The 69,661-nt window shown below is 45.1% G+C and overlaps 5 protein-coding genes, 1 long non-coding RNA gene and 1 pseudogene across 9 annotated transcripts; 3 read left to right on the top strand and 4 right to left on the bottom strand.

The window, feature by feature from the left end:
• Positions 1 to 1,129: 1,129 nt before the first annotated feature.
• Positions 1,130 to 13,754, top strand: LOC117842084 (lysine-specific demethylase JMJ26). 3 transcript variants are annotated; one of them, XM_034722435.2, is made up of 11 exons: positions 1,130 to 1,926; positions 2,015 to 2,114; positions 2,658 to 2,973; positions 3,062 to 3,125; positions 3,215 to 4,235; positions 4,927 to 4,980; positions 5,273 to 5,560; positions 5,642 to 5,714; positions 5,810 to 5,895; positions 6,006 to 6,125; positions 13,426 to 13,754. In XM_034722435.2, the coding sequence occupies exons 1-11, from the start codon at positions 1,397 to 1,399 to the stop codon at positions 13,516 to 13,518; spliced, it is 2,745 nt and encodes a 914-aa protein (XP_034578326.1). In that variant the 5' UTR covers positions 1,130 to 1,396; the 3' UTR covers positions 13,519 to 13,754. The 3 variants fall into 3 exon arrangements, with proteins under 3 accessions (XP_034578326.1, XP_034578324.1, XP_034578325.1); XM_034722433.2 differs by having other exon boundaries at positions 1,134 to 1,926; positions 4,651 to 4,980; XM_034722434.2 differs by lacking the exon at positions 13,426 to 13,754 and adding an exon at positions 10,396 to 11,225 and having other exon boundaries at positions 1,134 to 1,926; positions 4,651 to 4,980.
• LOC117842085 (uncharacterized) lies at positions 12,605 to 16,332 on the bottom strand. Its single transcript, XR_004637452.2, has 2 exons — positions 16,163 to 16,332; positions 12,605 to 13,551 (listed from the first exon to the last, which is right to left on the bottom strand). It is a non-coding gene; the product is annotated as an uncharacterized lncRNA (long non-coding RNA).
• A 1,493-nt stretch (positions 16,333 to 17,825) lies between these two features.
• LOC117845600 (uncharacterized) lies at positions 17,826 to 21,710 on the bottom strand. Its single transcript, XM_034726666.2, has 7 exons — positions 21,220 to 21,710; positions 20,450 to 20,590; positions 19,982 to 20,347; positions 19,268 to 19,510; positions 19,020 to 19,112; positions 18,502 to 18,702; positions 17,826 to 18,362 (listed from the first exon to the last, which is right to left on the bottom strand). Exons 1-7 carry the CDS (start codon positions 21,577 to 21,579, stop codon positions 18,150 to 18,152), a joined length of 1,617 nt encoding a protein of 538 aa, XP_034582557.1. The 5' UTR covers positions 21,580 to 21,710; the 3' UTR covers positions 17,826 to 18,149.
• A 4,373-nt stretch (positions 21,711 to 26,083) lies between these two features.
• On the bottom strand, positions 26,084 to 27,498 carry LOC117843019 (protein ELF4-LIKE 4). Its single transcript, XM_034723570.2, has 2 exons — positions 26,923 to 27,498; positions 26,084 to 26,748 (listed from the first exon to the last, which is right to left on the bottom strand). The coding sequence occupies exon 2, from the start codon at positions 26,699 to 26,701 to the stop codon at positions 26,297 to 26,299; it is 405 nt and encodes a 134-aa protein (XP_034579461.1). The 5' UTR covers positions 26,702 to 26,748; positions 26,923 to 27,498; the 3' UTR covers positions 26,084 to 26,296.
• A 2,407-nt stretch (positions 27,499 to 29,905) lies between these two features.
• LOC117845257 (AUGMIN subunit 5) lies at positions 29,906 to 36,360 on the top strand. Of its 2 annotated transcripts, none has more exons than XM_034726228.2 (10): positions 29,906 to 30,488; positions 31,300 to 31,845; positions 32,262 to 32,403; positions 32,945 to 33,121; positions 33,601 to 33,810; positions 34,141 to 34,326; positions 34,632 to 34,791; positions 35,234 to 35,429; positions 35,640 to 35,772; positions 35,974 to 36,360. In XM_034726228.2, the coding sequence occupies exons 1-10, from the start codon at positions 30,037 to 30,039 to the stop codon at positions 36,124 to 36,126; spliced, it is 2,355 nt and encodes a 784-aa protein (XP_034582119.1). In that variant the 5' UTR covers positions 29,906 to 30,036; the 3' UTR covers positions 36,127 to 36,360. The 2 variants fall into 2 exon arrangements, with proteins under 2 accessions (XP_034582119.1, XP_034582118.1); XM_034726227.2 differs by having other exon boundaries at positions 29,908 to 30,488; positions 35,225 to 35,429.
• Positions 36,361 to 36,824: 464 nt separating this feature from the next.
• Positions 36,825 to 39,831, top strand: LOC117843027 (uncharacterized; annotated as a pseudogene).
• Positions 39,832 to 41,138: 1,307 nt separating this feature from the next.
• Positions 41,139 to 44,786, bottom strand: LOC117846186 (chromatin remodeling protein EBS). Its single transcript, XM_034727302.2, has 5 exons — positions 44,591 to 44,786; positions 44,152 to 44,494; positions 43,971 to 44,039; positions 42,549 to 42,687; positions 41,139 to 41,595 (listed from the first exon to the last, which is right to left on the bottom strand). The coding sequence occupies exons 1-5, from the start codon at positions 44,661 to 44,663 to the stop codon at positions 41,569 to 41,571; spliced, it is 651 nt and encodes a 216-aa protein (XP_034583193.1). The 5' UTR covers positions 44,664 to 44,786; the 3' UTR covers positions 41,139 to 41,568.
• Positions 44,787 to 69,661: the final 24,875 nt, after the last annotated feature.

The following is a 69,661-nucleotide window of genomic DNA, read 5'->3' as shown; positions in this document are numbered from 1 at the left end:
CCAAGACAGGAAGCGGTGGCAGCCATGGAGGCCGCCTGGCCAAATCACGCACCCTTGAATTTCTCTTCCCTCTCACCATGTGGAGGAAGCGAGATGGGAGGTGCTTGACGATTGATTTGAGGGGTGGATGGCCAATTCGGGCGGATTGAAGGACGGGAGGAGGCGGCACAAGGGAGGGATGGGCGGCTGCGCAAGGCAGTGGCGGCACGGAGAAAGAAAGAACGGGGACAGGAGAGCAAGCACGGAGAGAAAGAGGGGGACGGTTGGTTGGATGTGCTAATGGGTTCCACTCTTAAAGCCCACAGGTGGTTTAATGTTGTGAGATAGAATAGGGACAGCTGATATGGACCCACGTATAAGATCACTTGGTCTTTATACAGGCCTGTTCGCTTTAGCTTATAAGCCGGTTGAAAAGCTGAAACGGCTGATTTGTTATGAGAGGAAAACACTGTTTAGTGACTGATAAGCCGACTGAATAAGCTGAAGCGAACAGGCCTACATTGCTAATGATCAGATTTCAGAGAGTGTGAGACACCGATGCCCCACGAGCCCCGATAGGGGAGGCGAGCGCGCTGGGAGCCTGGTACAGGACGACAGGCCATGGCGATGCGGCGGAGCGGCCTGGTCAAACATTCCATTCCACTGAGATCTCGGTTTAGGGGATCTGAAATTCTGAATCGCAGACCATGACAGCGCAGGAAAAAAAAGTGGGAAACGGAGCCAAATTTGCGGTACTCCTAGTTCGGAAAGGTTGTGGTTACGCGGCAGCGAAACGGGGCGATGGATCGCCCGATACAAAAGATCCTCGGTACCCCTACCAACGAAATAGGATCCGATACGCGGAAAATGGCGGCGACACTCTCACATGATTCGACCGCCCGGCCTGCTACCCTTCCTGATCCGTCACTGACACACCGTCCCGCGTGACAGGCCCTGGAAGGACAGAACTCTTTCCCGTTTCGTTGGCCGTTGCAGCCCAAACCAGCCAGACCAACCAAACCACCAACCCAAGGACGTCCCCACCCCGCAGCGGAATCAAACCCAGCCTCGGGCTCGTCAGCAGCTGGGTTTCCCTTGCGCCCCCGGGGTCTCGTCTCGCTCCCGCCCCGCCTGCGCGCGTTCCACGTGCTCACCCGTGGCGGCGAGCGCGCCCCCTCGCCCCCGCCGCGGCGCGGCGCGCGCAGCCCAACGCCACGCCGCTGGGAAGATAAATAAGGACCCCCCCGCCACCCCGCAATCCAATCCAATCCGGGCTCCCGAATCAATCAATCGCGATCGAATCCCGTCCCGCTCTCTCGATCTCTGCTCGGATTCTGCTCCGCCCGGCGTCAATCAATCCGTCGATTCCCCGACGGCCCCCTACCGATCGGCCGTCCAGTCGCCGCCGTGTCCCGCCATGACAACGGTGGGGCTCCGGATGGGGCCGGTGGGAGGATGGCGGATGGGCGCGGTGGATGAGGAGGGCGAGGAGAGGCGAGGGGGGATGGGGGAGGAGAAGGAGGAGGGGAAGGACGGCAAGGACGAGGACTGGGGTGTCGAGCAGGAGAGGAAGAGCAGCAGGGGCAAACGGAAGAGGACGGCGCCGCGGGGGCGCCGCCCGGGCGTGGGGCCGGGTCCCAAGCGCCGGCGTGCCGCTGCGGCGACCGAGCGCCGGCCGTCCGGGCAGGGCGCGCCGCCGCGGGGCACCGGAGAGCCTTCGCCGGAGGAGGGTGTCAATGCTGCTGCTGCGGCTGCGGCGCCGGAGGAAGATGGGGAGTACGTGGCGCCGAGCACCAGTGGCACAGGCGGCGCCGGGAGGAAGCAGGCCGGCGGGAGGGTCAGGAGGTCGTGCCACCGGTGCAAGAGGGCGACGCAGAGCCCCAAGGACATGATCAGGTGCGAGATGTGCGAACAGAGGATCTACTGCGTCCCCTGCGTCAGGAAGAGGTAATGCTGCTGCTCCCCATCGATACCACGCATCGTTCTGTCCTCCTACTCCTTTTGGGAATCGTCAGGGAACCTTGTGATTCTGCAGGTACCCAACGATGTCAGACGCCGAGGTAAGGGAGCGGTGCCCCTCCTGCCGCGGAGTCTGCAACTGTACGAGCTGCAAGGATAAACAAGTTGGGCCCGAGGTGATCATCCTGTGCCTTTTGAGCTCGCCACCCTTGTACATGCACACACCAGCAATTCCGCATGATTTGAAGCAATTAAATTTCTGAATTTCTTCTGGCTTCTTGTTTGTAGAGCATTTTTCTTTTCTTTTTTGACATGTCGTGGGGGTGTGTTCCGTTTGATTACATTTTGATAATGAGCTCTTTGTTACTGGTACTAGGCAGAGTTATTTGTAGAATTTGACTTACATGATTTATGTGAATTCATAAGCGAGTAGTTGCTTCAAAAATCTCAAATTTCCAGTCATAAACACTTAATTTCTCGTGGTTCCATGTTTAGAGAGCATTGTTCTTTGTTGTGCTATATACTGCTATGTTTTGGATTATGTTCCATTCTGTTACATGGTGATAATCCTTTTTCACTGATAGTGGGCAAAATTGTTTGTAGAGTTTGGCTTACATAATTTATTTGAAGTCATAAGTGAGTCGTTGATAAGAAATCTCAAATTCCCAAATCATGACAGTTTGCTGATTTCTGAGAATGTTTACTTTCTCCTATATTAGAGCTTGGTTTTGAAGAAATGCAATAGCATTGGATCAACTACAAGGAAGAAAAGGCCCATTTCTGCATGTGTGGAGTCGCACAGGATTCCTAGTGCAGCACGGCAGACTAAAGGAATTGACCACTCCATTGTGAGGACAAATATGATGAATAATGCATCTGCCATGTTGGATGAGGTGGATACGTCAGATGTGAGCACTGATGCTCCTGAAACAAAACGTAAATATGCCAGCTACCTGTTGCACTATCTGTTGCCATGTTTGACACAACTCAGCAAGGATCAGATGGAAGAAAAAGAAGTGGAGGCCAGAATTCAAGGTAAAATAGATTCCTATGGAATAACTTACTAGCTTCATGTGGCTTTCAACTGTTTTTTTAATGTCACCCCCTCATTTCCCCCAAACAGGATTGGAATTGTCAGAATTGATTGTCGAGCAAGCTGAAATCCGGAGGGATGAGAGGGTGTTCTGGTACTGGATGCTGACAATTGTTGAGTAATGTTTCATTTTTGCTTGTGATTTTTGGTCCTATATGTCTAAAATCTGTTTCTGTGAACCAGTGACAATTGCAGAACATCAATATTTGATCTACATAGAAGCTGCCCAGACTGCATGTACGATTTATGCATCGTCTGTTGTAAGGAGCTTCGTGAATGCCATCTTGAGGGTTCTTGCCAGGAGGCACCGGTAGATTATCCTGAAAGAGGACCTGACTATATGCATGGTGGTGATCTTGGTCCATCGCCAAATTCCAACTTAATCAAAGAAACAGGTTTGCCTAGTCACCAATCTGAGTCTATCAAGCAGGAAGCTGATCCTGATGGAACCATTCATTGCCCTCCATCTGAACTTGGTGGGCGCGGCAACGACTATATGCATGGTGGTGATCCTGACCCATTGTCCGATTCCAATTTAATCAATAACAAGAAAACAGGTTTGTCTAGTCAACAATCTGAGTCTATCAAGTGGGAAGCTGATCCTGATGGAACCATTCATGGCCCTTCATCTGAACTTGGTGGGTGTGTGCATGGTGGTGATCCTGATCCACCACCTGATTCCAAGTTAATCAATAACGAAGAAACAGGTTTGCCTAGTCACCAATCTGAGTCTGTCAAGTGGGAAGCTGATCCTGACGGAACCATTCATTGCCCTCCATCTGAACTTGGTGGGTGTGGCAACCATGTTCTTGAGTTGAGACAATTTTTTGAAAAAGATAGGTTAAGTAAGCTTGAAATGGCGGCTTTGCAAATGAGCAAGCAGTTACAACCTGATATCATCAGTACAGATACATGTGAATGCTCATGTTCAGCTAATCATGAAAGTTCAAGGAAAGCTGCCACCAGAGAAAAGTCAGCCGATAACTGCATATACTGTCCAATATCAGATGGCGGGAAGCCAGATGATCTCAAGCACTTCCAGAAACATTGGGTGAAAGGAGAACCTGTAATTGTGCAAGGGGTACTCAAGAAAATGTCTCATTTTAGCTGGGAGCCACCAGCTATGTGGTCTGAAATACATGGCACCAATTCTAGTTCTGAGATGAAAAAAGTGAAAGCCACTGACTGTCTATCTTGCTGTGAGGTTAGTGCAATACATTCCTCCAACTGCAAATCAATGCTACATAAATTATTCTGTTATAATGTTGTAACCTGTGGTTTATACGAAACTAACTAGCATTTACACAGCTGTTACTTCGTTTCGTTTTGCCATGGCATATATCGAGATATCCATATCTGTTTACCAAACAAAACTATAGGTGTTTGTATGATCACCTGACTAGGTCAACTAGGTATAAATATCCAATCATGTTTGTATTCTACTTAGAACTTTTCTATCTGAAATCTGATAATGAAGGCTAAAATTGCTGGTGCTAAGGAGTGGGTTTGTGTTGTGGGTGAGTTGGATAGAGTTTTATCCTTCAAATGGATTTTGACTTAGTGGACCAAAAGACTCCAACCAGTGGATTACTTTTATATATATATCTATATATATGCAGGTCGAGATATGCACCAAGGACTTTTTCGAAGGGTATTATGAAGGTCGGATGTATCGCAATCTTTGGCCTGAAATGCTTAAATTAAAGGACTGGCCAACTTCAAACCACTTTGAAAATATTTTGCCTTCCCATGGAAGGAAATACATCAATTCCTTGCCATTTCAACCATACACAAATTTGAAATCTGGCTTGCTAAATATCTCTGCATTGCTTCCTGGTGACATCTTAAAGCTTGACATGGGCCCAAAATCATATATAGCTTATGGCTGTGCACAGGAACTCAGCAGAGGAGATTCTGTTACAAAGCTTCATTGTGACTTGTCTGATGCGGTAAGTAAATAATTACACTATTGGATTGAGAACGATTTACACCAATTCATTGGACATAGTTATATCATACTGGACTGTGTTCATCAAGTCCTTGAATGGTTTTTTTCTCTGTTTAAGCGAGGTGTCTGCATGAAGAGAGAGCTTCATCCTTACCTACATGATAGAACTTTTCCCCCCTTTTAATGTTGGCTTGCATCGATGGATTTTTTAAGCCAATTAATACCCCAATAGAGAATGCTTAGTATCTCGCTTTAAACTTGTTTCCATTAATTCTTGTTATTTCTTATGTCAGGTCAATGTTTTGATGCATACTTTTAAGGTTGAGCCCTCTGAAGAACAGAAACGGGAGATAAGAAACTTGAAAATAAGGCATACAGAACAGGATAAAAAGGAGAAGGTAGCAACAGATGGAAATGATACAAGCATGGAGCATGCAGATACATCCCCAATTTACTGTGCAGATGATGGGGGAGGTGCATTATGGGATATTTTCAGGAGGGAGGATGTTGGAAAACTAAAAGAATACCTCACGAAACATTCCAAAGAATTTCGCCATATGTACTGTTCTCCAGTTGAAAAGGTTAGTTTCAGTGTGATCTCCAAATGAGCTTGTGCAGACAAATAGTTGTTTATCACTTTGTGACAGTTGCTTTTAATGCAGACTTTTAACCCTGTGCATGATGAAACATTTTATCTAACAAACAAACACAAGAGGAAGCTCAAAGAGGAGTATGGTGAGTTGCATTATCTATTTATATATTTTTACAAAAATCCTTCAGTGCGAATAGTTACAGTGCTCAGTGCTAAAAGTTTTGATATGCTGTTGTAGGAATCGAACCATGGACGTTTGTACAAAGACTTGGAGAGGCGGTTTTTATACCTGCTGGGTGTCCTCATCAAGTACGGAATCTCAAGGTAAATTTGCCAATGCGCTCTTCCAATACCCAGTTTCAAATGCTATAGATGAGGACTACTCAAGTTTGACATGTTCTGCATCTGAATGTGTAATACTTTTACCTATGCAGTCTTGCACCAAGATTGCTCTGGACTTTGTATCTCCAGAGAACATTCAGCAATGTCTTAGCTTAACTGAGGATTTCCGCAGGCTTCCAAAGAACCACAGGGCGAAAGAAGATAAACTAGAGGTATGAATTTTTCAATGCCACGCGGGTCTTGATTCTTGGACCTTTTTTCTTTAAAAAAAAGTCCTGATGAACTTTTAGTAAGCTCGATAGCTGTGACGATAGACCATAGGACATACACGTTAATAAGGCCCTGTTTATTCCCTTGCCCGATTATATAATCCAGCTTATTGGTGCCAGATTATTACTGGTCCTAGATTATATAATCTCTGTAGGGTTGTTTGTTTGCCCAGATTATTGGAGGTGTAGATGGTTGGTCTAGAAATAAACTGAAATAAGCTTCTCTTGAGCAGCAAGATTATGGTAATCTAGGGGTGTAATTATAATCTGCACAATATTCTGAGTTGTTTGTTGCCCACAACAGATTATATAATCTAGAGGGCAAACAAACAGCCCTAAGTTCCCATCTCAAGCCTTAAATTCTGAATGAACACAAAAACCCAAGTGCTCGTTGTAGCATAACATCCACACTATACATTTACACGGTTTCCAAAATGTGTATTTTAACACTACTGTATTCCGTTTCACTATGTTTGTCCACAGCAAGCTCCAAGAAAAAAAGTATTGTAGTTAAAAAACAAAATATGTAATTCTGTATAAAATTAACACCTATATCTTTATTACGTAAATAATATGATACCACCACTTTCTTTATTATAGACAGTGGAAATACTGTAATGACTACGCTCTTTTCAATGGAAAACGTTATAAGATGTACTCCCTCCATCCTAAACTAAGGTGGTGTTTAGATCAATAGTCCATGAGCTAAACTTTAGCCCCTAAACTTTAGTCCTGCTGGGCTGTTTGGATCCATAGCCTAACTTTAGACTTTCATCAAACAATGACTAATTTACCCCTCATCTAACAGCAGCATATGATTTGCCCCTCATTCAACCGATTAAAAGTAATGAAAAGTACAGAACAGATCAACGAATTGCAGACACAAATAGGGATTAAACAGATGACAAATTCCACAGTTTTCTTGGCCAACTGGAGGCAGTCCCAAATGCAAAGGCAGCTATAGCTAGAGATCCCACAGGAACAATGACTGATTTGCCATTAATGGGGGGCAAGTATAGTGGACGGTATACACTGCCAAGCTCGACGACCAGGAGGCCGTCGCGCTGTGCCGCGGCCGCGCGGTGCTGCTCACCGCGGCCGTGCGTGGACCGCTACGCGCTCGCCGAGGCGCACGCCTGCAGCCGGAGCCGCCGGGGCTCGCGCTGCCCTTCGACCCTCCGGCGCAGGCTCCGCGCGGCCAGCCCTCGCACCTCCAGTTCGGCGCGCTGTCCGGATCCGAGCCGGCGTCGCCGGCCGACTAGCCTCCCCGCGGCGTCCCCGAGCAGCTGCCGAAGAAGTCCCTGGTGCTGGAGACGGAGGAGATCGGGCGAGCGGGGCGGCGGCGGCGTTGCGGGTGCGTGACGCGCCAGGGGCAGGGTGCGGGAATGGATAGGGTGCGCGGGGGGTATCGTGCGTCCAGCACTCGCCCCAACACGTTTTAGACCTCCTCGCGAGCAAAAGATTTTAGTCCAGATTTTAGCTGTGTGCTCCATTTAGTCCACCTGGTTGAATCCCAAAGCTAAAAAAATGAGCTAAAAGTGCAGAATTAAAGTTTTACCATAGGAAATAGACCCTAAGTGTTCTTTTAGCCTTCAAATTTTGTCCTACAAAGAGTGGTGTGTTTTAAACCTAGTGAGGCTCTCTGATTACATCAACACTCACACTAATAAAAAAATATATGGAGAAGTGCATTGAGCCAATCGAATGATCGATTGATATTATTTCTCTGATTTCAATGCACATGCATTTATTTATGATTAAAAAAATCAAACAAACAACACGGATTTCAATCACAACTAATACGAATAATTAAAGGCAACAACAGACACTTATTTTAAAGCTGTTGACAAACATAGTGAAGCGGAGATAGTATATTTTTTCCTCCAGGGCACAGTGTAATGAAATGAGGGCCTTGTTTAGTTACCTCAAAAACCCAACTTTGACACTATGCAAAAAGAAGATTCTACATCACACCAAACTTGTGGTACATGCATGGAATACTAAATGTAGACGAAATCAAAAACTAATTGCACAGTTTTGTTGTACTTTGCGAGATGAATCTTTTGAGCCTAATTAGTCAATATTTGGACAATAATTCACAAATACAAACGAAACGCTACAGTATTCTACAGTGTTGGCATAGCGATTTTGGTTGTCCAAAATCGAGCAACTAAACAGGGCCGAGGTCTCAGGACTTAGAGCGTATTGCTGTGGCTTCGGTGATGTCGCCACTCACCGTGCTCTTGAAGCTTCCATGGGTTCCCATGCCCTTTCCCTCTTCCTCTCTATGCCTGACTAAATCAGTCATCGAAATAACGAACTATAACTCCCCAGGGCCTTGCCTAGTTGAGGGAAGCTGTTGCGGGCCTCTCCACCTCTGCGGTGGCACCTCATGGTTAATGATACCTCGTCCCCTAGCACGTACCTCAACTCGACAGCTCCTATCTTGTGGTCATGGGTACTGTGGGCCTGTTTGGTTAGGATTGCTTATAAAAAAGTTGCTTATTTATAAGTCTAGGTGTTTGGTTTGGGTTGCTTATTTGCAATAAATGAGAGTGGTATTGACACATTTACCCCTGGTCCACCCCATTTACCTCTACCCCTACTAATTACCAGCTCCTTCCTTGGCTGGCGTCAGAAGAGGGCAGCGGGCGCGGGCGGCGGCGGGCGGAGGGCGCGGGCGGAGGGCGCGGGCGGCGACGGGGTGCGAGCGGCGGCGGGCGGCGCGGAGGCGGGCGCGAGGGCGGTTGGCGGCGGGCGGAGGGCGCGGGCGGAGGGCGGCGGCGGGCGGAGGGCGCGGGCGGTTGGCGGCGGGCGCGAGCGGGGTGCGGGCGGGAGCGGCGGGCCGCGGCGGGCGCGTGCGGCGGCGGCGGGCGGCGCGCGGCCGGCGCGGAGGCGGGCGCAGCGGCGGCGGGCGCAGCGCGCGGCGCGGAGGCGGCCGACGGCCGGCGCGGCGGCGGCGGCGGGCGGAACCGGCGGTCTAAGTGGTGACGGGATAGAGGAGAGAGAAAGGGGAGAGAGGAGAGAGAATGAGGGTAGGAGGTGTAAAAGTGCCCATAAGCAACTATAAGCAACTCCAAAGTTGCTTATTTGCTTATGCATAAGCAACTTATAAGCAAGTCTATAAGCAAGGGTGTTTGGGTCATAAGCAACTTATTTGCTTATTTATAAGTTGCTTATAAATAAGCAATGCTAACCAAACAGGCCCTATATGTGCTCCCTCGGTCCCTCCACTATGTAAAAAAGGGTTCGTGTAAGAAGCTGCATTCGAGCATCGACATATGCTTCCATGTTTCAAACAAGAAAGTCAACATCTGCATTAAGTGAATCACATACTCCCTCCATACTCGCAAAGGAAGTCGTTTTGGACAGCAACACGATCTCCAAAGTATTACTTTGACTCCTTGTTTTTATAAAAAATATTTATCAAAAAGTGATATATGTATATTTTTATGAAAGTATTTTTCAAGACAAATCTATTTATATGGCTTTCACATTTCCAAACTCAATAACTTAAGTTATTCATGATTTATATTCCCAATATTTGACCCAAGCTTTGTCCAAAACGACTTTCTTTGCGAGTACGGAGGGAGTATGTTTTTAAAACTAGCCAACCATCTAAAATTTATTTAGAGCAAGTTAACAAAAGCCTATTTGTCATCTATCAAAAACGGGTATAGTTAGGTGCTTTTGAGCTTTTTGAAAAATTGTTGCTGGCTTTTAGGTTCTAAAAAGTTAATATTAGTTTTTATAAGATGTGTTTAGCTTCCTGGACTCAAAAAGCTACGAAAAATTGAGAAAACTGAATTTTTCAGCTTTCCATATAAATTCAACTTTTCTGAGTTCAGAAGCTACATGAGAAGTTCGCTGTTTGTTTGAGCTTCTGAACTTTCACGCTGAGAAACTGTTAGGAAGCTCAAACAAACTGGACCTTAAACCAGTAGAGGATGATGGGCAGTCTAGGGGCTACCAAGTCCTTTGCTTGACGTCTATGCACTTCCCTTCCAACTTTACAAATAAGATGAAACGAGTGACTAGATTGTACTATTTCTAATATAAAATGTCCTAAATTTCGTGGCTCAACCCACCATTGAATCTACCCACAATAACTTCATCATTCTTCTCTAAACCACATTGGGGCATACCTACTTGCAACTCCTATGATATTCTTTTGCAGTTTTGAACTTTTGATACCCTATCTCAATTGTTGCAGCTTGTGTGTAAAAAATTACGTATATGATACGAAGGAACAAATCTAGCCTGTGTTACATGTTTCGACACTTAGGACACATCCTAAGTGTTGGGGAATAGGTCACAGACATGAAAAATGTCAGGTTGAGAAGGAAAGCAGCGTCTAGAGACGTTTCAACGTCGAAGGGCTCCCAAAAAGACAAGGGGCCAGAAGACCCCAAGATAGGCGGAGCCGTCGACAACAGATGCACATGCCAAGATAGGCGGAGCCACCGGAGGCAAACACCAGAGGGCTTATAAGGGACATACCTCCGGATGTGGCTTTCGAAAGAAGCACCAAAGTTTGACCTCCACTTGGCGGGATATGTGGGACATCTCAGCGTATGGGGTGCGAAAGAGCTGTGTTACCGACAGACGTCATCGCACACTATCAAGAGAAGGCAAAACCCTAGCTGGATGGTGCACAAACAAGAATGCCATGGATATGCTAGGGATCTACCCTCACCATACCAAGCATAATTGACCTTTTGTCATCCTCAGAGGATGGAAGGCAAAATGCCATGTGACTCAGCTAAGTCCGTTGGTCGGTGCTAGTGCTATCCGTAAGGGTGGCAAAAAGTTAAATGCTTCACTGTACTGTACTACCTGCATCAGGGTACAATTGTAATTGAGAGGACCCTTCGCCCTTCCTTAGGTCCGTAAATGTGAAGCCCAAGGGCTATGTAAAGCATTCAATTCTCAAGCGATACATAGCCATTGGGTTTGTCCTAAGTCAAACTTATCACTAAGCTTGTAAAAAAAATACAATATCTACCATACCAAATAAATTCACTAATAAAATATATTCTATGATGGATTCAATGAAACCAATTTAGTATCATAGATGTTATTATATTTTTTTTAAAAAAAAAGTTGGTCTAAAGTGAATACTCTCTTCCAAATTATTGTAGGTCGTTTTAGTTTTCTAGATATATAAGTTTTGCTATGTATCTATTATCCAGATATAGCGTGTATCTAGATGCATAATAAAATACATAAACCTGAAAAAGCTAAAACGATCTACAATTTAAAATAGGGGAGTACTGATTTGAGATGGAGTGAGTACCTCTCGTTCCGGTGAGCGAACGTCCGGTTGAACTCCTACTTCATGTTGTTTATCCTCGCATTACTAGAAATCCGAGCATTGGTCCTAGCCTTTAGTACCGGTTGGTTTTTGACCCGATACTAATGTGAGCATTAGTATCGGGTCTAACGGCTAGTTTCCCAGAAGTCCCTCGTGACCTCCTTTAGTACCGGTTGGGAGCTCCGACCGGTAATAAAGATCACCCATTAGTACTGGGTGGAGTCTCCACCCGGTACTAATGTGCCTGAGGGCCGTACCGGGTGGAAGCTCCACCTGGTACTAACCCTCAGTCCCAGCACCCACCCCTGTGCGCCTCCTTATCTGCTCCCCCCTCCCTCCCTCCCTCCCTCCTCTCCTACCGGTTCTCCCTCTCTCTATCCCCCTGTGGTCTTCTCTCCCCCTTCCTCCTCTCCTAGCGGCCCTCCCTCTCCCCCTCCATCCTCCCTCTCTCCCTCCCATGCCCCTTTGTTGCCCCTCCCCTTCCCCCTTCGCTCGCCCCTCACTACTAGCGGAGAGCAGCGGGGGGCAAGGTGCAGCGGCAGCGATGGCGGGCGGGCTGCAGGCTGCAGCTGCGACAGCGGGTGCGGATGGTAGACGTGGGCTCGGCCTTGGCGGCGTGGCGGCTCCAGTGGCGTGGCCTTGACTTCCTCTCCCCTTGTATGCCTCTCTCTCTCCGTGGTGGGGGTGCGGCCGGTCGGATCCGGCGGGGCCGCGGATGTCCGCGGCCGGCGGGGCGGCGGCAGCCAGATCCGACGAGGTGCGACCGTTGGGTCACGAGGGAGGGGCAGCCGGCGGGGCGGCGGCAGCTAGATCCGGCGAGGTGCGGCCGGTGGGTCGCGGGGGAGGGGCAGCCGACGCCGACGAGCACGGTGGCGGGGCAAGCGGGTGCGGCCAGCGAGATGCAACTCACGCCCCACGACGGCGGGGTGCGGCTCGGGCTCGGGCAGGGTGCGGCTCGGGCTCGGATGGTCAGGCTAGCGAAGTGAGCTGGTGGAATTTTTTATTTTTTAATACCCCATTAGTACCGGTTATTTGACCGGATCCTCATTTGGTATCGAAGTAGTAATACCGGTTGGACAACCAGTATTAAAGAAGGGATAGTAACTAGTATTGAAGGTGCTATCTCAGCAGTGTCGCCGCTGCCGACGGTGTCGTGATTATTGTTTTTGCGCCGAATCGTTCAATCTCACGTCGGCTCAACATACGTGCAAGAGGGGTGTTGACAGCTCTAAGTACTCAAAAGCTTTGGTGTCTTTTTGAGCCGCCTTCAATGGCCAAGGCCATTGCGACCTAAACATCCTATGAAGGTCCTCTGTGTGCGACCTTGACGCTTCGGAATCATCCTCATCATCTTTGATGATCCATAAATGGTCGGTCACTCGGTCGTATTCGTGCAATCGTGCTCGTCGACGCTTCGGAGTCATCCTCATCATCTGTGATCCATAAATGGTCGGTCACTCGGTCGTATTCGTGCAGTCTGCTCGTCGATTTTGTAGAGCAGCGGCCGTAACCTGACTCTCCGTTCGTAGGTGCTCACGTCCTTAAGGATTGTGCAGCTGTGATTGGCCGACGACGAGTAGACTTGTAAAAACACTTTCACCAGCGGAGTGGGCTGTATGCCTTTGTTATGGTGGCTGCAGCGTGGGTGACGTATTTGCTCTGTCTCTCCTCGTCTATTCTCCGCCACGTATGCTTTGCATAGCATCGTGTAGATGGGACATGTGTTTGCCTTTGTTCATGTCAGTCGTGTCACCTGTCACGTATGAAAACTGTTGCGCTGGTAGATAGTACAGTACAGTGGATCGAGAAGGATTCGAGGACATTACCCATCTTTTTTACCTTCAGAGTTTGTACTTTACCTGCAAAGTATTGCATGAAAAACTGTGAGCAGTCACAGACAATTTTGTTTTTACCTCTTCATGGCTGCAGGTGAAGAAGATGATCGTCTACGCCGTTGAGCGTGCTTTGCAGATTCTGGAGGAGCCTTGCCCATCCCCGGAGCGCAAGCCCGAGGCCGACTGACATTGTCTTTTTCCTCGCCTGGCCAAAGGGTTTCTGCGAGACAGCAAGGAAATGATGAATCGTGCGCATAGTCTGGAGGAGATACAGTCGTGCTAGGATGTCCGTAGGCACAAATAATCTGAGAAACGGGCAGATTTTGCAGATGTTTCCTAGAGAACTGGGTGTAGCGAAAATTTTAAACGGTTTTCTTTATGCTACACTGTTGGTAAAATGCAGTAATGATTGTGGTAGCAGAATTCTACTCTTTTTGCTTCTCTTTTGCTCAGGCCCCGTTTGTTCCTCCAGGGCTGTTTGGATACGAGGTGCTAAATTTTAACAGTGTCACATCGGATGTTCGGATGCTAATTAGGAGGACTAAATATGAGCTAATTATAAAACTAATTGCAGAACCTTGTGCTAATTCGCGAGACGAATCTATTAAGCTTAATTAATCCATCATTAGCAAATGGTTACTGTAGCACCACATTGTCAAATCATGGACTAATTAGGCTTAATAGATTCGTCTTCCGAATTATACTCCATCTATGCAATTAGTTTTGTAATTAGTTTATATTTAGTACTCCTAATTAGCATCCAAACATCCGATGTGACAGGTGTTAAACTTTAATAGGGTGTTCCCAAACACCCTGTTTGTTCCTCTAGGAGCTCCTAAAATTCCTATCACATCGAATATTTAGATACTAATTAAGAGTATTAAACATAGACTAATTATAAAATTAATTGCATAGATGGAGGCTAATTTGCGAGACGAATCTATTAAACCTAATTAGTTCATGATTTGATAATGTGGTGCTACAGTAAACATGTGCTAATGATGGATTAATTATGCTTAATAGATTTGTCTCGGAATTAGTCTCCACCTGTGTAATTAGTTTTATAATTAGCTCATATTTAGTCCTCCTAATTAGCCTTCGAATATTCGATATGACATTAATTTTAGTCCGAACTAAAGATCCTAACACCCCTTAGTATTAATTTTAGTCCGAACTAAAGATCCTAACACCCCTTAGTATAAAATGTGCCTTCTAGTTCCCATGAAATTATGGAGCTACTAGGCCTTGCACCAGTTATTTATCTAGCCAAAACTTATTGATTAGTGAGGGAATCATCTGCATCTACACTTTCACAGTAAAAACTGCACAAAAAAACTACGATTAATAACAAATTACCTTAGATTCTAGTAGTCGCACACGTACTACAAACAGATCAGATTGTTTTTTACATCCGAGAGTACAGAGTTAACCTGAACTCAGCTAGAGTAGCTTAAGTTTAGCAGGGTCACATCGGATATTCGGATGCTAATTAGAAGGACTAAATATGAGCTAATTACAAAACTAATTGCACGGATGGAGTCTAATTCGCGAGACGAATCTATTAAGGCTAATTAATCCATCATTAGCAAATGGTTACTGTAGCACCATATTGTCAAATTATGGACTAATTAGGCTTAATAGCTTCGTCTCGCGAATTAGACTCCATCTGTGCAATTAGTTTTATAATTAAACTATATTTAATACTCCTAATTAGTATCCAAACCTCTGATGTGACAAGTGCTAAAGTTTAGCACAGTGTTCCCAAACACCCCCTTAACACAAATTACTCCCTCCCTCCCATGTATGAGATAACTCCCGCACCTCCAGGGGCTATTTGCATCTGACTATCCGTAAAAAAATTAAGATCTCGTTTGTGAGGGTTTCTACCGATTTCAGCTTGACTTGTTTTGCATAAAGCGAGGTATTGCAGTGTCAACTTATTCTGTAAATCAAGGAAAAAAATGAACTAGAAGCCTGCTCATTAGCTTTGGCTTCACCGGTGAAAGCATTTTAGAAGAAGCCCTTTTAGACGCCCCAAGCTATACTCACTCCATTTTCTTTTGATAGATATATTTTCAAAATCTTCTCTTTTGAGTTGCCATCTCGGATCTGCTGGCACATATGATTGTTCGATTCTACTGCAGTGAGTGGTGCATGCATATCATGATGCCAATACTGAAGAGTTCTTGCAGAAAATCATTTTCACTAACAAGAAGTACATAATAATGTGGTTAATTGGATGAAAAGTAGGATCCTCCTTATTCATTATGACGAGGTGAAATAGATTTATCAAAAGTGAATGGAGGGAGTACTCTTTAGCTTGGACAAGAGACCTAAAGTTCGGTGCTCTTTCCACCCTTATGTGCGTCTCCAACCAATTGGGAAATCTCAAAACTCAAGTGACATATAGAGTTATTTTACAATTTTTCTATACAAAAAGTTTATGAAAACAATATATACGCGAACTAATTGAAAATTCAATATAAACAAGGTGTGGACAAAACCATATGTTAAAGGGGATAACAAATTGAAAGGATTTCAATTTTCCCTAGTAAATCTAGATCAACATGAGCATGAGGCTCTCCAATTAGAAAATGACATGGAGAAAACAACAAAACTAAAAGGGAGAAGGGAGAAAACATAAATCCATCTTCAATACAAGAGATCTAACTTTTCCCTTAAAATGAAGATTTAACACTCCAACTATGATATCATATAGAGAAAACAACCCAATCAAAAGAGGTGACTCTCTTCCTTCAAAGAAAGAGGTGACACTCCAAACCCGAAAAAACGAAGATAGATGTTTCTTGCAAAATATGGGCAGGCATTACCTTCAGATCGGAGTCAAGGAGGCCCAGTCGAATTCCAGATGCCAATCCCAAAACACAAGATGAAGAAACGAGTTTGTTGGGGTAGGTGGCTTTATATAATAGGCATGTTGCCCTCGCATTAGGGGAGCAGATCGGCAACAAATCTCGGTTTGGAAGGAAATTCCTAAAGTGCCCCGGGGCGGTTACAGATAAAAGGCAATGATTGTAAGGATCTCACGCGGCCACATCGTCCCATATTCTCAGCGCGTGAGATGCGGCGTAAATTTTGCTCGTCGCAAGATCCAAAAATATTGCATGTGTATTTCCTGATTTTTTATTGTTTTTATTTTTATTTTAGTATTTTGTAAAAATATATGATCCAATAAAAAAATTGCAAATCTATACCTATATCATCGTTCGAAACAGCGGAAGCAAGCTACCACCAATTAAACTGACAGTAGGCAGTAAAATCAAAACTAATTCATATGAAGTCGGATGGAGATAAACTTTATATGAAAATTGTAGATCTCGATCTACAACTTTTTAGTTTAAACTTTTTTAATTTGATGTCATTTTGGTGCTCAAATAATCAACACAAGTTTCAGATCTAAAATTAGCACACATTCAAAAAATCATAACTAATTCATATGAACTCGGATGAAGATGAGTTTTATATAAAAATTTGTAGCCCTCGATGAGATCTACAACTTTTTTGTTCAAACTGTTCTCATTTGGTACCATCTTTATGCTCAAATAATCAACACAAATTTCAGATCTAAAATTTAACTTGTGTCGATTATTTGAGCACCAATATGACACCAAATAAAATAAAAAAGTTTGATATAAAAAGTTGTAGAACTTGTTGAGATCTACAATTTCATATAAAGTTTATCTTCATCTAAGTTCATATGAATTAGTTATGATTTTTTGAAAGTGTACTTCCCAAAGGAGAGGGAACTTACCGCCAGTTCAACTGTTGTTAGCTACAGTACACCTTCTCCTTTTTCAAATGGCGGAGATTTGTAATTTTTTATTTGATCATATATTTTTACAAAATATTAAAATAAAAAATAAAAAAATCGTATTTTCTCATGCGCTGCAACTTCGGAATGGCCCAAGCCCACGTCAGGCCCAATACGTGAGTCTAGCGCTCCGCTTCAGGCCCGCACGAAGAAGATTTTGCTCGGATGCACGCGCGCGTACCTTGTTGATTCTAGCCCACTAATCCTTTTGCTGTTCTTCAATGCATCAGCAACAAACGAACAAACGAGGGATTTACTAGACTATTAGTTGTCCGTTCCTCATGCATCATCAATCAAAGGTATAATATTCGAGTAAAAACTCGGTAAAAGAACACTAAAACTAGTTCCAATCCATTGTTTCATTTCACATTCTCCATATGTTCCATGTCATATGATGAAAGAATAATACAACCCTTACAATACATAGTATCATGATGTTTCGTAGGAGCCACAAGTCAATTAATTATTATGAATGGGAGTAGTCCTAAACCTGCACCCTTTCGATGGATCATTATCATCTAATAATCAGATCAAGAATAATCCGACATTGTGGAATTTTACTTACCTTTTGTGTCTCCTACATTTGGGCCATGCCAGACTAACAATGCCAAACGGAAGTATAGTAATCTTTACTAACCGAAAATTCGGTAAAATGTAACATATGCAGAATAAATGGGCGAAGACTTTATACATGCAAGAACACTGTACTCGGGCAAACGGAAGTAATGTTCTGCGTATACAAACTTCTGACCCAAGCGGGCAAGCCTAACCTTCATATTGGCCGCCGACCAGCCGGGGCTTCAGAACTGCTCCGGTGACAGCCGGATACCTGAACACATAGGTTACTTGTAACAACTACTCATCATCTACCCAATACGACCATACCTATATATACAGCGTCATTTATTTACAGCATAACTTAGGACAACATTCTACTTCCAGTAGGTAAATAACAGCTGCAGCAAGCTAAGTTGACAATCTCACGGTCAGCAGCGTGCAGGTCGCTTGTATGTTGGGGGTAAGGACGGGCAGTTCTCATTCATCTTCGCATAAGGTTCTACCGTGTTGTACTCCGGCAGCTCCATCCTGTACTCCCCGAGGATCTGGCAGAAGGGAAGCTTGTCCGACTCCGTATTGCACCAGCTCGGAAGCCTGGCTAGGCTGTCCTCAAAAATCTTGAGCATATATGCATCCCGAATCTGATGCAGAAAGAACAGAGTTGAACGGTGCAGGTGAGACTTAGTAGCACAACATAAAATCAACTAGGAGAATGGTACCGAGAGGGAGGGAGGGAGCTGAGCATGAAATATGTGGATATGTATCTACTTTAACACTTACAGTGAACTCGGTGACCTGAATAGACTCAGCGAAAGGACCAAATATACCAGCCTCCTTGTACATTGCAAGAATGAAGGCAACACAGGTGGTTGATTTGCCATCACTGTATATCCATTCATCCTGCTCAGGTATGGTGAGCAACTGATCGAAAGACATTCCACGTCTTTCAGTCTCCATAATGATTCCCTTAAGGTCCAAACCCTATATGAAAAGCATAAATGCATATGAATTTGATACTCAACTTAGCTGTAACAACTAAAGCAGGAAAAAAAATCCATTTTGACAAGTCATCTCAGCTTGAGCAAAACACTGAATTGAACATATTTCTTGTCCAACAAAGTGCAATCAACCTCCACGCCAGATCAATAAGCATAGGCCGTAGCCCAAGCTAATTTTGTATCAAATATTTAACTGCAGTGGCAGATGTGAATATGTACCACCGCAACCAACTGGAACGCCAATTAAATCCATAGGTTTAACAGAAATCCAGCATTCTTTTAAAACCGGACTTTACAGACCTCAGTGCCAAGTCGTTTGTTAAGGGCTTCATTCCACATGTTCGCAGCATAAAGTGGCTGCACTCTGGTCCACATAGACATAACGGTCATTACCTGAAAACAGTGTTTGACGAAATTGAGGTGACAGAAAATAAAATCATGCATGGACTCATATAGTATCATAGTAGCACAACACTGAGATAAGTATGAACAGTGAATTTGAAATGCAAATGACAATTTAATCTTTGCAAAGATCAACAAAGACTTACCAGGTTAGCATCAAGAGGAGGTGGATAATTATCTCCTATTGTGTCAATCCAGCTAAATATCATGTTATGATAGCCATAAGGCTTCCCAACCATGCTCCGGACATACTCCCATGCAGCACTTTCATTGAATCTAGCACGTACATCAGGGTGCAATGGAAGAAGGGCTATCTGCGGATTTGATTCATCCTTGAGTGCCATGGCCCACCATTCATCCCACGGAACTACAGCAATAACTTCTTCTCCCTATTGTTTTGCAAGTGATCATTGTCAGAAATAGAGCAACTGGAAACACTTGTGCTAGAGTAAAACGCATGATTTACTAAGTATTAGCTTTTGGGAAAAAAGTGTTTCATTGGCAAACAGTGCCTTGCACCAGATGCCCAAGACATCAGACAATAATATTCACCAAGAGACTGACAAAGATGCCAAAAAGACAGGAAAATCATTTAAAGAAGAGAAAATCAAAATATATATTGTAAAAACCAACACAGACAATAGTTTGAGCCTCAACTTGACTCAACCCAATATTCAATCCGGAGGGACGAGCTAAAAGTTTAATTGTGTTACAGTTTTGTCTTCATATTATATTCAGAATGATGGCCAGTGGAACTGATTTTGTGATTGTTGGTCATGAAAAAACAAATAATACCTAACAATGAAAGCAGCCATAAGATAACATGAATCGTGTCTGGAAGATTAAATCGATTAACCTACCTTTTCATTTTCATAGCCTGACTCCGCAACCCAGAGATCACCCTTCTCATCTTTTAAGCAAACCGACGTATGCCCAGCAAATGCACCAGTCACCCATTTCTCCAATGTCTCAAACCCACCCCACCGACCTCGAATCTTTGATAGAGCCAAAAAATCACCAGACTGTACGTCTTCCTTTCTAATGTTAGCAACCCAAGGCTGGGAACGTTTCTCAAATGAGGCTCCCATATGCTTCTCTAAAAAGGCCAAGTTAGAATGTTGGCCCCAGGCAGTGTTTGAAAACAAAGGCAGGACATCAATCAAAGATAACAAAGTTCCAAGCATTCCAGATGGCATGAGAAAAACAGAGATGCCATGCTGCTTCACCTGATCACAAACATGAGGTATTAGACATTTAGACTGCTAAGATAATTTCAACGGGATAGCAAATCGTGAAAAAAGATAGGAACTTTCAGAAAGAAAACACACATATTCCAATTCCGCTTCTTCCTCCCATGATTTAATCTCCAAGGTGTGTTCCCGAGCAGCAAAATAATAGTCCCAAGTTATCCTATATGGTGTTGCAAAAACATAGAGATCCATGCATGTCCAACTCTGAGCTGAAGCAGTCTGCATAAACAAAGAGAAAACAACCTTTTTTAACAAAATGATCATATAAACTACCAATCTTCATGAACTGGTCAAGCACAGATTAAGTAAAAAGGAATCTGGCCTATTCTGAGCTGAATCTTCAATGTTTAATAACGTAGAAGAATGAATCACAAAATATACGCCAAGAAGTTCATTAAAAATCTAGGGATATTTAGGCCCAACATGAGAAATCCATCAAAAAGGAAACATCAGAGATAAACTGCGCATTCCATTATTAACAACACTAGCCCCTATAATAATCAGCTAATGAGGCAATTTGCCAGAAAGGCAGAATGTTCTATAAACACACCGGAAAGAGAAAATAATGTTTAGATTATTACAACCCACAGCTTTTTTTTAGCCCAGAATGAGTCAAGCATATCCATCCAGACATACAAGTACTAATTATCAACTAAATAGTTCTCTAACGCAACCAACTACTCTACGAAGCGATTGCACCTAAGTCAATAGTTGTCAACACTACCTACTCGTATCCCTCACCAGATTGCATAGCAGACTCAAGCGATTCCGCCCAATTCCAAGAAAATATCGCGACAATATTTCCAGAAGGAGAAACCAATGGGTCAAGAGTCATGGAGGAGCGAGACCTTGAGCCGCAGGACGGCGCCGCCGACGTCGGTCCCGTTGCGGTCCCCGGGCGTGAGCTCGATGGCGGCCTCGTTCACCGCGAAGCACGCGCCGCTCCAGGCGGCCGGTGCCGGCGCCCCGGGCGCCACGGCGGCGACGAAGGACGGCAGCAGGTCGACGGCGCTGTGGAGCGTGTTCATCACGGGCCACGCCACCTGCCGCGGCAGGATGGGGAGCACGTCCCGTGGGCTGAAGGGCACCTTCAGCCCGAGCTCCACCGCCCGGGCGCCCCGCGGCAGCGCGGCGGAGGCCAAGAGGAGCGCGAGGAGGAGGAGGGCGGCGGGGAGCCGCCCCCGCGGCGGGGACCCCGCCCACGCCATCGCCGGCGCGCCGCGGTTGGGGTTGGGTTTGCCTCCCGCCTGTGCGCGTTGATTTTTTTTTTCCTTCCTTCCCCCGGCGTGACGGCGAGGAGGCGCGGTGGTGGTGGTCTGGTGGGGTGGGGAGGGGAAGGTGCCGTGCGCGGACGGAGTCGCTGTGCTTGCTTGCGTGGCTTATGGGTTTGGGGGGGTCTGGTTGGGCTCGACTGTTCGAGTCAGGATCGCACTCGTCGGGGCGAGGCCCACGAGGAGGATACGGACAGTCAGAGACAGGACGGCGCCACGCCATTGAAGTTTTTGTGTTTGGAATTTCGATCGTGCTGTTCGCAGGTCGCCCGTTCGATTCTCGTTTTCTCGATCTGGATTCGGAGCAGCACGCATTGCAAATTCATGTCGGAGTCAAAACTCGGCCGGAAACCCTATTTGAAGCTCAAATTGGTGTTTGTTTGAGTTGTAACTAGATATTGATCAAAGCTTAGACGCTTGTTTGTTTCACTTTGGCATATACAGCACTTTCATTTACGCAGCTATCGGACTCACATGCTATAGGTTTGTCTTAAATTGTGATAAACAATCGATGTAATGGCCAAATTATGAAACCATAAAATCAGCGGGCACGCTTTCGTCATAAAGTTATATGATACGTGGAAGGCAACCAGACATGGCCAAGAATTTTAGAAGACGATTTGCAGCAGCAGCAGCAACAAAAAATGAAAAAAGTTCGCGCAAGAAAACCAAGTGGATCCAGCAAATTTTGCATTCGAAAGACGAGCGTACGAATGATTAGCCTGCGACTGCGAGAAGTAGAAGCAACTGCAGCAGGACATTCTTAAGAAGAAACGAGTGAGAGACTCATAACGTTAGTGCCAGTAAGGTCGGCCCGTCCATTGCATCGTGCCAAGCCTAGTTCTTTTGCAGCTTAATAGAGGGGACAAGTAGAGAACACAACGGACATGTTTGGTTGCAACCCCGAATGATTTGCCTGGGAGCAGATGCTGCCTGCAAGTACCATTCTGCCTGGCCAGATAGCTGGTAGAGTGAACTGTTTGGTTGAAACCTGGTGTAAAAATCGAGTAATGACACTAATTAAGTCCTTGTTTAGTTCACCCCTAACTTTCAACTTTGTCACTGTGCAAAAAGAAGATTCTCCATCACATCAAACTTGCGGTACATGCATGGAGTACTAAATGTAGACGAAATTAAAAACTAATTGCACAGTTTTGTTGTACTTTGCGAGACGAATCTTTTGAGCCTAATTAGTCAATGTTTGGACAATAATTCACAAATACAAACGAAACGATATAGTGTGTTACAGTGCTGGTACAGTAATTTTGGCACTCCAAATTTTAACAACTAAACAAGGCCTAAAGCTCAGGCACCAACCAGCAACGTCCAGGCACTCGTTTTTTTGGGTTCTGGTGCACAAGAATCGAGAAATAGCAGCAGGTAAAAAGGTACGGTGGAGGAAGCAACAACTGGATCAAACCAAACATATCACAACGATCTATCTAGGTAAAATAGGATCAGGGTTGCAACCAAACATGTACAACCTGTTTTCTCATACAACCAAACAACATCCGTCTGAAGAAAAAGCAAGAGATAATTCCTTATTTGACACCAGGAAAATGACCCATTTCTTTTTTGGTCTTGAAAATTTCTTCCTTTCTTATTTGACACTCACTTCAACTTTCATCCTAATATGACATTGCCGTCAAATCCGTTAGCCACTGTCATGAGACGCTCCTTGAGACCTATCAGTTTTTTCGTCGATGGACAAAATTGCCCCCTAGATATTCAGACAAATCGATCCCCTTCTCTGGCTCACGATTCTTCCCCTGGTTACTCTCTTACCCCACCCTTAAACCCTAGACCAGAGGAGGAGGCGGGCGGCGCCGCATATGGAAGGCGACGAGGGAGGCTTGGCGGACGGGGGTCCCGATGGCCTGGCGGATGCGGCGAGCGCGAGCCCAGTTAGGCAGGCTACGGAGGTGGCCACAACCCTCGTCAGGCGTGCTGTGGCAGCAGTCGCAAGCCCCGTCGGGCAACCTTCAGATTCGGCCGCAAACCCCGTCAGGTGTCTTGAACCCAGAGGACATTGCTGCTATGATGGCTATAAGGTACTATACATGCTAGCTACTTTATTCTTCATTGCATTTTTCTTTGGCATAATATAGATTCTAACTACATTATTCTTTATCATGTAGAGGACCACTTAAGAAGAAGGCAAAGGAAACCAAAACAGCAAAGTCATCTATTGTGCCTTTGGAGGATGAAGCACCACTTTTATATCTTTTCCATCAAGGTTAGCTTATGCTTTTGACACCTTTTTCCCATAAGAACTAGTAAGTTTTTAAGTACTTTACTTTTGCTATCTTAGCCAAACTTTGAAGACCACCGGGAAGAGTAAGGATAATCAACTCAGTTCTAGTAATGGAGCATCAAAAAGCTCGGAGACTACATTAAAAAAAAGGTAACTCTAATTTTGGAGCATAAAAAAGGTAATAAAAAAAGTAGTTCTAAATTTAGTGTTTCCATACACAGATCTGAAATTTTCATTCTATTTGCCTGTCTCTTGTTCCAATCTTTATTTGCTCTTAATCTACTACTTGCTGCCATACACGGATCAAAATCAGATTCAAATGAACCTCGGATCAAAATCAGATTCAAATGAACCTGCGCCTACTACTACTCCCGTCAAGGAAAAGACCAAAAGGAAAAAGACGGAGCCAACTAAAAAGAAAACAGCCATTCCTATGGTGCCACATGATAGCCCTACAATAGGCATAAGAAGTAAAAAGATGGATCGTGCTAGCCCTGCAATGAGCATAAGGAGCAAAAGAAGGCTCAGCTTGTGATCCTCATGTATCTGTGAATTTGGACTCAGCTTTGTGTGTGAACTTGCATGTAACCGTGAACTTTTTTATCTATTTGTGAACCTAATTTATGACGGACCTATGTATCTGTGAACCTCTGTAAGAAGTTGTGAACCTTATGTATGCATGTTTCAAGTTAATGTGGTGCTGGTCTTTATTGCTTAAAAAATTGGCTTATGATGTATCTACCATATTTATAGCTATTACAATTAACTTTGTGTACGTAAAAATTATCATGCTGTTATATTTTGGCAAACTTCATTATAAATGATGCAGAAATTATGATGCAGATTTGATTATTAATATGCAGAAATATGGTGAAAAAAGCAATAAATTACTCAATATAATCAAAAAATATAAATGTTGAAAAAAATGGACAACAGTACTGCACATCAGTTAAAAATTTGTTATACAACTACATAAGGGCAAAAGCGTCTTTTCAACTAGCACTCAACACTGTTAGCTAACGGAATGGACTGCGGTGTTATATTAGGGATGGAAGTTGAAGTAAGTGTCAAATAAAGGAAGGAAGAAATTTTCATGACAAAAAAGGAACAGGTTATTTTATTGGTGTCAAATAGGGAATTATAAAAAAAAGCAAAGGTTCCGTCTGTTGCTTGCATTGCATTGCAGGAAGGATTCGTGATCCAAATGTACCTGTCGATCGAAAGCTCACGAAACCGCATCCTCGCGTGGATTATAATCTGAAATAACAGGGCTCACAATCAGAACTGAGGACACCTGATTCTTCCTCAAGGCAGCGACCACCTACTACCTGATCGAATCATGGGTCACTCTCATGGCTGCCTGTTGTTGCAGCAGGATGCAGGGATCTGCCTGCGTGCCGCAAGCGCTCCCCTGCCCAGCCCCGTGGTCCAAGCTCACCATCATCACTATCGCCAGGCTGCTGAATCATGTACACTCACAGTCACTGAAGCATGCACACGCTATCCTGTACCTGAACGAATCAACTTTACCTGCATGTTATCTCTGACTGACTGGCAACAAGGTATCCATCTCAACATGAAGTAGGAGTGTTTGGTTCCCCCTAAATTTTAGCCCTTGTCACATCGAATGTTTAGATACTACTAATTAGAAGTGTTAAATATAGACTATTTACAAAACCCATTACATAGATGGAGGCTAAACGGCGAGACGAATCTATTAAGTTTAATTAGTCCATAATTTGACAATGTGCTGCTACAGTAACCATTTGCTAATTAGGCTTAATAGATTCGTCTCGCCGTTTAGCCTCCATCTATGCAATTAGTTTTATGATTAACTCATATTTAGTCCTCCTAATTAGTCTCCAAATATTCGATGTGACACGGACTAAACTTTAGCTCGAGGAACCAAACGCCCCGTAGTTAATACTCCATCCCTTCCAAATTATAAGTGATTCTAACTTTCTTGGAGAGTCAAAATATACAAGTGATTCCAACTTTCTTGGAGAGTCAAAATATATCGGTACTAATATTCATGATATAAATAAGTACTATTAGTTTATTTATTAAATATATTTTCATAATATATTTATTCGGTGCCCTAAATTTTTGAAATTCTCTCTACAAATTTAGTCAAAATTAACTTAAAAAACTAATTTTTTGGAATTCTCTCTACAAATTTAGTCAAAATTAACTTAAAAAAGTTAGAATAACTTATAATTCTTTTGAAATGACTTGTAATTTATGGAATGGAGGTGGTACACCCATACATCATCATGTCATCCCATCCCCGGCCAAATCGGGAAAAGAAAAAAGGTTTCCAATTCTACCTCTCTACCCCCCTCAGAATTTTTCCCGACGGAATCCTAACACGGAGCGAAGGCGCCGCCGCCGCCGCCGCCTCTACTGCTGCTGCTGCCCGGCGCCGGCGGAGCGGGGCCTCTTGGGGCCGCCCGCCGCGGCGCCGCCGGCGGTGGCCTTCTTGGCGGCGACGGCGCGGGCGAAGGAGCCCGACAGGTCGCCGTAGAGGTCGACGACGCGGGCGATGTTGGTGTTGAGCTCCCGGATGAGCGACACGTTGCGGGTCAACCCATCCGCGTCGCGGGTCTCCTGGTTCTGGCTGATCTCCTGGATCAGCACGCGGTTGTGCTCCAGGATCCCCTGCACCTCGCCGAAGCTCTTCTGCAGCACCTGCGGCAGCTTCGCGCCGCCGCCCGCGCTGCTCCCTGCTCCGACTCCGGCGCTGCCGGCGCCCGGCGCCGCGGCCACGAACGGCTCCCCGCTGCCGGCGCCGCCGTCCTCCTCCATCGATCCCCTCTCCCAGCTGTCCGCGATGCTGTTCCCGCTGCTACTCCCTGCGACGCAATCAGCAACCACGGAATCAATCAATCAATCGAGAGATTCGAAGATCCTCCAGACAAAAAAAAAGGAATACGAGAAACGCTCGAAGAGATCGCGCCGGCAGCCGCGATTCGGAGAAAAGATTCGGGGCCGGGCCGAGTAGGACGGTGGGGGAGCACGGAATGTACCTCGGAGGCGTCAAAGATCTGCCGCGGTGGTGGGCACTCGTCGTACGGGAGGATCAGGGCCAGAGGGCGATCTTTATAGGCGAAGCGGAGAGGTGGCCAGGTGGGAGAGGGAGAAGAGATTTTGGGGAAGACGGCACCGGCGAGGAATCGGGGGGCGCGTTTCCGACGGCGTGTCGACGAGATCCCTCTCGGCGTTTGGGTTCTTTTCCCGAAAAGCGCAGGATTTTTGGGGAAAGCGTCGGAATCGCTCACGCTTGACCGCCGGGGGCACCCTGGCTCGGCTCCGCGGATGATCTGGCGATACATGTGGATCCGGCCGTCCTCGGAGATTTTTCTTTGGCGTGGGGACCTCAGGCTCTTCACCATGCCGTGCACGCCCGGTTTTGGCTTGGCTCCCACTGCTGTTGGTGCTTCGAGTGCCCCGTGATCCAGCCATTCAGAGGCAATGGTGCATGAGAGCATCTCCAATGTCAAAACTCGAGGTGGGTGAATAGACAAGAGGAAAGATATGGTTGATGTTGTGAGATTTGGACATCTTAGACATATAATTTGGGCGCAAAAATCGGAGTACGATGGTGTAGATCTTGTACTTGAGAAATAAATTATTAGAAGATAAACAATCAAAATACGGTTATATCATGAAGCAAGCAATTAAAAGCATAGAGATCGGAACACGGCGACATAGAGATCGGAACACGGCGATATAGATCTGGTATTTGGGAAAAGCAGATCGCGAAATAAAACAATCAAAACATTGAGATCCGAATACCACAATGCGGATCTGGTATTTAGGGAACGAATCCGTGACATAAATGAAGGTTTGGTAATTATACGGGTAAATGGAAATCAATAATACCATGATTTATTCGAAGCCACCATGGCTGGGGTTGTGGCTCCTCCTCAGTTGCACCTGCTCTTTGCTCTCGGCGTTGGGTCTCTAACCCTGACCATAAAAACTTGGACCTGCGACGATGCTTGTTCACATGCCATCCTTTGAGTTGGGGCGCCATTTGCCGCTCCAAGGCAACAGTGCTGCAAGAAAACCCTAGTTGAACGAAAAGGGGATTGAGACCGAGTTAGGGGATGGAAGGAGAGGATACACTTTTATATCCCTAGGCCGTGTATAAGAACTCTGACTAAGGTGGGCCGATAGGCCTTAGCATATTACTTAGTGTTGGAATGTCGAGGAATATGGCCTACTGGTTTAGTCGGCCCAAGTTTTAAAAATGTTCTCTAATTTCGATATTGGCATTATATTATGCTTAGTACTAGTCTCATCACGTCAAATTTAATATAAGCTTTTCATGAGCCCGTATTTGGATCATAGGAAAATAATAATAAAATAACTGTGAATTGGTGGTTCTTTGCACTTTTCCAGGTCAAATGCCTTTACTAAAAGGTAGATAGATTAAACAAAGTTGAGCATATATGGTTACTTTTTAATCACAATTTATGTAATTTTATCTAGGATTATTGGCAACCCGACAATTGGTAAGTGCATGTTTGGAAACCAACTTCGGACATCATATTTTACCGCATCTAAGGTTATGCTAATTTAAGTTTTGTTTGGCTGTAGCCACAAGTAAACAATGTATGGCAAGTTTCTCTTTCTTCAAGCTTGATCCCATACGTCAATGATTTAGAGAAGTATGACAAGATTCTCCTAAACTATCTAAAATGTGGTAAATAACTTTAGACATATTTGACAAGAAATTGTGATAAATCCTGACAACCTTAGTTTACCGAAGAGATACTCCCTCCATTCCAAATTGTAGATCGTTTTAGCTTTTTTAAGTTTATGGATATTATTATGCATCTAGATATAGTGTAGTCTAGGTGCATAATAATATCTATGAATCTAGAAAAGTCAAAACGATCTACAATTTGGAACGAAAGGAGTAAGTCCTAGTTAGCTGCTAGCATATCAATCTCGTGATTACCAGCTATATGAATATAGAGTCAGAGGCTCAACATAGTGTAAATGCACACCAGAGGTTGCATTTCTTGGTCAAGGGAAACTTTATCAAGTATACAATTATAGCATGGAGGAAAAAAAATATTTTTACCAAGAAGCACAAAACTGCATGCTTTGTAGTTTTAGAGTAAAAAACATAAAAGATCTGTCTCTTCTTACCAAATGTTTAGACATCTAAACCTTACATTTAGATCAAACATGGCTTTAGTCTTATCTCTTTCCATCTTATTGGTCTGTTTGCGTGAAGGTAAATCCTCATCATGCTCTCCCTCACCGCTGTCACCTCCCATTGCCTTGTCGCTTTCTTCAACAAGGACATCCCATACTTCTCCATTTTTCTACAAATTTTTCTCAATTCTACACATTTCCATCCACCACCATCCAAATCACTTGGTAGAGCCACTGCCACTAAAGTCGCCACCCTCAACTACCCCTCACATTAACCACTAGGAGATGCCACTCATGTTGACCTTTACCATCCCTCTACCTTCATAAGGAACACCCATGCCGCCTCTTGAAATACAATCCTACCTCTTTTCTTCCTCAACCATGAGATTAGATTGTATTCCTGTAGTTTTTGTAAAAAAAATTAAAGCAAGCACTTCTCACTCTAAAACTATAAAAAGACTCTAATCCTACCATTCATAGGTGACATGCATGTTCGCTAGACCTAAGTCATTTGATGTTGAGGAAATTTGAAATCTAAATAATGCTTGCCATCCTGATGAAACATGGAGGACCATACTATTTTCCTATAAAAAAAGACACTGCTATAACTAACCTTTTCTTAACCTATGATGGATATGGAGTACGTAGCTTGTGGGACTGTTAACAATGCACAAGTGGCATGGAACATTTCTTCGATGCTCCACCGGCCGTGACACTGACACGGGTGAGACACCCGTCCGGCCGTCCCCGACTACCAAACACAGCCGGCCTTCTCCGACGCCGTTCCGTCATCCCGTTCCGTTGCGCCGTCCTGTCCAGCGGACAGATCCAAAGCAAGCTTCGAAAAAAAAAAGTTTCAAAAACCATTCCCACTCCCTCCCTCCACTACCCACCCCGCCCCAATCCCCTCGCCGCATTCCACCAGATCGAGCGCCGCCTGCCTAGGGTTTGCCCCCCGCCGGCAGCGAGCGATGCCGGCATCCTCCGTCTCCGGTGGCAGCGGCCCCGGCGGTGTCTCTCCGGACGCCATCATCGAGTGGCTGCAGGACGAGATGGGGTACCCGTCGGCCCCGCCGGCCCCGGAGCAGCTCCGCAAGATCTGCCGGGGCAACATGATCCCCGTCTGGTCCTTCCTCCTCCGCCGCGTCCGCTCCGAGCGCACCGTCGCCACCGCGCGCAGGAACATCCTCGTCCACGGCGTCGCGGCGCGGCGGGCGCGGGAGGGCGGGGCGATGGGGGCGGGGGCCGGCGACGCCGCGGCCAGGGAGGCTGAGGCGAGGGAGCGGGACCTCGCCGCCGAGGAGGCCGAGCGGCTGCGCGGGGTCGTGAGGAGGCAGCGCAAGGAGCTCCGCGCGCGCATCGCGGAGGTCGCCAGGGAGGAGGCCGAGCGCAAGCGCGTCCTCGGCGAGCGCTCAAATGCCAGGTACCTAAAATCATAGCGGAATTACTCGATTCGAGCGGGTGACTAGCTGCAGTTGGTCACATTGATGCTAGCTTTCAGTTTTGCAAGCTTGCTAAATCTTCTGATAGAAATTGCACAAAAGATGTATGGCCTCCTGACTGTTAACTATTTATTCCACTAATAGCAATGGTGCAGGCTGCTCAATATACTGGTATGGTTGCTTGAAAGCTGACAATTGCGTTTCTAGTTGTAGTTTTATAGGAATAGACTATGCTATGAACAAAGGAGTTTTCAGAGAGATGAAATCCAGAAGACTGGTGCATGCCAAAATTCCACTCTACATGATCTGCTCAGTTTACCACCAGCCTAGATGTCATTAGATGTTCTTTCATTAGGAAAAAGCACGCTACCATTATATTCCTATCAACTGTCTAAATCTGAAAATCAGCAGTTGGGCACATACCAACATCTGATGACAATCTCTTTGATATTTCTTTTATGTTTGTTGCAATAACAGGTGAAGACAGTCATGGTAGTAAGCCTGCTGTCAGGAATGCCTGAAAAGTAGTACCTATCTCTTAACATGTAAAAAAATGTTGACATTTCAATTCTGGCACACAGAGGCAGCTGGCATCAACTTTTGTGGTAGAGTTGTTTTATGATCAGCATTAACATGATGCATTTGAAAAATGATAGCGGTACTGACTTTTTGTTTCTCCATTCATGCTTAGCAGTTTCACTTATCTATTTATCATAAATTGGGCAAGTGGTGGTGATGCATAGTAGCAGATCTAGAGTAAATGACAAGTTTTTTTTTTGGTATAAAAAACAGGCACAAGCAAGTTATGCTCGAAGCATATGAACAGCAATGTGATGAAGCATGCAAAATATTTGCTGAATACCAGCGCCGACTGCATCAGTTCGTTAACCAAGCAAGGGATGTGCGAAGGTCAAGTATAGGTGTCTCTGGAGCTGCAGGTGCTGTTGAGGACATGCAATTGCAGAGCGATAGAGAGGATCTTTACTCATCAACTATCAAAAGCAATAGATTGCCAGAGGATCTTGTAGAAACTGCAGGTGAAAGGAGCATTCGAAAGGCATGTGAAACTCTAGCTGCAGATATGATTGAAACGATTCGGAGTTCATTCCCAGCATTTGAAGGGAGTGGCATTAATTCAAGTTGCCAATTAGATGCAGCAAAACTGGGTATTGACTTGGATGGAGAAATACCAACAGATGTTAAAGCTGTCGCATTGGATTCCCTAAAGAATCCGACCTTGCTTCTGCAGTCAATCATCACCTACACATCACGCATGAAAACACTTATACATAGAGAAACAGACAAGATTGACATACGTGCTGATGCAGAACTGCTTAGGTATTACATGCCTCATTTATCTTATTTTTTTTTACTGTATCTAAATAATAGACATGAAAAAAGAGTTACTGTGTAATTTACTTTTTGTGGACACACAGTGCTGATTCTGCAGTAGAATTCTTGATGCTATAGTTATGTGCTCATGAGTGAGATCATAGATTGTATTATATACATGAGTTGATAGAGTTTTAATTGGGAAATTATTTACTTTTAGCTTTTGAATATTTGTGTCATTTATTTTGGTGGGAAGTGGACTATGGTATTAATATTAACTTGAAACTTTAAACTGAAAATGTCACATATTGTCTGTTGCTTTTTGTTAGTCAATGTGTGTTCTTAACTGAGTTGCTACATATACATGAGCTGCTTATATTTTTCTGGGTTAGATGTTAACCAGATATTCATCTTTTTCCTAGGTATAAATATGAAAATGAGCAGGTTATTGATGCTGCTTCAACTGATGCGAGCTCACCCTTACCGTATCAGGTGTATGGCAATGGGAAGAATGGATCTCAGTTGTCAACTCGAGGAACGTATGACCAGCTACTAGAAAGACAGGTAGTTGTTTGTGAGGTGTTCTTGTTGTTCTGATTCTTATGAGGTGTTTTGATGCCCTATACAAAGCTTATTATTTACCCTCTACCTTTATAGTTCTCTTCTGATTCCACACTTGTTTTTATGGATGAAATAAGCACATTTACATTTCTGTATTATTTCATGTCATCTATTCTTCGAAACCAGAAGTTTCAAGTTGTCTCTTAGAACTAATAATATTATTTCAGCCTGCTTTATTTTAATTGATCTAGACATTCAACGTTCCTGGTACCGAATTCACTTTCTAAAAGTAAAATTATTGAAATGTTAGTAGCTGTTGCTTTATAAATACTCAATTCCTGTTAGGAGAAAACATAATCGAAACCTTATAGTATTATGGTGTTTGCCTACCTCTTGCACACACGAAAAAAAAAGAATTTCGTGATTTCATTTAGCTCTTCTTTGTCCACTTGGTGCACTAACATATTGCATTGTGCCTTTCATACAGAACCTCAATTAGCACATGATGCTAACGTTATCTTATTAATCACATTTTGCCTTTCAGAAAGAACATGTTCAGCAATTCTTAGCAACAGAAGATGCTTTGAACAAAGCTGCAGAAGCTAAAGCTCTAAGTCAGAAGCTATTGCAACGCCTGCATGGCACCATTGACATGGCAGGAAGTAAGAAGCTGCCTACTGGGAACAACTCACAGAATGTGACCAACAGTAGGCATTTAGAGGTACTCTTTTGGAAGTCGCATCCTACAGTGAAGTCAAATTTTGTGCTCCTTGATAAGTAAAATGGTACTTATAATGCCTATGTTTAGGTAGGAACAAGAGTAACATGTGCACACTTAGTCTGAGATGTACAACTTGTTGTTCCAGTTTCAGTGTCTAGCAGTTTGTGGTATCAGGTTACAGAAAAAAGAACCATTTACTTGTCTTGAGCAGTGTAACAATGCAATTTCATTTTAAACACCTTGCTTGTTATAGAACATAACAAATACAAAGCTAAATGCATGCACCAAAGCAATTCCATGTAAGGTGAGTAGGTGACTCATGGAGGTGGTGAAACTTCTGTTTGAATGTTTGTGCTTGCTGCTTCTAAGTTCCTTTATTATGCGGTCTTCTTTTTTCACTTTAGCATATGTAAACCAAAAAAAGAAACTTTTGAATAATTAATAGTCTTTTCCTGATAACATAATCCACCTCATTTTAGCTGGATGTTTGGGCCAAGGAAAGAGAAGTTGCGGGACTAAAGGCAAGCTTGAGTACACTTACATCCGAGGTACAACGTCTGTATAAGTTATGTGCTGAGTGGAAGGAAGCAGAAGATTCACTGAAGAAGAAGTGGAAGAAAATTGAAGAATTTGATGCTCGTCGGTCAGAGCTGGAGTGCATTTACAGTGCTCTTCAACGGGCCAATATGGTTAGTTGCAATCTTGTGGCTTTCTCTATCAATTCGAGGGTACAGGCTTGAACTTAGGAATGGAAGTCAAGCGCTGTTGCTTATTCTTCCCAGTACAGGTGGCACTGAATATGGTGTTGTAATGAGCTTCAACCTATTATTTGCTTATCCCTACTAAGAGTTGGGTATTTGATTTGTGATTATAGTGGTTTGCAGCTTATAAGTTGTAGGAACTATGCATAAATGTGTTAGTGGCGGTGGGGACTCATCGGGCTTGGTCTTAATGTCAGTATTTAATCATCAAATACAATTAGTTAATTGCTATGTTGACATCGAATCTTTCTGATATAGGATGCGTCAGCATTTTGGGAGCAACAACCATTATCAGCTAGAGGATATGTGTCAACTACGATCATCCCTGCATGCAATGCCGTGGTAGGCATGTCTACGAACTCAAGGGACCTCATAGAGCGAGAATTAGCTGCATTTGGCCAGAGCTTGGATAATAGCTTGTGCAGATTGCCAGCAACTCCTCAGGTTGGTAACTCTATATGTTTAAATTGATTGCTTTTGTTTTTCAAATAATATCTGTCTGCTATGTTCCTATATCAGTTCTCATTTATATCGGCTTTTACCTGAACGAACTGGATAAGCATGAGCCACTAGACATATGGTAGATACTAGATAGTTTGCAGTTCTCCATATATTCTCTTTGTTATGTCGCTGCCATCACTATCGAAACATGTTCAACATTCAGTAAAGATAAATGCTTCCATCTGTATCTCTGTACATCTCCATTATTATATTTGAGTCACCATTTTGCTGATGTTTCCATATTGTAGGCCCTTTTGGAGGCCGTGGGTTCTAGCGGTGTGACCGGATTAGAAGCACTTGCAGCTGCAGAAAAGCATGCAGCTTTGTTGACCGCAAGAGCTGGTGCCAGAGATCCGTCTGCTGTGCCATCTATATGCCGCATCTCTGCTGCTCTTCAGTATAATTCTGGTATGTTCAGTGCAACTGGTGTCGTTATATGTTTTTGGTTCAGAAATACATATGCTGGTCTTTTATGTCATAAATCAACTACAGCAACAACAACAACAAAGCCTTGTACTCCCTAGCAAGTTGGGGTAGACTAGAGTTGAACCTACATGAGCCACAACAAAATTGGTAAAATGCATACTCAAATGAAATCATATGTAACTGTTGTTGTATTATAAAGATGATGCGCACAAGAAATAAAAAAAATGTACCCATCTTTGTGTTGATATTGTTCACAGCAACTGAAGGAGAAGGTATTTTGATATTTTCTTGTACCTATGACTATCCCTGCGTGCAATATTTATTTTGGCACACGTGACTTGATCAACTTCTTACTGCATGTGTGACTTGATTCATTAACTGTGTACTCAAATGTTTCCTGTATCATGATTAATAGTTTCACCAGGTACAGAAGGCACAGATTCTGGCTTAGCTTCAGTATTAAATTCCCTGGAGTTCTGCCTGAAACCTTGTGGGTCTGAAGCTAGTATATTAGAAGATTTATCAAAAGCTATCAACTTGGTGCACACACGGAGAAATCTTGTTGAGAATGACCGTGTATTGCTGAACCGTGCACATCGTGCTCAACAAGAATATGAAAGGTACATTGTATTCTCCCTCTGTTTTTTTTAACAGTAGCTACGTATTCGTCCAGTCAGAAACTGATTTAATGCAAAGGAGATATCTTCTCTACTGCATTGTTTACTCTATTATTTCAGTCAGAATGTTTTATTCGATCTCAAATAAATATATTTTCCATCTCACTGCACATTTCAAAGAATACATACTGATATGCCATTTCTTTGGTTTAGAGTGGCCAACTATTGCCTTAAATTAGCTGGTGAACAAGAAAAGGTGGTGAGCGAAAGATGGCTGCCAGAACTGAGAAATGCAGTTCAAGAAGCTCGAAGGTGTTTCGAAGATTGCCAGCGTGTTAGGGGCCTGGTAAGTGAATAATAGCTTCCATTTGCATCTCTGCGGTTATGCATTTGTTTGTCCACCAGATCGTCAAGTCAACCTGTCTGTTACCTAGCGACTGATCCATATATTAGATCTGTTGCCGTCTTGCCATTACAAACCTGTCTGTCCTGTGAACCGTACTTGCCATACAGTGAACTCATGTGGCCATGCTTTTGCAACCTCCAGGTAGATGAGTGGTACGAGCAGCCGGCAGCGACAATCGTGGACTGGGTAACGATAGACGGGCAGAGCGTTGGCGCCTGGATCAACCTTGTGAAGCAACTGCACATGGAGATCTCAAGACGGACGCTTGCCATGTCGTCGGTAGGCGATGACTGAGGCAAGCAGCTGCGACTGCGAGCCATGCGACTCTTATTCTTCGGAGGCTCGGTTTGGTTTGACGCTGAGATATCTGATGTCAGCTCGACAGCTTTGTGCCATTGTAGTTTATGCGCTTCTTCTTTTTGGGTTTGGCTTGTAATTAGCTAATTACATGTGCTTTTTGTATGTCGTCATGTGTTCAGTTTGCCGCCCTGTGCATAATACGTGTTAGTTGCGAATGGTTTCAGTTAACACGCGCATCTCGATAGCAATAGGAAGAGGCATCTGAAAATCGTGTTCTCTGCTACCTGGATCGGTGCAAGGGTACCGCGGAATCTGGCGCTTCTTGTAGACATGGGCAATTCTTTCAAGGAAAAAGCAACAAACCTCTTCACATGCATCCACATTTACTCTCCTTTAGAAATGTACTCAATCCATTCGATATGTAAGATGTTACAGTTTTGTTCTAGGCTCGACTTCTCTGACTTGTAACTAAATTTATAAGCCAATGCCTACAACATCAAATTAATTTCATTAAATCTATCATAAAGCATGTCTTGGTAGTGTATTTATTTAGTATTGTAGAATATATTTTTTCCCTAGACTTGATCAAATTTTAAAAGTTTGATTTAGAATAAAGTTAAAACGTTTTATTTTTTTATGATGTTCTAAGTACAGTATAGCACATCACTATATCTTGCTCGATCTGCCGACATATGACCAGAATAGCTTTGAAGGATAAGGTTCGGTGCATAAATGGGTATGGACCTGACGCGGTATTTATTTACTCCCTCTGTCACGAGAATGCAACTCTCGCTTTTAAGTTGGACCAAATTTATAAAAAAAAACTAGTAACATTCACGTCTTCAAATAGAGTTAGTATGAAAATATATTATATGATTAATCTATTAACATTTATTTTGTAAAATAAATGTTAGTACTATTCCATATAAATTTGATCAAATTTAAAATTGGTTGACTTCTTAGTTATTTTTTTTTGGAGGGAGGGAGTATTTAACTAGTACAACAACAACTGTTGGAGCATACTGCCCTGAAGAAGATGATGGGGCGTCTGGTGAGGATGGCGAACTGGGTACAGGTGACGACGCCGGCACGGTCATGAGCGTCTGGGAGCCCAAGGACAAGCTACCGGCGGCCGCCGCCGAGTCAGCGGGGAGGAGGAAGAAGGAAGCGAAGCGAGACACCGGCAGGCTCTCCGTCGTGCTCCTGCACGGCTTCGCGGGCGACGGCATCTTCACCTGGACGCTTCAGGTTGCACATGCACCTAGCATTGATCAATTAATCCATCTCTCGTTATTGCTGCAATTTTCTTTACTACAAAACAAAATGCTGGCAGGTCGGTGCACTCGCCAAGCACTACGACGTGTACGTCCCGGACCTGCTCTTCTTCGGCGGCTCGACGTCGTCGACGCCGCAGGGCGGCGGCGGCCACCGCCGTTCCCCCGCGTTCCAGGCGGAGTGCGTGGAGCGGTGCGCGGTGGTCGGGTTCAGCTACGGCGGCTTCGTGGCGTTCCGGTTGGCGGAGGCTCACCCGGGCCAGGTCGCGTCGGTCGTCTGCACGGGCTCGCTCGCGGGCATGTCCCGCTCCACCGGCGAGGCCGCGGAGGGTCGGCGCCGCGTCGTTCGCCGAGTTCCTCCTCCCCGGCGACGCCGCGGGGCTCAGGTCGCTCTTGTCCACGGGCACCCACAGGAAATGGTGGTTCCCGGATTTTGTCCTCAAGGACTATCTCAAGCTGGCATGTCTCTCAAGATGATAAGAACTAAGCTGCCGATCTTGCCACGCACACATTGTGTTGCTTGCAAAAGTTGCGCAAGTTTTTATTTTCGTTCTTTTTTGAGAGCACAAGTCCTGCAGATGATGTTTAACCGAAGGAGAGGTCGGAGCTGCTGGAGGGCTTGGTGATCAGCGACGAGGACGCAGCTGCCGCTGCTCCTTGTTTTGGGCAGGTACGTATGCTACTCTCTGATCTACTGCATGATACCGTGATACGGTGCGTGCGTACGCATTGGATTCAGGATTGAAAATTTGACGAGTTAATTTGACTAAAAAATGTACACGGTTAAGGATTACGATACAAGGGTAGGTACTATAATCCAACTCTTGTCGATTATAATCCCAAAAAATAGGGCTTGATGAGGACATGACACACTTAGATATAACTATTCGGGTTAAAGGTAAGGTGAGCTCGTTCCTATGTATTCTTTTTATAATTAGTAACCATGGAGAGGACTGTGAAGTACTTGAAAAGAGGCATGGAGGTGGAGAGGACCCATGGACGTCCAATCCAAGCTGGAGGTCCAAACAACTCAAGTTCGAGCCCACCTCGGAATCCAGGAGGAGCATACAAAAAAAACGACGCCTGAATCGCATACGGAATCCGTTTTTGACGTTCTTTATATGGATGGAAAGATAATTTCATAGAGTTTCTAATGGCATCAGTCCTACATCAAAATTCTATCTGAGTCAACAGGAATTGTTGAAATGAGTGGACGTCCAGAATCTGTCAGGATGCTGTGTCACCGTCTTTTAGGCCGGTGGGCCATGTATCGTATTGGGATCCATTAGGGACATGTCCAGGGCATGGAGCTCACCCCTAAGTCCTTATATTCAGTAGCCTCCACCCACATTATGGGTTTTGCTTAGATTCAATCTGTCATTGACAGTCAGTCACCTTTCATCGGTTTGTGAGATCCCAACTTCGTGTGCTTAATCCAAAGTTTCTGCAATTGAGTTGCTTTCTTCCTTGCTCTTGCTTGTGTTTTTGATTCGCTTGCAGGAGGTACCCTTCGTGGCGAGGTCAACTGGACTGCGCACGGTTGATAACCAGAGGAGAAGTGGTGCTTCATTGCGGGGTTCGGATCTTGCAGATCAGAAGCCGGATTGAATGTGTTGCTACTCCACCAAATCGAGAGTTATCTCTACCTGACAGAAGATCGGGCACCTAGTTCCCATCACGGCCTAAGAGAGCTTTTTCTCTCGATCGAATCGACTGGATTGTTGTTCTTATATGGAATTTCTGTACTCCAAATATTCGGAATCTCATGACATACTTTTGCTCTGGGGAGAGAATGACAGCATCTTCACCATGGAGCTCGCGAGCAAGTTCAAAGAGTGAGTACTTGGCCATAGGCCCATAGGCCATAGCAAGTTTTCACACACTCACCTTACCTGTTGTCGGTCCCAAAAAACTTACCGTCACGCACGGAGCTAGCACTTACACGTGAGCTAGTCATTTACCGCGTCACGCCGCGTTGAGCTAACCATTCGGTGCATGAATGCAAATGGCATCCGCGAACGCAGGCAGCTGGTCCCGAAGGCGGAGCTGCGAAGCATCAGCAAGGCGGGCCACCTGGTGATGCTGGAGCGGCCCCGCGTCTTCAACCGCTGCCTCAGGGAGTTCCTGCTGCTGCTGCAGCAGCCACGTACGACGACGACGACGACTTCTTCCGAGGCGAGCCTCTAGCTGGCTGGCCTTCTGCTGTGCGTACCCAGTAGGCCAGCAGTTGCATTGCACAAAGGACTTGCTGTGCTGTGCTTTCGTCAGGGCGAAGCTAAGAGTTATTGAATAACGTACGTACGTGCATCTGTTTAATGGTCGGCTATAGATCTTCGGTTAAACGATGCTGTGGCTCACGTGTGCGGTTAGTATGGCTTCTATTATGTTGTCGCAATGAATGATAATAACTATCCAGTTTTTTCCTCTAGGCATCTCTTTTTTCTATTTTTGTTACAGTGATGAGCTATGTAAGTTCTTTGTTCTTGTCAGCCTTGGTGTCTTTCTCAACAGCTAGTCAGCTACAGGCCTTTAGCAAAGCCTACTTCCTCACGGTCACGGACGATCGTGATCTTGGTGCACGTTTGGTCCATGGACATCATGAAATGGACTTACACTCCTTAACGTGCTCCGGCTCTTTTTTAGCCTTTGTTCAGCTCGATATTCTCCGAGTCTTTTTGGACTGTGTTCAGCTCCGCTTTCAAGGACGTCGTGAACCGCGGACCTCCCCGCCTTGGTATTCTCCGGCTCTTTATTATTGGCCGCGTTCAGCTCAGCCTCCGTATTTGGTTGGTCGTATCCATGTATGAAACGGTTCAAAATAATAATGATTATTTTGTTTCGTTGAGTGAATTGTACCAATTAATTCAGGATGAAGCTATCTTAATCAGTACATTATTTTAGTAATAGGAGTGAACCATATGGTACAAGCAAATTGATTGAACTCTACCATTCAGAATCATCCATGCATACATCATGTAGTGCATGCAACCAAATACACTCTAGCTTGCAAAAGTATGCCTTTTGTTCTACGGCTTGGCCGTAGACGACCGAGGCTAGATCAATCATCTGCATTTTTCGGACCGTTTGCATTCGAGTCTTTTTTACGTAGCGTTTGGCACCCAACCACAAAGGTCCTAGTGTCCTTGATCCATGCATCGTCGCCTAGCTTGGCTGTTCTTCACGAGCTACTGATGAAACTATGTAGCTACAGTACAGTTGAGTGCGACAGATGCTGCTTCGGTGCCGTCCTGCGGCTTGACTCTTGCTCGATCTCAATAGCGCCGGCTGATCACAAGATGCATCTAGCCGACGGATCGCCGATACCGGCCTGGCATCCGGATCGGGGATGCGGACATCGCCGTACCACTCCACTACTGACTAACGTCAAAGCTCATAGGGTTTCTGCAACTTCACCAAGCTGCCTTCCTGTTTCATCGTCACATTTCCAATAAGATCCACAGTTGGCCAACTGCGAGAACAGCCAGACCTGCAAATCGATGCAACGTACAACCTGGGAAAGGAACTCTGCAAGCCTTGCAAGTACATGAAGCTGGTTGGTTGATTGCAGTATTGCTCAAGCACACAAAAAGCTGATCTCGAATGCTCTACAAAGTACTTTAGAAAATGCAGCATTATTCCCTCGTCACCAAACGGTTCCACACATGAAAACTTCCAAGATCAAGCTCGATAACATTTCATGCAGCAGCAGCAGCCGCAGCCACAGATAACCGGTTTGTAAACTCTCCACGACATCTAATTAAATTATGAAACAACAGTCAAAGCTATCATCGACATCATTCACACAAGGGAACGTTTCCAGCAGGGGAATATGTTAACACGCACTGATACGGCTACATCGACAGAGTCAGCAGCATTCTACATTTTTTTTCTCTCAACTTCTTTCCCCGCCTCAAGCAGCTGATCACGCATCGCGCGGCTGTGGGGAAATTAACCTACTCATCAAACTAATGTTCTAAACCGCAGGAAACGTCCCCATGATACACAGCAGACCAATAAGTCAAACACGCTTTTGTCCTACAAATGCCCTGGCTCTTCTCTCGCAGTGTACATCTCCACAGCTTAAATCTGCACCAGCAATGAAGAGCTGGTGCGTGCCATGAACAGCGCATCTCCTCGCCAGGGATGTTTTCTGTTACAGCATTTATCTCTTGCGCCTCTTTGATTCAATCTGCAGTTGATGAAAAGACAGAACAGATAACTTATACAATCTTGTTAAAATTATATGCAAAACGGATTGTTGAAACAAGCACCAATTTTGTTACATTAATATGCACCAAGAAATCCAGAGTGAAAATGCTAATGTAGGTTTAGCTACAGCAAATGTGATCAGGCCACTGATTTGTTATGTGATCATTGCTTATGTTTTCCAGCATGTCACAGATTAGCAGTAATTTCATTGTGATTAGAATGGCAAGCTTCATATCTCTATGAGATGTTTTCAGGTGCTCAGAAGGTACTAGGTAGTACTTCCACTTCAGAAAATACCCACTATCGATCAAGGAGTGTGTGCTTCAGACATCTGAAGAGAAGACTCAAAATCAAGGTTAACAGCAAGCATTCCCAATCAAAGATTAATGACCAGAATTCCATGCATGTCTGAGATGCTAGGGAGCAATGCAGCTAACCACTACTGGAATCCACTCGTTTCCCTAGGGTTAAAATCCTAGGGAAAAGCTCAATAAATGTTAACGTTCTACAGCGGCAGCATAAATAATCTTCCTGAGAATGGAAGGATCCATTAGTTAACAAGATACTAATTTACAGTAGTAAAGCTTTGAAATACACTAAAAATACCATACAGAATCAAGGCTAATACAGATGTTGCATCAAATAATCATAGGCTAGTATTGCAGTATTGCGCAATGCAAGACACGTGAAAATTCAACACAAAGCATGCAAATAGCTTCAAGAGTTGATGGCGGCAAACATCGCCAAAATTGAGCAGCGTGTTCAACAACTCAGCACTAAGCCATGATCATCAAGTAATTTAGGCAAACAGGCCCCAACCACCAGTTCTGGAAGCACATTGCTCGCAAAAACAGATCTTATAACTACATGCAAAATAGCAAACAATCTACAGAGTCATGTAATAACTAATAAAGAAAAAAAAAAGGCACTGACCTTAGAATCAGAGTTTGGTGCAACTGGGTATGAATTCGAGGGTCTCTTCGCACCATTTTCTTTAGCACAGTCTGAGCACATGTAATGATCAATCTTTTTGGCCTGCTCAATGGTCATTCCCATACAGGATGGATGAAACCTACAGAAGTTAAAAGTTGGATAATTAATAAAAAAATGGAAATAAAGAAGAACAATTACAGCATACAAATAGTAGAAACAGCATTGCATTGTTAAAATGTTGCATAAACATTTCCCACAAATAATAGAAAAGGACGGGGTTTCATGTACATGTCCTATCCATAGCATCAGGATGTAGAGAAAATAATGGTTGGCGAAAATAATATATTCCAAAGCAGAATTAAGAGGAAACAGTTACTCTTATGCATAAGAATGAAGTATCAAGGGAACCATGCCAGCGAAAGCCAAAGAAGATACACCGTATCTATGCCAGTGAAAGCCAAACACCGTATCTATGCCAGCGAAAGCCAAAGAAGAAGACATACTATCTATGCCAGCATATCATCCTTCAGCAAGTACAATCAAGTTTGCTCTGTGTCTTTATGTTGAACACATGCCATACATTTATCATGCACACAAATTGTTCCTTTAAATACTACTATGCAGGTTAGGACTTAAATTGATAGATAATGAGACGCTTTACGGTACTTTAGAACAAAATGTGCATGTTTTCACCAAAACATAATGAGTCCTTTGCTTGTACCACGAGCCCAAGGCTTCTAATTCAGAATAGCAGAGAGGACCATGATGTCTAAAGATTCTTATAAGCAAATGATGCAGATCAAACACGTTATGAGCTTCTTCATATATACATAAAACAATAAAAAATGTCAGAGCATGCCAAAACTGAAAAACATTGCATGGCACCTTCATTTCTAAATTCCAATTCCAATCCTACATTAGTTTCTAGCATTGTAGGGGGGATGGCAATGCACCACAATCAGGTCCAAACTCCAAACAGATAGGACAGCTTCTTATCAAACAGGAAAAACCAATGCGCAACATGTATGACAAAACAGAGCAAAACAGACAAAGTCGAAAAATGCTATAAAATTTCACAAAAACCAGTCCTTTCCTTGATGATATGTGTTTAAGTTGTTCCTGAAACTATACATATCTACAATAGACATGCAAGCAACATCTGCGAATAGTGACTACCATGTACTCCAATAAATGTTTAGTCTTAGTACAAAGACCAAATTAGATAATCCAAATGATTTATACTTTGCCCCGCAGTTAAAAAGAAACTGAAGAGAAGACAACTAATTCATTCTGCATGATAAAGAGACATAGGGCTACAAGGCAGAAAAATGTAACATCCGGACAGAGGCAGCTCATATAGCGACCACATAAACACAGGACATGCATTCTTGCGGAAAAGGTGGTGTTTTCTCAGAGATTTACCAGTCCTTGCATCCCTCACACTGCACCATAAGGTCATCCGGGTTGTATGGCATCTCGCACTTGCAGTACCTAAACATACAAACCACACCGTAAGATCAGCAATCCCACATTGCATCACAATCAAAGGTTGTGATGACCACATGAGCCAATGTTAAAAATAAGATTGGGAAGAGCACCGTACACGGCGACACGGTCGGGGGTGAACGCGCCGCTGCCCGCCTTGTAGTCAAATCGGCAGTAGAAATCCTCAGGGCCGACGTTGTCGAGCTTGGTGTAGTTCTTAAAGGAGTGGACGACGCACTTGCCCTCGATGGTGTGCGCGCTCTGCGTGTCGAAGTGGTCGGAGAGGAAGAGCTCCTTGGCGCCGTGGAACGGGCGGCGGCCGCCCTTGGCCTCCTCGGGGCGGTAGTACCAGCGGCACCGCACCCGCACGCCGCCGCGGCCGTCCGACTCCATCCGCTCCACCCGCGCCACGTACGGCGGCTTATCCGTGTCCGCCGGACGCATCAGCACGCAGTCCCCCACTTCACGCGCAGCAGCCGGACCCGTCAGGAGCTTAAATCTTAGTCACGAGCGCCGCGACGGCGGCGATCAAGAGCACGGGCGGGGCGGGAGCTTACCTCGGACCACCTTGTTGGTGCCCTTGATGGTGTAGGCGTCGACGTCCCGCTTCCCCTGCTTCGTCTTGGCCATGGCGGAGGCGGTGGATTGGGAGCAAACCCTAGCCGCGACGGTGGAGGGAGTGCGGGAGGGGGAATGCCGAATGCAGCGGCTGCCCGTTCCGACGGAGCAGGAGGTTGAGGGAGCGGGCTAGGGGCAGTCTGGTAATTTCTGCGGCGAGGGGAGTGACGGGGCGTTTGAATCCAAGTGGCGAACATCTTCTCTCCGCCGTCAGATGGAGCCTGGCTGGTTCTGCGCTGCTGTTTTTGGACGGCTGATTTGATGGGCTGGCTTTGCCGTTGACGCCACAAGGGGCTAGAATGTTCGCTGGCTGTGGGTTGTGACTTGTGAGAGGGAACCCATGAAAGATTTTTTTTAAGGCCTGGTTTGGTTTCGCGGCTTATTTTAGTACCTGTCACATCGATGTTTAGATACTAATTAGAAGTATTAAATGTAGATTATTTACAAAACCCACTACATAAGCGGAGGCTAAACGGCGAGATGAATCTATTAAGTCTAATTAGTCCATAATTTGACAATGTGTTGCTACAGTAAATATTTGCTAATGATGGATTAATTAGGCTTAATAGATTCATCTCGCCATTTAGCCTCCACTTATGTAATGAGTTTTGTAAATAGTCTACGTTTAATACTTCTAATTAGTATCTAAACATTCGATGTGACACGTGCTAAAAATAAGCAAACGGAACCAAACAGCCCCTTAATCGCTTGGTCGTGATCTTCAAGGTTTTGATTGATGGGCACCCTTTTTCCGCACCGAAATGTCGGTGAATATTAATTTGGTTGACTTTTGTGGACGACAAGTGAAGCTGGAGGTCCAAGTGACGTGCTAGCATGTTTCCCCACTTCATCGAGGAGTGGGTAAAATTGTTGAAGATTGATTTTTGCATTCTATATGGTATTTATGCACTCGTGCCGTTCCATATAAATTTAGAAGAAAAAAGGGCGTTATTCTTAAGGTACGCTTCTTTTCAAGCGAAATCAAAATGACTTCTTTTCGAGCGAAATCAAAATGAAAAATGAGTAGGCGGGAGGAGGAGTATTTATGCTCTTGTGCCATGTCATATAAATTTTAGAGAAAACAAACCTTCTTCTTAAGGGTAGTCTATGATTTACACTTCTTTTCAAGTGAAACAAAATGAAAATGAGTAGGTGGGAGGAGGGGTGTTGTAAAGGTCCAATTGTCATAAAGGAAAATGAGCCAAAAAAATTTGCCGGGCTAGACATCCAACCCCTTGTTTACTTCACTCCCAACTCCCAACTTTGGCACTATGCAAAAAGAAGATTCCCCATCACATCAAACTTGCGGTACATGTATGGAGTACTAAATGTAGATGAAATTAAAAACTAATTGCACAGTTTTGTTGTACTTTGCGAGACGAATCTTTTGAGCCTAATTAGTCAATGTTTGGACAATAATTCACAAATACAAACGAAACGCTACAGTGTTGCTACAGTAATTTGGCACCTCCCAAATTCGCCAAGTAAACAAGGGCCAAGTACCTTTCGTTGGCAGCGTACTTGAATGATTAAATCTATAGCACCAGATATCAATGTCTTGGGTGGCAACCCGTAGGATGTGCTGTCATCAAGGTGTTAAAGATGTAGCCGTTTCAGGCGTTTCAGATGTGCCGAAGGATGATCGGGAGGGCATCGGGTCACAACTACGAGGGAGAGGACTCTTGATATGGCAACGCTCCAAGTCACGCACTGAGGTCCCACGATGTGAACACGCTAATGTTCACCTAAACAAAAAGCGAGTGGGGCCCTAGTCAAAGAAAACATGACACGCCATCTTGTTGTAGTTTGTGGCATCAAACACATGCGACTTTGGTCTGTTTGAGGAGAACTATGGTGACCTAGATGAAACTTGGTATTGGTGATCCTACGAGGTTGTAAAGGTCCAATTGTTGCAAGGAAATGAGCCAAAGAATGTGCTGAAGCTAGACATCCAAGTACATTCGCTGGCAGCGTATTGGCGCCAGATGTCAATATCTTAGGTGGCAATACATAGGATACGTGCTGTCATCAATGACAACGATGCAGGGAGCGCTCTTGCTTGGCAACACTCTATATCATGCATAGATGTTCGTGATGTGAACGCGCTAATGTTCACCTAGACAAAAAGCGGGTAGGGACCTAGTTCAAACAAAACATAATGTGCGATCTTGATCTAGTTGGAGGCGGTGAACTCATGTGGCTTCGGTTGGTTTGAGAAGAATGCTAGTCACCTAGATAAAAACTGATACCAGTGATCCTATAGGGTTTGTAAAGGTCCAACTGTTGCAAGGAAATGACGCAACAATGTGCTGGGACAACCATCCAATTAAATTTTGTTGGTCGCCAGATGTTAATGCCTTGGGTGACACTACGTAGGATGTGTGCTGTCATTGATGATGTTAAAGATCCAGTCATGCCAGAGGATGATCGGGAGGGCATAGGGTCACAGTGATGATGGGAGCGCTTTTGGTATGGCAACCCTCCAAGTCATGCACGGATGTCCGTGACGTGAATACACCAATGTTCACCTAGACCAAAAAGCAGGTAGGAGCCTAGTTAAAGAAAATGTGGTGGCCATCATGATCTCTCAACATTATGGCAGGGGGGCCCACGCCAAGGGAAATAAGGTGGGGATGCTTGACCTCCCCGCGTACCTAAGATGCGGGGGCACGCGAGGGCCCCACATGGACAGTGAAAAGCATGTGAACACCCCCGGGGCCATGACCAGAAGGGCCCATGAGGCTGCATGCAACATATCATGGACAACATTCGAGGCGTGCGTTAGCTTCAGGACGAACGGAACGAGCCTAGCGGTAGGCGGGCACCTTAAATGCCCCTGATGGGGGATAGACTAGCACCAAGCAGGGATAAGGCGCAGAAGGTGTGCCTTCCTTGTCAAAACATTATAGGGATAGGCCGGACCAAACACTCACGTGCGACCCTGCAGCAGAGAAGAGGCTTGGATGGCAAGGAAACGACTCGTGACCCATCGGATCATGGTGGGCTGGTGGCAAGTCAACAAGATGGGTTGGTGAGCCAGGCCGGGCAGGGCAGTCACCCTTCCCGGAGGGGTATCAGACCGTGGTGCTTGGGGCGACAAGATGGGACGGAGTGAGAGGGAGGACTATGCATGCACCTTGCCCCTTGGAGCCTAACAATGCACTGGCACAACGGCAACTAGTGCTGCAGCATTGCAAGCTCACACCATGGCTGTCATGGGCTCCTTCCCCACCTATAAAATGGAAGGAGACCATGGCATCAGGGACACGACTCTCTTTGAGCCCAAGAAAGCGAAGACCAAGGAGAAATATCATGAATGCTAGGAGCCTAAAAATAGGACATAGGGCTTTACGTCTCTCAACAGTCTAAACCTGTCTAAATACCAGTCTCAAACACCCTTGTTTCCTGTTGATGGCTGTTAGCACGCCAATTTGTGAACCGCAAGCATACGAATCAGTTGTAGCTCTTTTCTCTAAGTATTTCCCCAAGGTTTATCAATCTGTGGAACTTATAGCACAAGATCTATTTCAATTAGCATTGTTAGTATTAACTTTGTGTTTATGAGAGATTCAGATCCAATCTACTAAGCATATACAGACAAATAATAGATAGAGCAAAGGTAACCAATCTAGAGCAATCTAGACTATGCATATGTTGTAATTCTGAGCATGGATAGCAAAGCAACACAAATATGATCTTAGTAAAAAGAATCTTTGAATCTACACCTCCGGTTTGGATCCCGAAACCCCCCACCTTTCACAAGAAAGATCCTGTCACGATCACCTCTATTAGCGCAAGCAGGTTAAGGGCATGATCAAAGAACATGTCATACTCATCGGTAGATCAGGCATGCAAATTTGGTCACCACGACCACAAGAACACCATAGGCAATCTATCATCGATTCATAGATTGAAAACAAGCAAACCCGATAAAGCATAAAACCATCAAAGGAGATACTTAGATCGCTAAGAATAGGAATACATCTATTACTTCACCATGAATGATTGTACATCACAAGATCACCACCAGGATCCTACCTTGATCTTGATGACTTCTAGCTCCAGAACTCCAGCATGATCTTCCTCGTAGGGTGATCACACCGGTAGAGGTTCGCCTACGCTAGCCTCCGACAACTGCATGACCCTCGGCTCTCCGGAGAGGTGTCCCTCAAGCTCCTTCTGCTTCTCTGCTGTTTCACGTCAAGTACGTCGTCTTGGATATGGGGTTCGGTGGATTTTTTGGGGGTATTTATAGTCCAGAGCGCGTGGCAAAAAATGGAAGGTGAGGGGGTGAAGGAAATTCCCAGGCCGATCGGCCTGGGCCTTCCTTTTAGCCGCTCGCGTCTTGCTTCATCTCTAAGTCTCCTCAGGTATTCTGGAATCTTCTTTTCACTTGCATGTGGGCCTGATACGTCGGTAGCTTCAGGATGAGATTGATTTTCAATGACTTTCCAAATCTCCGCTTGATCTTCTTCGATCCCTCTTTGATCCCGAGCTGGTCCTTGCATATCTTCATAAACTTAGCCCCTAAGCAATATTGGAGGGTTGCTTGCCAAAGATGGGCACTAGGGAACGCCAGAGGGTGCTGGGTCGATCAGCCTAGGCTCCTCTAGGGCGATTGGCCTAGCCCCTTCCTAGACCCGTTGACCTTTGTCTTCATCTAGTTTGATGCTCGTTCAGTGCTTTATCCAGAAATATGCTTTTACGACCAGTTTCCTGCAAAAACACAACATCCTCCAAAATACGTTGCATATGTGAAAATGACCGATTTATTAGGTGTAATCAATAGTTTAGGTATTAAATTCATGTCATTATTGAAGATAAATAGGGGTAAAAGTGTATCAATAGTGAGTGTCAACATTTCCACGCATTGCAACACTTTCATGCTGATCTTGTCACAAAATAATCCCAAGCCGAATATCAAAAAGGGGTTCCTTCGATCCTCGCCTTGGTGTTATACCACTGTCAAACACGTGGCTTTTGTCAGTTTCAGGAGAGTCTTATGGATGAGGTTGGGTTGCGTGTTAAACATGTGTAACAACCACATGAAGAATTTGATGTCCGTCGAACGCAAGACACCTAGATAAAATTTGTTGTTGGTGTCGGATTCTCATGTGGTTGTGAGGCTCTTGTGTGTTGCGTGTGGTTTGTTAGAAAAGTTGCTCCAAACAAAAATACTGCTCATGTAGCTCGTTGTCCAAGTCAATGCCCTCAAGCTGCTAGCGTAGACATTGAAGCCTTGGTTGGGAGAGCTTATAGTAGCTTTTGCTTCCTCAGGAAGCTCCAAAGCCACAAGCTCCCCCAAACGGGGTTGGATTCTATAAAAGGCAAAAGCTCTAAAGCTCAGTTTATACTACAAGTGGAGAAGGTCACTTGGACTAGCTTCCCGTGGTTTTGCTCATCCGCTTCCTTCCTAATATCGTTCCTTTTTCTCACCACGATGCTGCCCATCCATGCGCTGGCCACCTCCGCCCTGTAACAGCTGCCAATTTAGTCATCTAAGTGACTTTGAAGAATTAAAAGCAAATTGAGAAGAAAAGAAAAAGAAATTGGCCAAAAATCAAATTCGGGTCAAATATGACCGAAATTTGAATTTTGAATTTGAAATTCAGAAAAATTCGCCAAGAATGTGGAATACAAGTGTGAGAGTGATTAGAACTTAGGAATCAAGAAATTGGGACAAAATTGGTGCTAAATATCTCAGAGAAATCAGAGAAAGAAAAAGAAAAAAACTGAAGTTACTATTCCTCGTGTGAAAATAGAATTCCAGAAAAACAGCCTCAGAGTCCATTTTGGAAATTGAATTCTGAAGAAATTTGCAAATAAGTGCATCAGGACAACTACACCCTATTGAAGTATGAACTTTGGGCTACAATATTCGGGTGTTGTTGGCCAGGAACAGTGAAGGGAAGGAATTCAAATTCAAGCTCAAAGTCGGCATCTTGCCACTGCAAAGGACATCACTGAAATTGGTTAAGTCTGAAAACAGCAGCATAGTATCAACTTTGGACTTGAATTCAGAGCAATGTAGATCAAAAGGTGTACTTGTTCATGAGCAAAATGGAACTTTGGGATGTTGTAGAACACGTTTGGGAAGAAGTTGTACTTAAAGGAAGAGAATTGGATCACTAAACTCGAGCACAAAGTGAGATAAGAGGTACTGTCATTAACTGACGAACTGAAACTCGAAGTTCAGTGAAATTCAGTTGGAAGCCGAGGAAAGGATCCAAATTGCACTGTGTTGAATGTTTATCTCGGGGTAGAACCAAAATAAAAGTTGGAGGATTCAAGATTATCTACAACATTGGTTAAAACACCTGTGCACCGTTGGATTGGGAATCGGCCGCGATGAAGCTCTGAAGATCACGGGCGTAGAGGAAGAAAAGAGGAGCGGTGATAGTGCAGCGGGACGTGTCGCCGCCGCCGTCGTCGGTCGCTCGCCAGTACATCTAGCTAGGCCACCTCCTCACCACATAAGCCTACGGGTAGGCCACGGTGTCGCCCATGCGCGCGGTGAACGCTTGAATATCTACCGCTCCCGCGCCGCCGTTTTCACCGCCGTTCTTTTTACCGCCGCCAGCGTCTCCTCTGTCAAGCACCGCCGCCGAGCAAAATTCCGCCGCCACACCGCAGCTCCCGTCGATTCCTTCCGTCCACACCTCCGCCTACACCCCACCAGCAACCTTAGCAACTCGTTGCCCAGCTTCTTCGTTGTCACACCTTGAGCCGCCACCGCTTCTGTCCGTCGTCGTCGCGCCGCCCGCTCACGGTGAGCCCTACCTTGCGCTGCTCCCCTTCCTTCTTAAGTAGTCATAGGCGAGTCCTTAGGGTCCTAGGATGGTGTAGGGGTAGTTGTTTGAGTAGGTTGTGCCGTCGTCGTGAGTAGTCACGACCGGCCGAAGGAGTCGCCGCCCGTCGCCGTGGAGGGGATGGCTCCGGCCATCTCCCGAGGAGCTATTGCCGCGCACGGGTGCGTGAAGGTGTAGGGGTGCCGTCCTTGTCTAGCTTCGCCGCCGGTGGGGCGCCGGCCGGCGAGTCGCGCCGCCCCCTGTTGCGCGCGTGTTTTGGCGGGAGGAAGACGAAGCCTGGAGCAGCAGGCCCACGCGGCAGAGAGGCGGAGGGGTGAAGGAGGCCGGGGCGCGGGCGGTTGTTGGGCCGGCGCGTCGGAGGCCCAGGGAGCCGGCGCGGTCAGCCGGAAAAGAAAAAGGCCGGGGGCCCAGAGCAGCTAGCAGGCCGGCCTCGCAGGAGAAGAAGAAAAGAGAGAGTAGGCCGTGGGCCGGTGGCGGGCCAGAGAAAGGGAAAGGAAAGGAGAATCGGCCCACGGGGCCTGTCAGAGGGAGAAGGGGCCGGCGGGTAGAAAGGAATAGGGATAGGTGGGTCCGCGCCGTGGGGTCCAGTGCGCGTGAGAGAGGGTAGAGTGGGGCTGGGTGAGAAAAGTTTATCCGGGTGTTTTTCGGGAAAATTAGATTTCCTTTAGTAAAGTAATTAGTTTAAATCCGTTTTACACCATTTTAATCACAGAAATTTCTAGGAGTGTCCAAAATTAGTGAAACCAATTTTGTTAGGGTTGTTTTATTTTCCTTTATGCATTAAAATTTTTACACCCTAGAAAAATAATAAAAATTCGGGTATTTATTTAATGCCTTCCTTTTAAGGTAATTAAATAGATACTTAATATTTATAAAATGTATAAAATATGAATAATATTTTATTAATCACAAATTATCCTTAACCCATAAGAAATTAGATTTTCAAGTTAGAAAATAATTATAACTTTTTCTAAAGATAAAAGAAAAAGCTTTAAGGAGGGTTAAATAAGAAAAATAAAATTTGTGGGTTAATCTTTTTGGGTTTTTGTGTGTTGGCTTGCAACTTTATCGTGATAGGTTGTATAGTCCTTGTTGGCTTGCAACTTTATCATGAAGGAAAGTTGTATAGTCTTTAATTCAAAATATTGCATTCTAACCCCTGCATGTATTATGCCATAGATCCCGAAGCACCAGAAGAAGAATATTGGGAATTTTCAGAAGGACCTTCGGAGTCCGAAGAAGTTTTTGAGTTAGTCCCCTGTGAAGCCAACCCGTCAGAGACTACTAAATTTTTTAACGAACAAGGCAAGCCCCGGTGCATTTATACCTATCTATTTTGGAGTCGTTATTTCATGTGTCTATTTATCGGTTATTTGCTATATGTATGCACTAAGTCTAGGAGTTGCTTGAAACCTATTCTTGTGTATGATCATGCCTTGTTTTAAGGACATCTTTGCCACTTGTTCAAACCTTAGAAGATAACCCAAGTCTAGAAATGCTTAGTTGCTTAAATGCTTGGTTTACCAACCTTAAGGAAAACTTTTGAGTCATACATGTTGCTTATGGAAGATAACTTGGAAGGTTGAACGCGGACAGAAATTAGAGGAGTAGTCCTGTCTGCAAGATTAATTTGGGTTAAGGCCCGATTCGTTGTCTTAACCTTTGATCAAGTGATAAGCATCTGATCACTTACTGGGTATGGGACCAGTAAAGCCCAGTAGGTTAGTAAACTCTATGATTAGGAATACTTCGTACCCGTGCTTGACGTGCTGGAGATTGGCAGGGGTGTAGCCTGAAACTCACATGGTGATCGGGCCAGACGTGGGGTCTCATGTGGGGGTGCATCCCTGGGTCTGGGTAGTCGTATTCCTAATCATTGATTTTGCTAATCGAGAGGTTGTTAGATACGACCTGGACAGTCGTATGACGCTGGTGATCAGGGTACTCTCCTGCAGGATGTAATTAGATCCAGATCGCCGCAATTCTCGGTTATGAATGCACTTGATCACTGTTGAGGTAATAACTTAACCCAAATAAAAGATAAAACTAAGGCATTATTCGTAGTAAGCTTTTCGGCAAAAGTTGTGTTAGCCAAACACACCCAAAAAGCTAGCATGCATTCCAAAGAAAACTATTATATTGGTTAGTCGGGTAAGACTTGCTGAGTACCCCCGTACTCAGGGTTTTTTCCCTTGTGGCTATCTTTCAGAAGCTCCACAGGAGTCTACAGAGGAGGAGACCCCGAAGCCCTAGGGTATTGACCTGAGTCTCACAATACCCTAGAGAAAAAGTTTTACCTGCGCATCTTCTCCTGAACTGTTTATGTTTAAATCTTAGAACTCTGTCTAACACTGCACTGTTAAGCTTGTTTCAACCTATGTTGTAATAACTTGTACCTTTTATATGTATGTAAAAATGTAATGTTTGTTGATATTATCCCATCGCGGATATTATCCTGATGTATGGCTATGAGACACGTCGTGGATCCTTCGAGGAGTCCTAGGGACACTCGACGGACTACCGGACTTATGCTGTTTTAGGTGCGTTTCGGATAATTGTTGTTCCGACAGCGATTAGGCGCACTTAAACCAGCTTAAGTTGGGCGGTTCCGCCACAACTGGTATCAGAGCCGTAGGTTGGGATAATCAACAGGTATTACCTTTTAAAAACTGAGACTCTATTTTAAAATAATAAAAACAAGAATCACAGGTGGCAGTAGTGTTAACTGGCTGTTGTTTTGCAGATGCTAACTGTTTGCTGCGTGTCGCTAGTATTCGGTAGTCTTTTATTTAGGGAGAGATCACGATGCCACCAATTTTCCTACGAGTGTGTATATAAGTCTGAAAGTACGTAAGAATCGTTGCATCATGTTTGCATTACATGTTTCAAAACTTTTGGGTTTGGTGAGTGCCGTTAGACCTGACCTCGTTTCTTTTATAGGATGTTTGAAGAAGGCTACACTGATAAGGATGGGTGGACCCGCGGTCGTTACTTGGATAAGCCGGGATTCGTGCAGTTGCTTTGGAAAACGCTACAAGAATTGGGCTTTCATAATCCCCCGGAATATTATTGGAGAAAAGAAGATACTGGCCACAAGCAATATTGCACTGTGTATGTGCATATTCCGGATGATGACACCCGTCCTAATTGGCGTCTGGAGGAGGTGATGGAGTCGGGTTTTGAATTTAACGGCACCATAGAAAGGGCGGCCATGACTGCTCTTACTGAATTATGTGAAAACCACAAGGTGGAGGTAGGGTCGAGCTCCGCTCGATTCTATCCTATCAAACATCAAGATGACGGGATATGGAGGAGAAGGATTAAAGCTTTGAAGAACACTTCCCGAGTAGAGCACGATGTTCTGGTTGCTGCTGCTTCTGATTATATGACAGCTATGTACAACTTGCATCAAGCCTGCATCAGAGAAGATTATAACCAGAGGCAGAAGAATGAAGACCCTAAGATGGAATTGATGGGTGCCCGACATGACAAGGAAATGTACAAAAAGGCGGCGATGGCAAGAGAGTATGATATGGAGAAAACAATGAGAGAGCAATCCAGAAGAATTGAGGATTATGAAGAAAAACTCAGAGTAATGCAAGGGTTCATTGAAGCCAGCAGGAGCATGGCAGATAGAGCGAGGGAGGAAGCTGAATCAAATGTCAATAGGCTGGAAGCGGAAAGATTCCAACAGTTAGACGAGATTCTGTCACTTTGTCTAGCCTTGGAGGAGATGCAAGCCCAGGCACCTGCACAAAATATTGTCAATGTCCCACCGCCTCCACCACCAGAAGAGCCTCAGCCACCGAACCCGGAGGAAGCGGATCAACTAGTACCTGTGGTAGAAGTGGAAGAAGATCCGGTTCCACCTGCAGATCCTGAGATAGATTTATGTGCTCATGAGAATTTAGAGGGATTTGACGTGGATATGGAGGACGACCAGGGTGAAGTCCCTGCAGGAAATCAACATTTTGCTTGGGCCAATGCCAATGCTGATGAGCTAGATCCTCAGGGCTATGGACCCATGCAGCAATGGGGAGAAGAAGAACCAGAAGGCAGAGAAGAAGAAGAGGATCCTGAAGAAATGGAAGGAAATTCTGGAGTTAGCACCTCCGCATCTGATCCTTCCCGCACTTGGAGCGACCTCGGGCCGGAGTCCGGGAGTGAAAATTCAGTCAATCAAGCCCCACCTGTCGCTCCCCCAGGACAAACATTGATGACCGTAGACCAAGACACCCTGCAGGAAGCAATGGCTCGACTGGGACTAAATGCCGAGGAACTAGGCATTTTCCCTTATGATGGTTGAAGAGAACTTTGTTTGGAAAATGTTGTAATATATTTTTGTAAGATATGTGTGTTGGACAGGTAGTACGGAGGGTTTTTGTAAAAAGTAACTCCAGGGCATGTATTATAAATAAGTATGTGTATAAGTATGGTTTGTGTGTGAGCATACTGTGATGTGTGACATAATAGTGTGCAGGAAATTGTTGATAGAATGCACCCTAGATATTAATATCCTGTTTACTCCTAGCAGCATGACGGATCCCAGAGAACCACGAGCTTCAGGTTCCGGAGGTCAGGAAGAGAATTTACCAAGAGCGCCCACGCTAGCAGACGCCATAGCCAGTCTGATGAACTCCAGAGCAGAACAGGCCCGATTACTCCAGATGATCGTACAGAACATTGGTAATGGTGGACGTAGGCGGGATCCGGAGCAGGGTGTGTCCTACACCCAATTTCTGGAAACCCGTCCCCCAATATTCTTGAAGGCCGAGCATCCACTTGAAGCTAATGAATGGCTTCAGGCTATGGAACAAAAGTTTCGAGTAATCCCCCAATGTACTACCACTCAAAAGGCCGAATTTGCAGGGCTCCAGCTTCAAGGCCCCGCAGCAACTTGGTGGACCAGCCATCTGGCCAGGCAGCCAGTGGGTAGGGAAGTCATGTGGGAGGATTTTAAGGAAGCCTTCCGGACGCAGTTTGTGCCAGAAGGTATCATGAGAATGAAACTGGAACAGTTCTTAGGACTGCAACAAGGAAATCGCAGTATTCTGGAATATACCAGTGAATTTGACCACCTAGCCCAATATGCACCAGAACATGTCAATACTGAGTCCAGAAAGAGAGATTGCTACCTTCGAGGACTCAACGCAAGAATGCAGGAAAAGTTGTCCACCTGCACTTTCGCTGACTATAGCTCTGCGGTAAGTACGGCCATTACCACGGAAGAAAAGATGAGAATTTTGGATGAAACCTTGAAGAAAGAAGAAGCATTGAAAAGGAAGAATATTCCTTATGGTAACTTTGGGAATGCTCCACAGAGAATGAAGACGGTATATCGAGGTCCCCCTCGACCCATGTATCAACCATCATTTCCGCAACGGCCTTTCCAGTCTTGGAATGCTAGGGCTCCCAGTGCTGTCCCTCGTCCTGGAATTGCACCACCTCTCGGGTTTCATAACCCTACTCCTTCAGGAACTCCACAGGTTTGTTTCAACTGTGGGAAGCCAGGACACTTCGCCCGGGACTGTCGTTTTCCCAAAGTTGGGGGAAACGCAAACTTAAGGGCTCAGACCTCGGGCCAAGGCACTGGACAGAAGTTTGTCCGTCGTAAGTTCATCAACACCAAGACGGGACAAGCTCATTATATGAATGTAGAAGAAATTCCAGAAGGAGAGCCTATCCTGGCAGGTATGTATCTTGTTAACAATTATCCTGCCATGATTTTATTTGATTCAGGCGTATCACATACTTTTATAAGTAGAAGGTTTGTTGTACAACATCAACTAGAGGTCCATACATTAAATGTCAAGTATGCTATTCAAGCTACTGGGGCCACACAGAATACAAATCAAGTAGCTCGCAATGTGATTTTAAACCTAGAAGGAAATAAGGTGGGAGCTTATCCTTTAATTCTGGAGGATCAAGGAATAGATCTTATTTTGGGAGTAAATTGGATGAAGGAACATAAAGCTCAAATTAATATGGTTACTCGGGTCGTTAGCATGAAAGATGACCAAGGCCACTCTTTCGAGCTCCAATTACCCGCTCATCCTTGTTTGGACCAGATGGTCAAAAAGACTAGAGCAGTGACTCTAGAATCTATTCCTGTGGTTAATGAGTTTATAGATGTATTTCCAGAGGATCTGCCTGGGCTACCGCCTGATAGAGCGGTAGAATTCACTATTGAGTTAGAACCAGGCACCGCTCCTATCTCTAGAAGACCATATCGAATGCCACCTAAGGAGCTAGCAGAATTAAAAATACAACTCCAAGAACTGTTGAATAAGGGTTTTGTCCGACCTAGCACTTCACCATGGGGCTGCCCGACTCTATTTGTTAAAAAGAAGGATGGCACATTAAGGCTATGTGTGGATTACCGCCCTTTAAATGCGGTAACCATTAAAAACAAGTATCCGCTGCCACGGATTGACTTATTGTTCGACCAGTTGTCCGGAGCTAAGGTCTTTTCAAAAATCGACCTTCGGTCAGGGTACCATCAGATTAAGAGAAAACCCGAGGACATACCAAAAACAGCCTTTTCAACCCGATATGGACTGTATGAGTATTTGGTTATGTCTTTCGGACTGACAAATGCCCCAGCGCATTTTATGTACCTCATGAACTCAGTATTCATGCCGGAGCTAGATAAATTTGTGGTCGTCTTTATAGACGATATCCTTGTATTTTCTAAAAATGAGGAGGAACATGCGCAACACTTGCGCATTGTTCTAAATAGACTCCGGGAACACCAGTTGTATGCCAAATTCAGTAAGTGTGAATTTTGGCTAAAGAAAGTTCCATTCCTTGGGCATATATTGTCCGAAAAAGGAATCGAAGTAGATCCCGGAAAGGTCAAGAATATACGGGATTGGAAATCACCACCTCTGTTCATGAAGTAAGAAGTTTCTTGGGAATGGCCGGCTATTACCATAGATTCATACCCAATTTCTCAAAGGTTTCTAAACCAATCACAGAATTATTAAAGAAGGAAATAAAATTTGAATGGAAGCCTGAGTGTGAGGAATCATTCCAAGTCTTGAAGAAATTGCTGACTACAGCCCCAGTACTAGCTCAACCTGACATAGAGAAACCCTTTGATGTATACTGTGATGCCTCAGGGATAGGCATAGGGTGTGTTCTGATGCAAGAAGGCAGAGTTATTGCTTATGCTTCTCGTCAATTGAAGCGTCATGAAAAGCATTACCCTACCCATGATTTAGAACTTGCTGCCGTAGTGCATGCATTAAAGATATGTCGACACTATCTTTTAGGTAGTGAATGTCGTATCTTTACTGACCACAAAAGCTTGAAATACATCTTTACTCAAATGGACTTGAACATGAGGCAAAGACGGTGGCTGGAACTGATTAAAGATTACAAGTTAGAAATCCATTATCATCCTGGTAAAGCTAATGTGGTAGCCGACGCCTTGAGCAGAAAGGCCCAATGCCACTGCACTACCGCCCAGTCTAACCTGAAGACCTTGTGTGAAGAAATGGAAGAGTTAAGTTTGGAAATAGTGAAACAAGGCACCCTTCAGAATATTATGGTTCAAGATACCCTAAAGGAAAGAATTATAACAGCCCAAAAAGAAGATCCATGGATTAAGATACTTTATCAGCAAAAGGCCGAGGGGAAGATTCCCGAATTTAATCAAGAAGAGGATGGAGGACTGTACTTCAAGAACAGGATAGTAGTTCCTAAAGATGAGGACCTAAGAAGATTAATCTTAGAAGAAGCACATCTATCCAAGTTTTCTATTCATCCCAGAAGCAATAAAATGTACCAAGATTTAAAGCAAAGATTTTGGTGGGCCAAGATGAAACCTGAAATTGCAAGATATGTAGCTGAATGTGATACTTGCCGAAGAGTTAAGCCCATATTACAAAAGTCGGCAGGTTTATTACAACCTTCAGAAATCCCTATCTGGAAATGGGAAGATATTTCTATGGATTTTATAGTGGGACTGCCTACCACTTCAAAAGGATATGATTCCATCTGGGTTATTGTCGACCGCCTTACTAAGTCAGCTCACTTTATTCCAGTCAAGACTACTTATCCGGTGTCGACATATGCCAAGCTTTATATAGCCCGGATCGTATCCTTGCACGGAGTACCAAAGACCATTATCTCCGATCGAGGTTCCCAGTTTGTTTCCAAATTCTGGGAACGATTGCAAAAGGACATGGGTACTACCCTAATTAGAAGTTCGGCCTATCATCCTCAAACTGGAGGACAGACAGAAAGGGTCAATCAAATTTTGGAAGACATGTTGAGAGCATGTGTCCTTACCTTCTCTAAGCTATGGGATGAATGTTTGCCACTAGCAGAGTTCTCCTATAATAATAGCTATCAAGCTAGCATTAAGATGGCACCTTTCGAAGCCTTGTATGGTCGAAGATGCCGAACTCCTCTAAATTGGTCAGGAGTAGGAGAAAGGACACATTTGGGATCGGACTTGGTTATGGAAACCGAGGAGAAGGTCCAGAAGATTCGCAAACATTTAGAAGTAGCCCAGTCCCGACAAAAGAGTTATTCGGACAAAAGGAGACGGTCCTTGGAATTCCATGCCGGAGATTTTGTATACTTAAAGGTATCTCCAATGAAAGGCGTACAACACTTTGGAGTAAAGGGTAAGTTAGCCCTAAGATATATTGGTCCCTATGAAATTCTGGAACGAAAAGGTCCAGTGGCATATAAGCTGTCATTGCCAGACCAACTTGCTTCTATACATGACGTATTTCATGTATCCCAGCTTAAGAAGTGCTTAAGAGTTCCAGAAGAAATTTTAGAAGATCCAGAAATTGAGCTCGAGCAAGATCTAACCTATGAGGAAAGACCTATTAAAATCCTGGATCAAAAGACACGAGATACCCGAACTCGGAGTATCACGTTTTATAAAGTACAATGGAAAAACCATACTCCGGATGAAGCTACTTGGGAACAAGCTGAAGACCTAGAGTCTAAGTATCCGGAATTATTTGAAACCATCAGAAACTGAGGAACGAAAGCCACCACCTCACTAACCTTGTACAAAAACAGAAAGAATAATTGACCTGACGCAGTTTCCTTTCCATTCTCAAAACCGAGGATTTAACCCCGGGAATCTCGGGACGAGATTCTGTTAAGAGGGAGAGGCTGTAACAGCTGCCAATTTAGTCATCTAAGTGACTTTGAAGAATTAAAAGCAAATTGAGAAGAAAAGAAAAAGAAATTGGCCAAAAATCAAATTCGGGTCAAATATGACCGAAATTTGAATTTTGAATTTGAAATTCAGAAAAATTCGCCAAGAATGTGGAATACAAGTGTGAGAGTGATTAGAACTTAGGAATCAAGAAATTGGGACAAAATTGGTGCTAAATATCTCAGAGAAATCAGAGAAAGAAAAAGAAAAAAACTGAAGTTACTATTCCTCGTGTGAAAATAGAATTCCAGAAAAACAGCCTCAGAGTCCATTTTGGAAATTGAATTCTGAAGAAATTTGCAAATAAGTGCATCAGGACAACTACACCCTATTGAAGTATGAACTTTGGGCTACAATATTCGGGTGTTGTTGGCCAGGAACAGTGAAGGGAAGGAATTCAAATTCAAGCTCAAAGTCGGCATCTTGCCACTGCAAAGGACATCACTGAAATTGGTTAAGTCTGAAAACAGCAGCATAGTATCAACTTTGGACTTGAATTCAGAGCAATGTAGATCAAAAGGTGTACTTGTTCATGAGCAAAATGGAACTTTGGGATGTTGTAGAACACGTTTGGGAAGAAGTTGTACTTAAAGGAAGAGAATTGGATCACTAAACTCGAGCACAAAGTGAGATAAGAGGTACTGTCATTAACTGACGAACTGAAACTCGAAGTTCAGTGAAATTCAGTTGGAAGCCGAGGAAAGGATCCAAATTGCACTGTGTTGAATGTTTATCTCGGGGTAGAACCAAAATAAAAGTTGGAGGATTCAAGATTATCTACAACATTGGTTAAAACACCTGTGCACCGTTGGATTGGGAATCGGCCGCGATGAAGCTCTGAAGATCACGGGCGTAGAGGAAGAAAAGAGGAGCGGTGATAGTGCAGCGGGACGTGTCGCCGCCGTCGTCGTCGGTCGCTCGCCAGTACATCTAGCTAGGCCACCTCCTCACCACATAAGCCTACGGGTAGGCCACGGTGTCGCCCATGCGCGCGGTGAACGCTTGAATATCTACCGCTCCCGCGCCGCCGTTTTCACCGCCGTTCTTTTTACCGCCGCCAGCGTCTCCTCTGTCAAGCACCGCCGCCGAGCAAAATTCCGCCGCCACACCGCAGCTCCCGTCGATTCCTTCCGTCCACACCTCCGCCTACACCCCACCAGCAACCTTAGCAACTCGTTGCCCAGCTTCTTCGTCGTCACACCTTGAGCCGCCACCGCTTCTGTCCGTCGTCGTCGCGCCGCCCGCTCACGGTGAGCCCTACCTTGCGCTGCTCCCCTTCCTTCTTAAGTAGTCATAGGCGAGTCCTTAGGGTCCTAGGATGGTGTAGGGGTAGTTGTTTGAGTAGGTTGTGCCGTCGTCGTGAGTAGTCACGACCGGCCGAAGGAGTCGCCGCCCGTCGCCGTGGAGGGGATGGCTCCGGCCATCTCCCGAGGAGCTATTGCCGCGCACGGGTGCGTGAAGGTGTAGGGGTGCCGTCCTTGTCTAGCTTCGCCGCCGGTGGGGCGCCGGCCGGCGAGTCGCGCCGCCCCCTGTTGCGCGCGTGTTTTGGCGGGAGGAAGACGAAGCCTGGAGCAGCAGGCCCACGCGGCAGAGAGGCGGAGGGGTGAAGGAGGCCGGGGCGCGGGCGGTTGTTGGGCCGGCGCGTCGGAGGCCCAGGGAGCCGGCACGGTCAGCCGGAAAAGAAAAAGGCCGGGGGCCCAGAGCAGCTAGCAGGCCGGCCTCGCAGGAGAAGAAGAAAAGAGAGAGTAGGCCGTGGGCCGGTGGCGGGCCAGAGAAAGGGAAAGGAAAGGAGAATCGGCCCACGGGGCCCGTCAGAGGGAGAAGGGGCCGGCGGGTAGAAAGGAATAGGGATAGGTGGGTCCGCGTCGTGGGGTCCAGTGCGCGTGAGAGAGGGTAGAGTGGGGCTGGGTGAGAAAAGTTTATCCGGGTGTTTTTCGGGAAAATTAGATTTCCTTTAGTAAAGTAATTAGTTTAAATCCGTTTTACACCATTTTAATCACAGAAATTTCTAGGAGTGTCCAAAATTAGTGAAACCAATTTTGTTAGGGTTGTTTTATTTTCCTTTATGCATTAAAATTTTTACACCCTAGAAAAATAATAAAAATTCGGGTATTTATTTAATGCCTTCCTTTTAAGGTAATTAAATAGATACTTAATATTTATAAAATGTATAAAATATGAATAATATTTTATTAATCACAAATTATCCTTAACCCATAAGAAATTAGATTTTCAAGTTAGAAAATAATTATAACTTTTTCTAAAGATAAAAGAAAAAGCTTTAAGGAGGGTTAAATAAGAAAAATAAAATTTGTGGGTTAATCTTTTTGGGTTTTTGTGTGTTGGCTTGCAACTTTATCGTGATAGGTTGTATAGTCCTTGTTGGCTTGCAACTTTATCATGAAGGAAAGTTGTATAGTCTTTAATTCAAAATATTGCATTCTAACCCCTGCATGTATTATGCCATAGATCCCGAAGCACCAGAAGAAGAATATTGGGAATTTTCAGAAGGACCTTCGGAGTCCGAAGAAGTTTTTGAGTTAGTCCCCTGTGAAGCCAACCCGTCAGAGACTACTAAATTTTTTAACGAACAAGGCAAGCCCCGGTGCATTTATACCTATCTATTTTGGAGTCGTTATTTCATGTGTCTATTTATCGGTTATTTGCTATATGTATGCACTAAGTCTAGGAGTTGCTTGAAACCTATTCTTGTGTATGATCATGCCTTGTTTTAAGGACATCTTTGCCACTTGTTCAAACCTTAGAAGATAACCCAAGTCTAGAAATGCTTAGTTGCTTAAATGCTTGGTTTACCAACCTTAAGGAAAACTTTTGAGTCATACATGTTGCTTATGGAAGATAACTTGGAAGGTTGAACGCGGACAGAAATTAGAGGAGTAGTCCTGTCTGCAAGATTAATTTGGGTTAAGGCCCGATTCGTTGTCTTAACCTTTGATCAAGTGATAAGCATCTGATCACTTACTGGGTATGGGACCAGTAAAGCCCAGTAGGTTAGTAAACTCTATGATCAGGAATACTTCGTACCCGTGCTTGACGTGCTGGAGATTGGCAGGGGTGTAGCCTGAAACTCACATGGTGATCGGGCCAGACGTGGGGTCTCATGTGGGGGTGCATCCCTGGGTCTGGGTAGTCGTATTCCTAATCATTGATTTTGCTAATCGAGAGGTTGTTAGATACGACCTGGACAGTCGTATGACGCTGGTGATCAGGGTACTCTCCTGCAGGATGTAATTAGATCCAGATCGCCGCAATTCTCGGTTATGAATGCACTTGATCACTGTTGAGATAATAACTTAACCCAAATAAAAGATAAAACTAAGGCATTATTCGTAGTAAGCTTTTCGGCAAAAGTTGTGTTAGCCAAACACACCCAAAAAGCTAGCATGCATTCCAAAGAAAACTATTATATTGGTTAGTCGGGTAAGACTTGCTGAGTACCCCCGTACTCAGGGTTTTTCCCCTTGTGGCTATCTTTCAGAAGCTCCATAGGAGTCTACAGAGGAGGAGACCCCGAAGCCCTAGGGTATTGACCTGAGTCTCACAATACCCTAGAGAAAAAGTTTTACCTACGCATCTTCTCCTGAACTGTTTATGTTTAAATCTTAGAACTCTGTCTAACACTGCACTGTTAAGCTTGTTTCAACCTATGTTGTAATAACTCGTACCTTTTATATGTATGTAAAAATGTAATGTTTGTTGATATTATCCCATCGCGGATATTATCCTGATGTATGGCTATGAGACACGTCGTGGATCCTTCGAGGAGTCCTAGGGACACTCGACGGACTACCGGACTTATGCTGTTTTAGGTGCGTTTCGGATAATTGCTGTTCCGACAGCGATTAGGCGCACTTAAACCAGCTTAAGTTGGGCGGTTCCGCCACACGCCCCTGCCCTCCGCTCAGGCCCCCGTCGTCCCTCCTTTCCGCTCAGGCCATCGCTGCTCCTCCCCTCCACACGGGTCGCCGTTGTCCCTCCCCTCCACTCGGGCCACCAATGCTCCTCCCCTTCCTTTGCGCGGGTCATCGTCATCCCTCCCCTCTGTGCAGGCCACTGCCACCCCTTCCCTCCGCTCAGTGTTGGTGTTTAGACCTGGTAACCTACCACGAGGGTACCCGAGGTAGTGTTTTATGCGTGGGGCACGCCGAGATTAGAAAATCGGTGGTGAACTCGAACACACGATTTAGACAAGTTCGAGCCGTTTATGTCACGTAATACCCTACGTCCTGTGTGTTGGTTGGGTTGTATTGATTGAACTTGTTTGGAGGGGGTCCCTGCCTCATCTTATATTGCCGGGGGCAGGGTTACAGGTCGTTTGTTTATAAGAATACTAGTCGTATTCGACTAGAGAATCCTACTATAATTGCTACAAGTAGTTTTCTAATCCTCGACTAGTTCCTGTCCTCCATGTAGACCACGCCGTTCTGCACCGTAGTCTCCATATCTGACACATCTCGGTGTACAACCCCATGTTTAGGACTGTCCAAACCTCCCGGTGGGCCCATAGATGTATGGCCGACAACTCCCCAAGTACTTTTTAGTCAAATGTAGTAGTCCCGAGTAGTTTTGTAGGCTTCTTCGACTAGTTTGTGATACTCTTTGAGTACTCTATCGGATCTCAGTCTTCAAAAATGCACTCGAGTATTGCCATGCGGCTAGAAGGTTCTCAAGCCTTGTTTAACTTGGCCTCGAATCTTCAATCTTGAATCTTATATGGAAGTGCGATGAAAAATCGCACTCTATACAGAGTAGCCCCCGAGCATTAGGTTGAATCGAAAAATCAGGCTGAAGGTCATTCTTATATTTCACATCTCTTTCACCTTAAAACCCAAAGAAAAAACTTTTTAGCCAATGGGCACGTGGCGCACAGCCCCGAGCCGTTATCCGACTAGTTTGGGTATAAGGGTCAACTAGTGGTCAACGTGACCGTTTGTCAACAGTAACCTTATCTCTTCCAGAAAAATTGGAAACCGTTCCAGCGATAGCTAAGGGCTTTTAAAAATAGAATATTCCCCGTAATTTTCACCTCTCGGTTAACTGTGTTGCGGTTATAATAACGGAGGAATTCATCCCTTCCATTTCACCCAAGCCATTCTGCCCGTTCACCTTCCGCACTGTAGCCCTAGCACCGCCGCTTGACATTCCCGAGCTCGAGTGCCACCATCCCCCACTGCCTAGCCCTCCGGCTCATGCGCAAGAAGACCTTAGTGGCAATAGCACCGAAGAAAGCATCCTCCAGCAAGGCGGCGGAGACCAAGAAGCGAATGGCAACCAATAAGGAGATCCAACTGCTGGCACCAAAGTACGGCAAGACTGATTAGACGGCGCTACCGAATCAAGCCTGTGCTTGGAAGAAGTTTGTGGTGAAGGAGGCGGACATCCAGGTGTTGGTGGATGCTGATCTTCTCCAAGAGCAGGATTTCATCTACTGGAGGGAGGCTTGCGGCAACCCGTGACTGATGGAGAGCTTTAGTTATGAGACAGTCATCTTCGCACACTTCATCGAGCACGGACTAGCTCTCCCTTCATCCGACTTCTTCTGGGGATTATTGAGGTACTACAACTTGGAGTTAATCCACCTCAAACCCAATTCCATCTTGCACGTCGCCATTTTCATGCATCTCTGCGAAGCGTTCCTTGGCATTCAGCCACACTTCCAGTTGTTTAGGAAGTTTTTTAGAGTGAAGCCCCAGCCCCAAATGGACCACACCAAAGTAGTCAGGGGGCAGGCATCCAGCTTCGGGAGTAGATCAAGGGCCAGTACTTGGATTATAAACTCGTAGACTCCCATTCTTGCTAGAAGCAACGGTGGTTCTATATTGGAAACCATGAGCCCTGTCTTCCCAAGGTGACCAACCACTGTCCAGTGTGGAACAACCATTGGTTGGATGAGCCAAGTACTGCAGACAGCTTCCAATTGCTGGAGCTGATAGCGAATATTGGCACCCTCAAGAGGGAAGGTCTGACCGGCATCGGTGTGTCCTTCAGCTTCATGAGGAGGCGAGTCCAACCCCTGTAGTTCGCTGCACATGGGGATACGACTAATCAGGTCCCAATGACCCATCATGGATGACGTCGGAAGACTTGTCCGCGGATGAAGTGATGGCGCGACTGAAGCACTTCTTCAAGCATGTCAGGGGCATCCTGATGATCGTGCAAGAGCACTGCACCGCCAATCTGCCAAACCAAGTAAGTACCCGCGGCCTACAGTCCCTGAGTACTAATTTTGGCGGCTGTTAATGTACTGACTTGTCTTCTATTTGCAGGAAGAACTCCACTTGTTCTGCTCCAACCCTCGGCTGTACAGAAGGTGATCGAGGAGGAGGAGGAAAAGGAATATTCGAAGGATTGGTCCTCCTTTAGCAGCTCTGAGTTAGAGGCTGCTGAGAAGTTCGTCGTCAAGCCCCATCTTTCGGAAAAGGCAAGGTCCTGTTCTGGGACGTCCAAGCGTGAAGCTAAGGATGACCTAGAAGCCAGATTGGCACCACCCACGAAGAAGGTGCATACTGTTGCCATCAAGCGAGTGGCGAAGAAGTCGTCCGGTTATGACGTCCCCTCTCATGTAATCACATTTGAAGAAGGACAAGATCCTGAGGATCGACTACCCATAAGTTGTTTGCGTTATCACCATGCCTAACTTTAATTCTGACATGGATGACTTGAAGGTAGTGGAGGAGGAGACAGAGGCGAAGAAAACAACTACTAATCGAAGTCGTGCAACAGAAGCTGCCGGCGAAACAGGAGGTCGAGGAGCCTCCTGCTGCTAGGGCCAACCCCATCCCAGCGTAGACTACTCAAGGGGTGGAGATGACAACCAAGGCTAGCAAGGATCCATCTGTGATCCAACGAGCCGCGCCAAAGAAGTCGTCACCCGTCGTAAAGTCCCTCCATCTGGGAGCTGGGCCCTCCATAAGGATAAAGAGGTCCACCAAGTAAGTAATGAGTACTGATTTAACTTGATGTCGCTGTGTAGTGTGTCTGTGACACTTGTCTTATTTCAGAAAATCCACCAGTGTGGATGTCGAAGGCCCAGGCCCCAAGTCTAAAGCTGATGGCAATTGCCGCTCAGCTCAGGAAGTCATCCCGGCACCTTCAATTCCATCGCCGGAGGAAGAGCCCGCACCTGAAATCGCTCCAGGTGCGGTATCTCTTATCGCAGCCCTTATGCATGATGTGATTGCATCGTTTAATGTTCTTGTAATGCAAGCCCGTGAGCTGCCAGTGGCAGAGCCTATTGCAGAGAGTACTTCCGCGGTGGTGGCGGAGTTGGTAGGCCTCATGTCGGATCCAGAAGCTGAGGTGGAGGTCGCGGCCAATGATGAAGTCGAGGTTGCACTTGTAGCCCTCGAGCCTGAAGCTGATGTTGAGGCTATTGGGGCGCTTCAAGTTTTAGTAGTTGTCCTGCCGTCCGAGGCATCGCTGTCGACTAGTCGCGGGGCGACCTCTTCCTTGACTTCAGAGGCTGGTCCATCGATTAGCTAGGCGCTGGTCCCTCTCGGTGCACCGAATGTCGAGGAGCACAAAGAGCGTGATTAAGACAGGATTGCTTCAGGGGTGGACCTAGAGAAGATACAGTTGATAGCTGACCCTCTGGCCACCATTCAGATGGAGGTCACAGTCTTGGAGATGCATCGCTGTGTAGGCGAATTCACACAGGTAAAGTGTACTTCTACCTTAGTCCTTTGACTTGAAATTGGTACCTGTTTCCCATACGAGTACGTACTCTGCTTTTGCAGAAACTGATCGAGTTCTCCCGTGAGAAATCAAAGATGATCCAGGGGTATGGGGACACCATCTTGCGGGCTGAAGCGCTTGAACAGGAGCTGGTCAAGGAGTAGCAATACTCCTCCTGGCCACTTATGAAGTATGATGGGTAAGCTGCAGAGTACCGGAATCTTGTACGGAGAACCGCGAAGAAGAAGGACTGCCTCCGAAAGCGCAATAAGACATTAAACCATCGGGTGGAAGGTAACTTATTATCCTCCGCTGTTTCCAAGCACTAGTTTGATCTTGGCGATGCTGACCTTCTCCTCTCCTTTGTTTTTTGCAGAGCTCACCAAAGAAAATAATGGTCTCTAGGGTAGTGTCATGGACTGGCAGTTTTCGTATTACCGAGTCACTGATCAACACGACAAGTTGTCGGCCAAGTACGAGACTGTGGAGCACAAGCTCGAGAAGGAGAAGAAGCTACGCGTCGATGGAGAAGTCCAACTGGTAGATCTAATGACGAAACTCCGAGCGCAAGAGGCTGAGTTGGCAGCAACCAAACTTGATCTGAAAGAGCTGACAGAAGCTGGTCAGCCTATCGCCGACATGGTGGAGCCCCCAGAAGAAGGCGTGGAGCCCTGTCCTTTGACAGAGATACTTAAGGAAGTACCTGTGGAGATCATCGGCTACATCTGGAAGACAGCACAGTCTGTCTTCAATTAGTTGTTGGTTATGGTGAAGTGTTTCTACCCGCAGGCCGACTTGGCACCTGTTGTGGAAGGCAACACCGAAGACTGCTCTGATGAGCAGTTCCAACAGTACCTGCAGGAGATGGCCCTACTGCCAAGGAAGTAGCCGGTCAGATAGACCTTGAGTAATTTGTCATATAAAAACAAATATGTTAGTGTAACATAAACAAGTTATGTAATAAAATGTAAATTATTTGAAGTCTTGTCGGAAAACAATTTCTGATTGTTGAAATCTTTAGTTTTAGTGCATCTCACGAACTACCTTGAATTTTTCTCATGTGGTAGTCGTGAGTGTCTACGCAAAAGGTTACTCTTGTGAGCCTTTTCAGATACACGATGTTGAGTATACTTTAGGATACGACCCCTTTTTGCGTAGTGCAAGTACTCAGGTATCCGGGTAGTCAAACTCTTTCGGCGAGTAGACTCTGCAGGACTTCACGAACCGGAGCCTACCTTTGCAACCTCTCTGGGTTGTTCAGGTGTTGTGCTCCGAAGGCCATGAACTATAGACTTGTTATTACAAGTTGCGACTAGACA

Source organism: Setaria viridis, chromosome 2 (assembly GCF_005286985.2).
Source record: "Setaria viridis chromosome 2, Setaria_viridis_v4.0, whole genome shotgun sequence".
Classification (NCBI taxonomy): domain Eukaryota; kingdom Viridiplantae; phylum Streptophyta; class Magnoliopsida; order Poales; family Poaceae; genus Setaria; species Setaria viridis.
The sequence above is the reverse complement of the archived record's forward strand: the minus strand, read 5'-3'. Positions and strand labels throughout refer to the sequence as shown.

Excerpts from the sequence above, each read along its gene's own strand:
- LOC117842084 (XM_034722433.2), top strand. The coding sequence starts at position 1,397 with ATGACAACGGTGGGGCTCCGGATGGGGCCGGTGGGAGGATGGCGGATG. Across the intron at positions 2,115-2,657 it reads ATAAACAAGTTGGGCCCGAG|AGCTTGGTTTTGAAGAAATG; the intron begins GTGATCATCCTG and ends CTCCTATATTAG. Across the intron at positions 4,981-5,272 it reads ATTGTGACTTGTCTGATGCG|GTCAATGTTTTGATGCATAC; the intron begins GTAAGTAAATAA and ends TTCTTATGTCAG.
- LOC117845257 (XM_034726227.2), top strand. The coding sequence starts at position 30,037 with ATGCCGGCATCCTCCGTCTCCGGTGGCAGCGGCCCCGGCGGTGTCTCT. Across the intron at positions 30,489-31,299 it reads GGCGAGCGCTCAAATGCCAG|GCACAAGCAAGTTATGCTCG; the intron begins GTACCTAAAATC and ends TATAAAAAACAG. Across the intron at positions 35,773-35,973 it reads GCCAGCGTGTTAGGGGCCTG|GTAGATGAGTGGTACGAGCA; the intron begins GTAAGTGAATAA and ends TGCAACCTCCAG.
- LOC117845600 (XM_034726666.2), bottom strand. The coding sequence starts at position 21,579 with ATGGCGTGGGCGGGGTCCCCGCCGCGGGGGCGGCTCCCCGCCGCCCTC. Across the intron at positions 19,113-19,267 it reads CTCCTCTTGATGCTAACCTG|GTAATGACCGTTATGTCTAT; the intron begins GTAAGTCTTTGT and ends CACTGTTTTCAG. Across the intron at positions 18,363-18,501 it reads TTCAGGTCACCGAGTTCACT|ATTCGGGATGCATATATGCT; the intron begins GTAAGTGTTAAA and ends TTTCTGCATCAG.
- LOC117846186 (XM_034727302.2), bottom strand. The coding sequence starts at position 44,663 with ATGGCCAAGACGAAGCAGGGGAAGCGGGACGTCGACGCCTACACCATC. Across the intron at positions 44,040-44,151 it reads ACCCCCGACCGTGTCGCCGT|GTACTGCAAGTGCGAGATGC; the intron begins GTACGGTGCTCT and ends TTGTATGTTTAG. Across the intron at positions 42,688-43,970 it reads TGTGAGGGATGCAAGGACTG|GTTTCATCCATCCTGTATGG; the intron begins GTAAATCTCTGA and ends TAACTTCTGTAG.
- LOC117843019 (XM_034723570.2), bottom strand. The coding sequence starts at position 26,701 with ATGGAGGAGGACGGCGGCGCCGGCAGCGGGGAGCCGTTCGTGGCCGCG.